Source organism: Trichechus manatus, unplaced genomic scaffold (genome assembly GCF_000243295.1).
Source record: "Trichechus manatus latirostris isolate Lorelei unplaced genomic scaffold, TriManLat1.0 scaffold00027, whole genome shotgun sequence".
In the NCBI taxonomy this organism is placed as follows: domain Eukaryota; kingdom Metazoa; phylum Chordata; class Mammalia; order Sirenia; family Trichechidae; genus Trichechus; species Trichechus manatus.
This window is the reverse complement of record NW_004443963.1, coordinates 15,499,583-15,561,376: the sequence shown is the minus strand read 5'-3', so window position 1 is coordinate 15,561,376 and position 61,794 is coordinate 15,499,583. Positions and strand designations below refer to the sequence as shown.

General features: G+C 51.0%; 2 protein-coding genes across 4 annotated transcripts; both read left to right on the top strand.

Annotated features, from left to right (window-relative positions):
- The first annotated feature begins 3,396 nt into the window (after positions 1 to 3,396).
- SSTR3 (somatostatin receptor 3) lies at positions 3,397 to 11,489 on the top strand. Of its 3 annotated transcripts, XR_002823655.1 has the most exons (4): positions 3,397 to 3,490; positions 8,461 to 9,892; positions 10,863 to 11,214; positions 11,459 to 11,489. XR_002823655.1 is itself a non-coding variant. In XM_023729041.1 (2 exons), exon 2 carries the CDS (start codon positions 8,497 to 8,499, stop codon positions 9,778 to 9,780), a length of 1,284 nt encoding a protein of 427 aa, XP_023584809.1. In that variant the 5' UTR covers positions 3,397 to 3,490; positions 8,461 to 8,496; the 3' UTR covers positions 9,781 to 10,592. The 3 variants fall into 3 exon arrangements, 1 of the variants encoding a protein (XP_023584809.1); XR_002823654.1 differs by lacking the exon at positions 11,459 to 11,489 and having other exon boundaries at positions 10,863 to 11,227; XM_023729041.1 differs by lacking the exons at positions 10,863 to 11,214; positions 11,459 to 11,489 and having other exon boundaries at positions 8,461 to 10,592.
- Positions 11,490 to 23,662: 12,173 nt separating this feature from the next.
- Positions 23,663 to 25,999, top strand: C1QTNF6 (C1q and TNF related 6). The gene is made up of 2 exons (XM_004373825.1): positions 23,663 to 23,915; positions 25,452 to 25,999. The coding sequence occupies exons 1-2, from the start codon at positions 23,663 to 23,665 to the stop codon at positions 25,997 to 25,999; spliced, it is 801 nt and encodes a 266-aa protein (XP_004373882.1).
- The last annotated feature ends 35,795 nt before the right edge of the window (positions 26,000 to 61,794 follow it).

Genomic DNA, 61,794 nt, shown 5'->3' with positions numbered 1-61,794 from the left:
AAAACAATTTCCGAGGCCAACTCTTCAGACAGGGATTGGACTGGACTGTGGGACATAAAGTGATACTCGTGAAGAGTGTGCCTCTTAGTCAAGTAGATACAAGAGACCAAAGGGGCAGCTCCTGTCCAGAGGTGAGATGGGAAGGCAGAGAGAGTTAGGAGCCGGTTGAATGGTCACGGGGAATCAGGGGCAGAAAGGAGGAGTGTGGTGTCGAAGAATGTGGTGAGCAATTAGGGTCTCATAACAGTGTATGTAAAAAAAAATTTGTATGGAGACTAACTTGAAATGTAAACTTCATTTAATTACAACAATAACAAAAAAATAAAACAAAAATCCTCCCAACTAGGAAAAAAAAAAAAAAGGGCAAAAGAAATGAACAGACACTTCACCAAAGAAGACATTCAAGCAGCCAACACACACATGAGGAAATGCTTGCGATCACTAGCCATTAGAGAAACGCAAATTAAAATCACAATGAGATACCATCTCACCCCAGCATTACTGGCATGAATCAAAAACACTGGAAATAACAAATGCTGGAGAGGCTGCAGGGAGATCGGAACTCTTATGCACTGCTGGTGGGAATGCATAATGATGCAATCATTTTGGAAAACGATATGGCGCTTCCTTAAAAAGCTAGAAATAGAAATACCATACGATCCAGCAATCCCACTCCTAGGAATATATCCTAGAGAAATAAGAGCTGTCACACGAATAGACATATGCACACCCATGTTCATTGTAGCATTGTTCACAATAGCAAAAAGATGGGAACAACCTAGATGCCTGTCAATAGATGAATGGAGAAATAAACTATGGTACATACACACAGTGGAGTATTACGCAACAATAAAGAACAATGATGAATCTGTGAAGCATCTCATAACATGGATGAAACTGGAGAACATTATGCTGAGTGAAATAAGTCAATCACAAAAGAACAAATATTGTATGAGACCTCTACTGTAAAAACTCATGTGAAAGTTTACACACAAAAAGAAACAATCTTTGTTGGTTACAAGGGATGGGAGGGGTGGGGGGAATATTAAATAGACAATAGACAAGTGGTAACTTTGGTGAAGGGTAAGACAGTACACAATACTGGGGAAGCCAGTACAACTTGTACAAGGAAAGGTCATGGAAGCTCCATAGACACATCCAAGCTCCATGAGGGACTGAATTGCTGGGCAGAGGGCTGTGGGGACCATGCTTTCAGAGAACAGCTAGCTCAACTGGCATAACACAGTTTATAAAGACAAGGTTCTGCATTCTACCTTGGTGAGTAGCGTCTGGGGTCTTAAAAGCCTGTGAGCAGCCATCTAAGATACTCCACTGGTCTCACCCCTTCGGGAGCGAGGGAGAATGAAGAGAACAGGATACAAGGAAAAGATTAGTCCAAAGGACTAATGGACCACAGCTACCACGGCCTCCACCAGACTGAGTCCAGTACAGCTAGATTGTGCCTGGCTACCACCACTGACTGCTCTGATTGGGATCACAACAGAGGGTTCTGGACAGAGCTGGAGAAGGATGTAGAACAAAAATCTAACACACAAAAAAAGATCAGATTTACTGGCCTGACACAGACTGGAGAAATCCCGAGAGTATGACCCCCGGACACCCTTTTAGCCCAGTGGTGAAGTCACTCCCAAGGTTCACCATTCAGCCGGAGATTGGACAGCCCTATAAAACAAAATGGAACTAATGAGACACAGAAGTCCAGGGACAAGGACTAGAAGGCAGGACGGGACAGGAAAGCTGGTGATAAGGAACCCAAGGTTGAGAAGGGACAGTGGTGACATGTTGTGGGGTTAACCATTGTCATAGGGCAATATGTGTACTAACTGTTTAATGAGAAACTATTCTGTTCTATAAACCTTCATCTAAAATCCAAAAAGAAAAGAATTATCTGTGTGAGATCAAATTGTCAACAGCAACTCAAAAGGTTTGATGGGAAGCCTAGGGGGCAGTGAGTTGAAGATAATGATGATGGAGTAATTTGGAAAAGGATAGTGAGAATAGCAGCACAACTGGAAGAATGTAATTGATGTCACTGAATTGTACATGTAGAAATTTTTGAAATGGTGTTTCTTTGGCTATGTATATTTTCACCAAAAAAAAAGGTCTTCCAAGGTCAAGGAGAGAGAGTGTTGACCAATGTCATAAAACAATACATGTACTGACTGTATAATGAGAAACTATTTGTTCTATAAATCTTCACCTAAAGTACAATAAAAACATTTTTTAAAAACTGTCCTCAATTACTATTATTATACTTTGAATTTTCTCAGTAAAAAATTGTGGAAATTGGTTTTCTCTCTACATAATACCCTCGATTTTGCCTCTCTGCCTTCCAAGCCTAAATATCTCTTCTTTACCCTGTTCTTCCACTCCTCACTCTGCCCTGGGATCAGCAAATTCAGTCCATGAGATCTCAGGGCTTAGAACTCCTCCTCCCTTCTCCCCTCACCCCTCTGCATGGCCGCAGGACAGCCTGGCCTGCAGGGCTGCAGACTCCCAGCCCAGTTACTCGCCCCCACGCTCACAGCCCTCCTCCCAACCCCACACCCGGCCTTGCCTTGGGACACAGCGGTCGTCCCAGGGGACGTGTGCCATAGTGGCCTGGCCACTGGCTCTCAGTCCCACCTCCCCTGAACCCCACTCTTCTCTCCAACTCCCTGCAGGAGGCAAGGCCAACGTGGGTGGCTGGAATCTCCCCGGTAACAGGGTTGGCCCCCTCTCCCTCCTCCTCCTGCCTCCTCCCCTAATCTGCTGTTCCTCCTCCCTCACCCCTCACCCGGCACCTGCTCTCTGGCCCTCGGCCCCTCCTTCCTGCCTCCCACACCCCACTCCTGCTCCCTCCTTCGCTAGCGCTCCATGTCACCATCTGTGGCACAATCTTTCTCTGTCACTCTTCCTGCCACCCCCTCGTTCTCCTTCCTCCTGTTCTATCCCTGCCTCTCTCTGCCTCTCCCTCTCTCCTTCTCTAGCTCTCCTCTTTCCTCCTGCTTTTCTTCTCCCTGTCACGCATCCATCATCACTCCCCCTCATTCTGGCTTTCCGCCCACTCACTGTCTTCTCTCTCTCTCCACCTCCGACCGACCCCCCTTTTCCTATATTTCTATTGGCTTCCTACAGTTCCCGGTTCCCCTTTTCTCTCCTTCACCTTGGGAAGCTTCTCCCTCCAGCCAGCCCCTGCCTGCAGACCCCACCTGTACCCCTGCCCACCTCAGGATGTGTCCTGGAGATGGGGGGTGATGCACTAGGTGCTGGTGGGAAGTCAGGGCCGGAGACCAGATGGGAGAGGCTCTGTGGGCAGACGTGGCCGCTGCGGGCCTAGGAGGGGGTGCAAGCAGTCTATAAGTGCTCGTCACGTGGGGACCCCGGCCAAGGGGTGCTGTGGGGGCACCCGGGGCCTGGGCAGGGAGAGGGGGCTGCTGGATGATCACCAGCCTGGCGGCAAGGAGGGGAGCCCTCACCCTGTAGGCAGGTAAGGAGGCTGGGGCCTGGGTGGGGTCCTGGAGAGTGGGAGGCTGGAGCCTGGCCTCTGCCCAGGATGAACTTGAGAGGCTGTGGCTGGGGGCTGGGAGAGGGTAGGGAGGCCCTTGGAGGAAGGAGAGAGGCCTCCCCATGACCTCTCAGTGGGCTGCAGAGGTGGGAACATTAATCTCAGAATCTTGCGCCACGATTCTAGAATCTTGGAATCACAGAACAGTAGAGTGTCCAAGTTGGAGGAAACCAGAAACATCATGCTGTTGCACCTCCCTGGCTCACGTGCCAGCTCTCCTGAGCTCCCCCTCCATGCTGGGCACTGCTCAGCACACTCCATTTAATCCTACAGCGACCCGGGAGGTGGGTACGGCATGTCTTCATTTTCATATGAGGAAACTGAGGTTCAGAGAGGGGAAGCGACTTGCCCAAAATCACACAGCAATTTGGCAGTCACTCAGTGGTGGAGCCCAAGCCTCCAACTCAGGGCTTGTGGGCTGTGTTCTGGGGTGAGATTGAGCCAATTTGCATCGGCCAGCACAATCCGGGCCTCTGGGGAAGCCCAGGGTTGGAGGGCTAGCAGAATGCAGGACCGCCAAGGCCATCAGCCCTGCAAGGTCCAAGGCTATCCAACCGTTGATTCCTCCCAGCCTGAGGCCATTAGAGATACCAGCATGGGGAGGATGTACCGAAGGTTTAGGAACAGACAGACTTGGGTTCGAATGCTGGCTTCCCACTCACTAGCTGGGTGAATTTGCACGAGTGACTTAACCTTTCTGAGCCTCAAATTCCTCTTCTCTAAAAATCCATCCTCATCCCCCACCCTGGCTTGGTGAGGATTTCAGGGTTAGTTTCCAGCCTCTGCCCACCTCAGAACTCCCCTTGCTGAACCTTTGGGTTGTTTCATTTGCAATGTTCTGGGTGCCATGCTAGGTACTGGGGGTTAATAAAGAAATCATCCAGGGTCCCTGTACAGAAAATTCTGCACTCTATGGGGAGAAGGGGATGGATTGGGGGAGTCCAGCATTCCCGAGGGGTCGTCCTGATTGCTGTGGGACTCAGGGCCACTGCTCAACCTCTCTGGGCCTGTCTCCTCCTGAGCTGTCCCTGGGGGAGTCCATCCCCAGCGTTCAGGCAAGCTTATGCCAAAGATAAACCAGACGGGGAGGAAAAGTCCCTCCTCCCCGAGGATGAACTAGATCATGCACAGGATTCCAGCTCCTTAAAGAAAAGGCAGCACCAAAATTACAGGTCTGGCTTACGTGAGGGGAAAGCTATAATTTCTCTTCCTCTGGCACCCAGCCTGCTAAATTTTGACAGGGAAGATGGGTCCAGATGAGGGTGGAGGCAGGGAGCCTCGAGAGGGACCAGGGGCTGTGGGAGAGGCTATTTCCTGTCCTAATACAAAGGGAGGGTCTGGCTGGGTGCACTGTGTTCCTGCTGGACCGTGTGCTTGTGTGTGCGGGCGCACATACGTGTCCCAGGGGGGAGGGAGTGGGACTGTCCTTGGAGCTCACCCCCAGGCATCCCCCAGGCCATCTGTCCCTGAAGCCAGGAAATTAGGTTTGTCTGGCTCACTGCTCCTCTCTTGGGAGCCTGCACGCCCCTCCCTTCTCCAGCCTTGGGTTGCGATTGGCTGACCATTGGAGATGCTATAAAAAGGACCGGTGTACAGGGTGGTGAGGTGGATGGGTGACGTAGGGCCCTCCTGGCCAAGGCAATCAGGACACTAAGGGTCCCAGATTCCACAGTTCTGGGTCTAAGAAGGTCTAATTCTGGTATTCTGGAATTCTAATACTCGCTGTTTCACCGTTCTAAGAATCTAAAATTCTATTCTAGGCCTCTAGGAGTTTACAGGAGACCCTGGGTAGTGCAATGGTTAAGCGCTGCTAACCAAAAGTTTGGTGGTTCAAGTCCATCCAGAGGTGTCTAGGAAGAAATATCTGATGATCTACTTCCGGAAAACCAGCCATCGAAAACCCTATGGAGCACAGTTCTACTCTGACTCATATGGGGTCACTGTGAGTTGGAGCCAACTCGATGGCAACTGGTTTAGAAGTCTAGGAGTTTGAATCCATGATTCTAATAGTCTAGTTAGAAGAGCCCCTGAGAGCTGCCCTGACCAACTGTGAAATTTATGCCAGTGCCTTCCCTGGCCCAGCCTCAGTCTGCTACATATGAAAGCCCGACCCAGAAGCAGGTCGTCTAGGAATGGTTTAGCACCCCTTGTGTCGAGGGCTGACTTTCAATAGATCGCAGCGAGGGAGCTGCTCTGCTGTTGCAGGTTCTCTGCTGCTGCTGGTCCTTTGCTGCTACTGCTCCTCTATCCATTCACAGTTTCAAAGCCGCTTCCATATTTTGGGTATCTGTTAGAGCAGCACCCCACTCCTGGTACCAAATTCTGTCTTAGTCATCTAGTGTTGCTATAACAGAAATACCATAAGTGGATGGCTTTAACGAAGAGAAATTTATTTCTTCACAGTGAAGTAGGCTAAAAGTCCAAATACAGGGCATCAGCTCCAGGGGTGGTGTGTGTGTGGAAGGGAGTCATGGAATAGTCACAAGGGTCCTCTCAGCTCTGCCCCTTCCTAGCTGCCTGAGCAGACCACATCGCCTCACATGCATCTCCCATCTGTACACTGGGGATGACAATAGTGCCTCCCTCATAGGACACATCATTGGCCTAGCTTTGTGCCTGGCACAATTGGGGCATGGTGAATCTGAGCTGGCACACTATTAGGATCCTATGAGTCCTCTGCCCAGATCAAAAAAAAAAAAAAAACTTTTGGCGAGTTGACTCTGACTTATGGTGATGCCATGTGCTTCAGACTAGAACTGTGCTCCGTAGGGTTTTTAATGTCTGATTTTCCAGAAGTAGATCTCCAGGCCTTTCTTCCAAAGTGCCTCTAGGTGGATTTGGACCACCAATCTTTCAGTTAGCAGCAGAGTGTATTAACCATTTGTACCACCCAGGGATATCCCCTCCCTTATTGCCACTGCCCTAAGCTCAGGAGAGCTGATGAGGCATTGGGGTGAGGGATGGGTTAAAGGCCCCCTCCAGTCTCACAGCACTGTCTTCTCTCCCAGCCCAGGGCAGAGAGGGGTTGCTCTGAGTCCAGCCAGCCAGGAGGAATCATCAGGAGGAGCCATAAGCCAAGGGAACTCTTTGCCATCCTCAGCCTCACCAGGCCAGCCACGCTGAGCCCTGGGCAGCCCTGGGTCCTCAGGGCACAGCAGCCTGGCAAGCTCACCCACCTCAGATGCTTGCTTGGAGTTGGGGTGTCTCCCCTTCCCAGGAGCTCTGCATCTTAAAAGTGGCATCCTGAGAGGGCACCAAGGACCACCCATTCCTACTAGTGGACTTTCAGGCTCAGGGTGGGGTCAGTGGGAGATATTGGAGGGAAGACTTCCCCTCCGAGAGTTTCTTGCTTAGGGTTTTCTGATCAATAGGGTGACCAGGTGCTGGGGGACTGGGGAATGGGGTTGATGGGAAGAAGGGATGGGAGAGAAGGTCAAGGCCCCAGAGGAGGCTCCAGCTTTCAGCCTTGACCTCTGATTGGACCTCCAGAATCAGGAAGTCCTGTTGAGGAGGGGCGGAAAATCCTCATGGCCTTTCTCAGTGGGGCCCGGAATTCCACTATTAGCAATTCATTCCTTTAGGTTAGTCCACTCCAGGTTCCCTTTTGATCCATTTGAAGCCACAAACATTTATGCAGAGCTTGTGCTGTGTGAGAAAGTGACAGGTGGGTGAGAGTGGGGTCGGGGGAACAGGTTCAAAGCTGATTAAGAGAGTCTCCACACTGAAGGAGCTTAAAGTTTAGTGGGGGAGCCAGGAAGGGTCCCAGCTACTTACAATACATGGGGGATGTGATAAGAAAGGTGCTCAGAAAGGAAAGGAAGTAAACAGGGACGTTGGGTCCCACTATGTCCCTAGGGTAAGCTCCTATGCATGCATGCTTCAAAACCTATCTGAAACGTCCTCTTCCCTGAGAAACCCTCCCCTCCAGCCCGGGTGGAGGTTGCTATTCTTGTGCATGCCCCCACAGCAGCACCTGTCAAGTGTATTGTTAACCCGCCATCACAAGTCAGCCTCTGGGGAAAAGGGGCCTCAGCTGCCCACCCCCCAGGTTCCCAGGCAACAGTCCCTGGGCAGAGCCTTTGTGTCCCATGGAATGGGGGACAGTGGCATGTGCTGGGGCAAGGGGATTCCCAAGGACTCTGACTCCCAGGGGAGGGGACATCCCTGAGCCTGTGGCTCTTAATTCAGAATCTGAGGAATCTGATGAAAGCTCTGAACTGTGCCCAGAAAAGACACGGACACATTAACTTTCACCTACAATGTAGGGGGTTCATGGAACCTCTGAAGTTCACTAGATACCCCAGTTCATGGTTAAGGATGTGTGATACGAAGCAGTGGTTTTCAAACTGCACGGTGAGACCCATTGGTGGGCAATGCAGTCCATTTAATGGCTCTCTGCTGGCTGCGGCATCGTATGTAGAAAGGCTGAGTACTGTTTTATGAAACAATATGACTTCATTGGATCGCAATGTAAAATGCCCTTCTTACCGTGCACTGGGGTCAAAAGGTTTGAAAACCACTGGTATAAAGGATTTACCCATTCCTTTATTTATTGTGTATGGAGCACTTACCATGTGCACAGACAAAGGGACACCATAGGGGACAGGCCAGCACTGTCCCCTGCCCTTTGGAGCCAGACAAGCATATCTTCCACTCCACAGTCTGCCTGTGTGATAGAAGGTGGGTCACTTCACCTCTCTGAGACTTAGTTTCCTCATCTGAGAAATGGGAGTAGCACCACCTGCCTTGCTGGGCTGGGCAGAGTGGGTAAGATGGTGCATGTCAAGCTGTGACTTGGCTCACAGTAGACCTCCAAGTTCAGTGTCATGGGGAAGGGGGCAGCAGAGAGAACCTATCCTCTGCCATGACTGGCTGTGTCCTCCCTCTTCCAGGCCAGTAGCTGACTGCTGACCGCCCTTCCTTTGGCCATGGACAACCCTGGCTACCCTCCACTAGTGCCCACGACCTTGGAACCTGGGAATACCTCCTCGGCCTGGCCCCTGGACGCTGCACTGGGAAACAAGTCGGGAGGCCCAAGCCCGGCAGGGCTGGCTATCAGTGGCATTCTGATCCCCCTGGTGTACCTGGTAGTGTGCGTGGTGGGCCTGCTAGGCAATTCACTGGTCATCTACGTGGTCCTTCGGCACACGGCCAGCCCGTCAGTCACCAATGTCTACATCCTCAATCTGGCGCTGGCTGACGAGCTCTTCATGCTGGGGCTGCCCTTCCTGGCTGTTCAGAATGCCCTGTCCTACTGGCCCTTTGGCTCCTTCATGTGCCGCCTGGTCATGGCCGTGGATGGCATCAACCAGTTCACCAGCATCTTCTGCCTCACTGTTATGAGTGTGGACCGATACCTGGCGGTGGTGCACCCGACCCGCTCGGCCCGCTGGCGAACGGCGCCCGTGGCTCGCACTGTCAGCGCGGCAGTCTGGGTGGCCTCAGCCGTGGTGGTGCTGCCTGTGGTGGTCTTCTCGGGTGTGCCCCGTGGCATGAGCACCTGCCACATGCAGTGGCCTGAGCCGGCGGCAGCCTGGCGGACCGGCTTCATCATCTACACGGCCGCCCTGGGCTTCTTCGGGCCACTGCTGGTCATCTGCCTCTGCTACCTGCTCATCGTGGTGAAGGTGCGCTCCGCAGGGCGGCGGGTATGGGTGCCCTCGTGCCAGCGGCATCGGCGCTCCGAGCGCAGGGTCACACGCATGGTGGTGGCTGTGGTGGCACTCTTCGTCCTTTGCTGGATGCCCTTCTATGTGCTCAACATCGTCAACGTGGTGTGCCCACTGCCTGAGGAGCCTGCCTTCTTTGGCCTCTACTTCCTGGTGGTGGCGCTGCCCTATGCCAACAGCTGTGCCAACCCCATACTGTATGGCTTCCTCTCTTATCGCTTCAAGCAGGGCTTCCGCAGGGTCCTGCTACGGCCTTCCCGCCGAGTGCACAGCCAGGAGCCCAAGGCAGGGCCTCCAGAGAAGACCGAGGAGGAGGATGAGGAGGAGGATGGAGAGGAGGGCGAGGCGGAGGGCAGGGGAGAGGGAGCACAGAAGCAGGAAGAGGGGAAGGAGATGAAAGGCCGGGTCAGCCAGATCACCCAGCCTGGCACAAGTGGGCAGGAGCAGCCACCCAGCAGCTCAATGGGCAAAGAGCAGCAGTCCCTGCCTCGAGAGCCCTCTGCTGGGGAGAAGTCCAGTGCGCTGCACATCAGCTATCTGTAGTGGCCTGGGGAGGGCCAGGGAAGCCTAAGGAAGAGGCAGAGCCTGTGGGTATGCCCTGGCATGCTGCCCGGGGTGCCAGAGACTCACAATGGGACTTGCTATGTGACCACAGGTAGGTCATACCCCTTCTCTGGGCCTGGCTTGCTCCTCTCTGACTCAGGGATGGGGTAATCAGCCCCAGTGAGATCTGACAGGCAAGAGGTCTGGAAGGGCCTCACCGCTGGTCTGACCTTTCTGAGCTGGGTCCAGGTCACAGGGTCCTGACCTTCCCCAACTCTAGGGGACTTGGAGCATCTCGGGGCATCAGCCCTCAGAGGGATAGAGCAAGTCCTGGATTTCCTGGGCTTGAAGTCAGAGATATGGGAGATGCTGGGGCTGGACTGGATCCCCAGGTAGAAGGAAGTCTTACCTGGTGGGGAGGAGGTGGAGCAGCTCAGGCCCACCCAGATTGGCTCTGCCCCACGGGCAGTGTGGCCTTGTGTCAGCTCGTGCCTCCTGGACCTCGGGACCTCACCCGATAGACAACCCGATAACCTCGGCCCTTTTGACCCAGATAGTTTTTGTGGGGACTCCTGCGCTCCTGGACATGGTAATCAGAGGGGGTTTTTCCAGGAAGCTAACTGAGCCGAGCTTCAGTGCCCCTTATTGTGTGGACCCTTGCAAGGCCCTGCACTTAATTTCGCACTTGTAATTTTGTATTCCTTTTCTTAAAAGAGGGTCCCAAATTATATAAACTTGAACCCATTGATTTACCCATTGCCGTGGAGTCGATTCTGACTCATAGTGACCCTACAGGACAGAGTAGAATTGCCGCATAGAGTTTCCAAGGAGTGGTTGGTGGATTCGAACTGCCGACCTTTTGGTTAGCAGCCAATCTCTTTAACCACTGAACCACCAGGGCTTAGGCCGCACGAAGCCTAGCTCAGCTCCTGGTGGGGAAGCTGCCCAACCCCCAGAGTAGCTCACTTTGAGTTCTGAACCTGGGGCTGGGGTGGCCCCAGGTCTTTGAGGGCTCCAGGAGCTTCCTCTTAGGAGGGGTCAGCCCTGTTTCCCCCACTGTGATCTGTTGCCCCTCCTCCCAGAAACCAAGGCAGGAACCGAACCCACACAAGCTCCTGGCTGGTATACTTGGAGAGGCAGAAGTATCTACACAGCACTGTGCAGAGGAGGGAGAGGAGAAGGGAGGAAGACGAGGAGGAAGCAGAAGAGAAGAAGGGAGGATGAGGAGGGAGAGGAGAAGGAAGGAGGAAGAGAGATCTGCTCTGTGACCCTGGACCTGACCTTGGCCCCCTGGGCTGAGCTCAGTTGCAGTATCTGTGGAAGTGGGACGCCAACGCCTGGCCCGACCAGTCCCAAGGAAAGGATGCCATCCAGAGTGGAAAAGCAGCTGCTCTGAAACGTACAGGGTCGGCCCCGTGAGTGGTCGTCGGCGTGGTAAGAAGGGCCTGGGAGGAGTGGTGAGCTTCCTGTGGATGGGGGAATGGGTCTTCCATCCTCTAAGTTCCTGGGGGCTACAGGTCCAGGAGGCCAGGGAATTCAGGGGAAAGGCCGCTGTTCAAGGCTGGGTAGGCCTGGACCAGCCTGACTACCTCCCCAGAGATGACCTCTTAGAGCCACTGGGAGCCTGGCCCTGGGGAGGGTGGCGCCTCTGGCTAAACTGTCTCTCCTGCCCCCACAGAGGGAAGGGGGTCCTCAGGGAAAGCATGTGAACCAGAAAGCCGGGACACCTGGATCTTCACCCCACCTCATGATCCTCGGCCAGCCTTTACCTCTCTGTGCCTCAGTTTCCCCAACATAAAATGGAGGTAGTTGTTCCCAGCTTGCCTGCCTGTTGAGATTTGGGGAGGAAAATGGATCGAGTCATGTTGGGTACACTGCCAAGCTCACTGCAATGGGGCGGGGATGGGGCCGACTTGATTATAAAGTGGAGGTGTACCCCCAGGCTTGGCCTACACCCCCCTCTCCTTCATCAGGCAGGCCTCTCTGCCTCTGGCCCCTGGGCTGAGGATGCTGCAGGCCATGAGCAACGGGGAGTTGGAGGCAGAGGCCGAGGAACAGGGAGGCAGGGTTGCAGGGAGAGTCCAGCCCCTCAGGGGGAAAAGAAGTTCCAGAAACCAGAACTTGCATGGAAGGTGGAGGCTGGAGGCCCAGCCCTGGGGCTTGGTCTGGGGCTCCCTTGAGGAGGAGCTGAGGGGCTGAGGGAGAAAACACCCAGCATTCTGGCATTCCCTGGCTGGCCCTTACCCCTCCCCTCCCTTCCCCACATCTGGGGCAGATGGGCACTGTTCTGCAAGGGCGGCTGGGGAAGGTGGTTGAGGAAATCCTTTGCTGCTTCTGCCCCTAGCTAGCTCTTGTCAATAAAGATGGCTGTACACGACAATGCTGTGTGGCCGGGCCCTTTGTCTGCAGGAGGCTGTGTGTTTGGCTGGGTGTGGACACGCAGGGGTGCGTGGCAGGCGTGTGTATGTGGCACCTACCTCTATCAGGATGCTCCCTCCTATCCATCTCTCAGCTCTGGGCACACTGGCCGTTTGTGTGTGGCTTCCCAGAGTCCAGGTCCTCCAGGGCACATGGAAGGACCCCTGGCGGCACTCAGCCCACACCCTTACGGATCTTGATCCAAAAGCAGTAGAACTCTCTTCCTGTGTCCAAATATCAAAATCTCATGGAAGGAAGTTGACTGGCCCTGACTGGGTCATGTGATTGCCTCTTGGGCCAACCACCAAAGGGATAGAGTGCTGTGATTGGCCGTGTATGGCCTATCCTTCCAGTCAGGGGGAAGATGGACACTGTGATGGACAGTCTGGCCCAACCAATCGGGTACAGGGCAGGTCAGGGGCAGACTACCAATGGCAAGGGGAGGTGGGCCAGGCAGTGGGTCACAGTGGTCTGGTTGTGTGCTCGGTTCACTGTTTGTGGCTGCTTTTGCTGCGTGTGATTGCGTGTGTTTGAAGGTTTGTGTGAACATGGTGCAGGGCGTTTAGTAGGCACTCAGGACATCTCAGCAGGGGCCATAAGTGAATGTGTACTGGGGATGTTAATGCAGAGGGGCCTGCTGTGCGGGTGGCAGGGGTGCATGGGGTGCAAACAGAGGGTTGCTGGGGGCCTGGCGTTGTATAGGAGTGGCAGCCAGGCCTCCTCCTCCAGCCCCCGCAGCCTCCAGGCTTCCCCACCACACTGGTGTCACTGCCTATGCGTGCTCTCATGTGTGTGGGTGGGTGTCCCACTAGCCTTCTCCCTCCAAGGGCAGGGACGAAGCCTGACCCATCTGCGTTCCAGAGGCTGCCAGCGCCCTGGGCCCTTCATTTGAGCATTTTGAATAAATGAATGAAGGGAGGAGCCATTGGATTTCACAACTCCCAGGGCACCATCCATACAGTGACTCCAGCCCTCTTTGTTTATGCCAGGCGTTAGATGGACTAGCTTATTTAATTAGTATAATTATTTTCATTTTACAGACACGAAACTGAGGCACAGAGAGGTTGACTAACTTGCTCGGGGTTGCACATAAGTGGCAGAGTCAGGAAATGAACACAGTCTGATGCCCGGGTCTGTGCCCTTAACTACCACACCACACTGCCATGCCCTTCTAGCCCTCTTTGGGACTGTACAATGTGGTGCCTTGAATAAATGAGTGTGTGTGTTGGGGGGGGGTGAGGCAGGAGGGACAGAGGAGTTGTATGGGGTTCCAGGCTGGAATCTGTGGGTTATGGGGCCTGCAGGGGCTGCAGGGTAAGCGAGAGAAGGGAGAGTGGGTGGTGAAGAACCTCTCTGCTGACTCCTCCTCTTCAGCCATCTCTGCTGCTCGCTCACACTCAAGGCCTTACCTTGAACTTGTCTTTCAGAGGCAGTTGCCAGGCAACAGCTCATGGCCACCTGGAGAGGAGCTGGGAGTCACAGGGCTCAGGGAGGACCCCAGGGCTTTGGGCCCCTCCTCAGCTGGAAGGGGTGGGGAGATGGAGGGCACTTTCCCAAGGGGACATGACAGCCTGGGCTCCACAGGACCTCAGACACAGAAGAAAGCACTCTAAAGGAGACGAGAGCTCCAAGCTGTGATGTGAGGGCACCCTCTGCAGTTGTGCTGGGCCACATCCTGTGCAGGCCTCAGGATGCCTCCCCGGCACCGGCAAGCCCTGGTGAGAATCTCAGTGAGTACTCTGGAGGATTGTGGGGGAAATATCTCCCCTAAAAGTCATGGGACCCAAAGTCAGGAGGGGCCTGAGCCCTAGACCCACTCTGTCAGGAACCTGCTGTGCAGCTTTGGGCCATTTACTTCACCTCTCTGGGCATAGTTAATTTAGTTAACAAATTTTCTTTGTTAACACCGACTGTATGCCTGGCCCTGACACTGGGCTGGGGTACTATGGAGGAAAACAGACACAGTTCCTGAGCTCGCTGTGCTCACAAGCAGCTGCACGAATAAATGTTTCATCACCCATGAGCTGGGGAGAAGAAGTACAATGGGCTCTGGGAGAGAATCATGGGGTGGTGGGTGTTTGTGGGGTGAGGGTGGCCCTGGGTGGTGCCAACAGTTAACACACTTGCTACTGACTGAAAAGTTGGAGAGGTTCGAGTTCACTCAGAGGTGCCTCAGAAGAAAGGTCTGGTGATCTACTTCTGAAAAATCAGCCATTGGAAACCCTATGGAGCACAGTTCTACTCTGACACACATGGAATCACCATGATTCAGAGTCAACCAGGCAGCAACTGGTTAACTGGGGGATGGGTGGGGGTGCTGCACTGAGAGCAGAAGGTTGGGTGTGAGTGTGCCAGGCAGAGGGACTGCGTGTGCAGTGGAGGCTGGAGGCTGAAGAACGAACGCAGTGAATGAAGTAAAGAAAAGAGCAGGTGAGACAGGATACAGGGCAGAGGCTGAGCCGACATGGCCTCCACAGGTTGAATCCCCACCTGCAAAACTGAGATAACGGCCCCTCCTCTCCAGTCCTTTCGTTCATTTACATGTTTATTGGGCAGCTGCCAACTGCAAGAAGGAGCCCTGGTGGTGCGGTGGTTAAGAGCTCGCTGCTAACAGAAAGGTCAGCAGTTCAAATCCACCAGCTCCTCCACAGGAGAAAGATGTGGCAGTCTGCTTCCGTAAAGATTACAGCCTTGGAAACCCTATGGGGCAGTTCTGTCCTGTCCTATGGGGTTGCTATGAGTCCGAACCAACTCAACGGCAATTGATTTTTTTGGTTTTGGCCAACTGCAAAAAGCAGGGGACAGAGAAATATAAGTCCTGTCCTTCAGGAATGAAGGAAGTTGCAGCAAAGACAAGAGGTGACGTGGTAGTTTGTAAGTACGCGGACTCTGGACTGCCTGGGTTTGAATATCAGTTCCACTGCTCATTAGCTGTTGACGTTGGGCCAGTTAAGTAACCTCTCTGTTCCTCAGTTTTCTCCTCTCTAAGATGAGGATTGGAGCCCTGGTGGCACAGTGGTTAAGAGCTACGGCTGCTAACCAAAAGGTTGGCAGTTCGAATCTACCAGCTGCTCCTTGGAAACCCTATTGGGCAGTTCTACTCTGTCCTATAGGGTCGCTGCTATAAGTTGGAATCGACTTGATGCAATGGGTTTGGTTTGGTTGTTTTTTTTTAAGATGAGGATGATAGCAAAGGTCCCTACTGTTAAAAGGTTTAAACATGTTAGTATTTGTTAATAGCTTAGAACAGTTTGCCTGGCTCATGGTAGGTGCTGTGTAAGTGTTAAATAAATGCAAGAGGTGCTTCAACAGAAGCAAGAATCAGCCTGCAGGTGGGTGCAAGTCTCCCCAAAGAGGTTGCCCCCAGGGGAAGGAGGAGTGGAAGGCGCTCCAGGTCTGGAGAGCAGCTCCGAGATCCATTTTACAGTTGAGAACAGTGAGCTTGGGATGGTCATGTGACTGGCCAGGCTCACACCAGGAGTAGGACAAGATCCTGGTTTCCCAGCCCTGAGTCCAGTGCTTATAGCTTTTAAAACCTACATAAATGTAAAGTGTGTTTGGGGGGTTGAGTGGACAGGAGCGATGCTGGGGGTGGGGAGAGGCATAAGGACAGGCATAAAGTGCAGCCCAGGCCCACAGGCCCGGTAGGCCAGGGTAGTGTGCACCTGGGAGGAATGATGGGTACACACGCCTGCACACATGTGTGTAGAGGGCAAGGCGTGCTTCACCTTCTCACAGGCTCAGAGAAAGTGCCAGGGCCACACTAGCTGTCCTCCAGAATCCCAGACCCTCGGGTCCTGGCTCACACACCCCTGGAACAAACCCCATAGACTGCCAGGAGCCCATGCCCGCCATCACTATCTTGTGACTGGTGGAGAAACTGAGGCCTAGGGTGCCAGGGTGTATCACAGCCAGAGGCCAGTGGACTGGCCTCTGCAGGGGAAGGGGCAGGGCATGGCCACTCAGCCCTGCTAACCGCTTTAATGACCAGAAAATATGTCAGTATTTGTTCATGGGAACTGCTGGCCCAGCCGCACTCGGTCAACAGGCCAAGGCCGTTGTGGCCCCAGAGTCTGCTCAGTTTCTCCAATGCAAGCAAGCCGAGGGACTGTCTCTGAGCTCTGGGACCTAGCCAGAGGAGGGAGGTCTGTTCTCCCCTCAAGCCATAATAAACTGCAACTCCTATGGGGAGATCAAAGTAAACAAACAATGCCCCTTTACGTGCAGGTGACCTCTAGGCCAGACAATTAGGTTCAAACCCCAGCTCCATCCCCTCTTAGCTCTGCGTGCCTTGGAACCTCTCAGAGCCTCAGTTTCCTCATCCATAAAACGGGCTCCACATCCTTGTCTCACAGAGCTGCTGAAAGACCAGGAGGCAGCGAATGGCTCCGGCCAAGGCCAGCGCTGTGCTCTCTCTGTCCGGCAGGGGGCGCCGCGGGGCTCTCAGGTCTCGGGCCTCCGCCGCTTGGTGTTCGCCCCGCCTCTCCGTTCCGCAAGACTCGGATTCATCCGGTCGGATTAGGCTCTATTCGCCTAGACTCGGATCCACTCGGCCGGACTCGGCTGTGTTCGGCCGGACACACTAGACTCGGCCAGTCTTGGCTCTGCTCCGCCGTATTCGGCTACACTCGGCCAAACTCGGCCTCGTTCGGTTTTGCTCGACTCCTCTCGGTTGTGGACCCGCAAAGACCCTTCCCTGGCCCGGTTTCTCTCTCTCGTGTCCGGCTTTCCTGATGGAGGCCGGGAGGCTTGAGCAGAGCCCCACCGCAGCTGTAAGGCAGGCCCCTTTCCCCGCGGCAGGGGTTCATTTTGGCTAGGCTGTGCTGCCGAAAATTGAAGTGGGGATGGAGGCGGCTCCGTGGGCATGGGGGCTCACCCCCCCTTACGTTTAGGGGGAGAAGAGGGAGAGCTTGGCGCTGGCCTTACCAGCGCAGTGGCGACCCCATCGTCCCGGCTCTGCCACTAGCTGGCCTTGGGGTGGGAGCCAATTACTGCACCTCAGTTTCCCTGAGCCTGTTTCCTCCTCTGTAACAACTGGCAGGTGCTTTGTGGGGTGCAGAGGGCTTGGAACGGCGCCGGCTATTTCTCTGGGCCGCTTGGGGACTTAGTTTCCCCTTCTGTCACATCGGGTTAAACTCACCCAACTAGGACTAACCCCGTGGTCGCTGAAAGTCCAGGATGGAGGAACGGAGTCCAGAGAGTGCAGTGTACCCAAGGCCGCCCAGCTGGTCAATGGAGCGGCTGAGCGGAACCAGGCCTGGGCCCTCCCAGTAGTCAGAAGCCTGAAGGCTGCCTGGGAGAGGGAGCGTCCCATTGGACCCATTGGGTTTTGGAGGAGGAACTGAGCAAATGGGCACCCCAACTAGGACCTAGGGCATCTCAGGGGGCCCTTCATCTTCCTCCCGCCCCTCTCCTATCCCCTTACCTCCCTCAGAAGTGAGTGCGCGGCTTGGGGAGGGCCACAGGCCCCTGGTCTCCTGGTTCTTCCCAGCAGGTGGCGCTCAAGTTTTCTTTTGTTTAGTTTCCTGATTGGAAGTTAATTAGATCTGTGGCTTGAGTTTGGCAGTTTACGTAGCTGATTCCAGGAATCATGTTTTCTGTTCCACGACATTTTTGGACAGGTACACATTTTAGTTTTTAAATATATAAAGCGCAGAGAATGGTTCCTGGTTGTTTGTAAGTGCCGACTAAATGTCACTATTTTTACACACACACACACCCCCCATCCTTGTCACTTGGACAAGACAGTGGAAGATCTTGGTTGTGAGAGTCAGTGAGTCAGTGCCTTATCTTCCTTGTCTGTAAAATGGGGATAATAATAGTGCCTACATCAGAGGGCTGATGGGTGGATTAGATGAACTGATACATGGAAAGCTCGCAGATGAGGGAAATAAAAAGCTGTCTCTACGAACTGGGGGAAGGGCAGGGGGTGACTGGGGAACGCTCGGCTCATGCCCTGAGTTCCTGGCCTTGGCTACAAGAGCTCAGCCCTTCTGTGTTGGGGTTACATCTTTGCAAATGGAGTTATTATGGGTGATGAGAGGCATTCTGGGCCACCTTCCCCTCCTGGCTATGTTGTTGCCGTGGGTCCCAGGGCTTCCAGGCAGGGTGTGCATCAGGAGAATGGGCACATGCCTTCACCACATCCAGGGTTTAACCAAGGAAAAGTGGATGGCTGGTACGGAGCACCCCCATTAGGTGTCCCACCGGGTGGCTCAGATGGTCTTGGCCTCCTCATATCCGTCTAGCCCAAGAACACTGAGGCTCAGAGAGGTAGCGTGACTTGCCCTAAGTCACAAAGCTAGGAGGAGGCAGAGCTGAGACATACCCAGGTTTTTCTGCCCCAGGCCACCTGGCCAGCTTGGGAAGGTCTTCAGAATAGCTGGGAGACAAGGGATGACTCACAAATGGAGGCATTTCAGGCATGGTGAAAGAGAGCAAGCGGAAAAATAATTGAAGTGTAATATTCTGGAGTCTTGCTCTTTTGACTGCCCTGCCCCAGCCAGCTGCCCTGAACCACGTGGGACAAGGGGCCCTTCTCTGGGGCAGTGGTGTGGCTGGTCCTAGGACCTGGGCAAGTCACACATCTCTTGAGACCTCAGCCTCCTCATCTGTAAAGTGGGGTAGCAGCCTGCCCCCGAGAGGGGCTATTGAGTGTGGCCATTTGTGTACCGTGCTGAGCACACAACCAGTGCTCCACAAACCACTCCTGTGTCGCCTGTGTCCCCAGCCTGCTTCTCCCCATCCACCATCCATCTCTCTCCCTCCCCACCCCCTTCCATGGAATCTTCCTCAAACATTCAGACTCTCTAATCCAGAGGGCTCAGAGGCAGCAAGGAGCCTGCCTTGTGGAAGTGCCCCCTCAGTGCTGCTGACTCAGCCCTTCCCCTCTGTGGTGGCAGCATGGAGGATGGCCCCCCTTGGCTCCCTCCCTCTGCAGCCCTGGCTCAGTGCCCTGGGAACACTGCCTGGGGTGAGGCCACAAAGAGGGCATGGCCAGTGTAGGCCTGCAGAGTTCCTAGTGGCCAGAGTCCTTTGGCCTGCTTTCCTTTGGTCCCCCAAGCCTCTAAACAGGCCAGGGGAGGGCAGCTCCAAGTGGGCTTGGGGGGAACAAGAGCACAAGGCTGGAAGTCGGGAGAGCCCAGCATTCACCCCAGTTTGGACTCCAGTCTACTCTGTGACCTTGAACCAAAGATTTGAACTCCTGGGGCTATAGTGTCCTGGTTGGTTACATTAGGGAATCGGATTAGATCATCTCTCAGAGCCCTTCCAGGCCTTATGTCCTGCTCTTTGATTATCCCCAAAGCAACCACGACAACTGAGGCCCAGAGACAAGGCCAGGCCAAGGACACACAGGCTAGGGGCTGTTCCGTCCTCCACAGTGTGCCCAGATGTGAGTAAGGGCTGGGGTTGAGCCCAAGGCTCCGGACTTAACACAACGTCCTCAGGTCTCTGCATTCCCTTGCTCCCGAGGGCAATGATGTCACCGCCTCCCTCTTCCTAGGGACAGAACCCTGAACTGCAGCCTTGGCCCCACACCCACATCCGGTTGTGCCATTGTGGGAACCCTGTGGGACAGGAAGCACGTCCACTCTGTGGGCTGTGAGCTCCCTCACTGGCTGTGTGACCTTGGACAAGTCCCCTCAGCTTCCCACTCTAGTTCCCTTTCCCAAGGCTGGGGGAGGGGTAGCCAAAATACTGAATGTGAACACTCTTTGAGTACCAAAAGCTACCAGAGAGCTGTGGCCTCCTCCAGGCAGTAAGTACTCAACAAACACAGAATAAAGGAGTGGATGAGGGTGAGGGACACTGAAGACAGTCTTACTCAGGGGCCTCTGACTCCAGGAAGCCGGGTCATATGGCAGAGAACCAGGGCTGTGGCCTTTGTAAAGCCTCTCCCAGCCTAACCAGACGGAAACTGAGGCAGGACCATGCCCAGATCAGGGGCTCAAGGCTTCTCCCCTATGAATTTGGGTGTGGCTCGAGAAGACCAGGAGCATGAATCAATAATAGTAGAATCTCGGGTAGAGGAGGAAGACTTTGGTGTGTACTGGGGATGGGGAGTCCCTGGTGCTACAAATGGCTAAGTACTTGGTTACTAACAAAAAGACAGGCGGTTTGAACACGCTCAGAGGCGCCTCAGAAGAGAGGCCTGGCAGTCTGCCTCTGAAAGGTCATAGCCGTGAAAACTCTATGGAGTGCAGTTCTACTCTGACACATGTGGGGTCGCCATGAGTCGAACTCGACTCCATGGCAACTGGTTTGGGTTTTCTTGGTTTAGGGGTGAGGAGGTGCCCTAGCACCACCCTCAGATACCTGAGGAGGTCAGACCTGCCCATTTACTCAGTGCACCTGGTACTGACGGGGACTGGCCTGGAGTTCTACAGACACCGAGGGTCTGAGAGGCCAAGTGACTTGCCTAAGTCACTTGCTGTGGGTAGCAGGCGGGGATGTGAACCTGAGGCTGTGGACCCCATGTCTGTACCCTCTCCACCACCCACCCTGCATTGGTGACTCAGAAAGAGCCCGTTAGCTCAGGCTGCAGGACCCCAGGAAGAGTGGACGTCCCAGGTTGTGTTGCTTCCCCCTTGCTGAGCAACTTTGGGGGCTCCTGCCCACTCTCCCCCCGCTCCGTGGGGCCTCACCTAAGGGGCCTCAGACCTCAGACAACCCGCTCGCTGACTTTATTAGGCCTTTGAATCAAACAAGACCCCATCCGGCCACCAAAGAGTTAAACAAGGAAATCCTGGGCTCCTCCATCTCTTCTCCAGAGCCCAGCGAAGAGGGAGGAGGGGACTTGGGAAGCCAGCTCAAGGCTCCCTCCGCCCTCCCTCCACCCTCCCGCCCTCCCTCCTTAAGGCAGACATGGGCCAAGGAGCAAGAGACAGCCGGGAGGTCCCGGACCCATGAGCTGCTGTGCAGGCCACAGGACACTGGGTGAGTGATGGGCGCCCTGCAGGGCCAAGGAGGGCTGGGGTCAGCACAGCCTGGGAGGCCTCTGCTCCCTCCTGCCTATGGCCTGCTGTCTCCCCCTGACCCTGGACCAGCCCCTCTAGGTAGGCCCTTGCCTCCCCACCCCCTTCAGAGTTCTGGCTCAGGGCCCCTCATGGCTTGTGCCCATCCCGCCTGGCCCCATTTAAACTCACTTCAGCTGGGCCTACCTGGATGGGGGGGGGTCGCCCTGCCCACCCTCCCCACAGAGATTCCAGCTCCCAAGTGGAGGCAGGGGGAACCCCGAGAGTCACCCCAATGGCATGCTGCCCACACTTGGTCCCTGTCTGGTCGTTCACCTGGGGGCCAGTCAGTAATGGTAGCTGTAGTTGTTGTAACTGTTGTTAAAAGGCTGGTCCTGGCCGCCTTGCTTCCTACTCCCTGGGTCCCCGTTCTGGGTCTTGGAGCTTTTGACTCCCATCTGCCTGGACCCAGCAGGAGACAGAGGTGTTCCCAAACAGTGTCAGTCCTCTGGGGTAAGTTCTGCTGCTTCCCATGGAGGGCAGGTGGGGGAAGAGGTCTGTGTGGGGCAGAGGAAAAATCAAATTTTCATTGAGTCTTTTACAGGCCAGATGCTTTCTCTCTTCGTGTAAATCCTCCTAAATAACCTGGGACAGAGGAAGGGAGGCATTGCCTTCATTTCCTTGTAAGTGTCAAGGAGCAGGAAGGCCAGAGAGGTGAAGCCACTAGCCCTAGGCCACTCAGCTTGTAAACTGCTCTGGAATCACAGGCATAAGCTTTTCCCATGAGGTCACATCTATGACCAGGAAAAAGAAGGGGATTTTGCTGTTCTCAGAAACCTGTTTGTAGATGCCAAGTCTGCAGAATAAAAGATGAGGGGGGTAATAACGGACAGGGAGGATGCTGAGATTTGAGGGTTTGACCTTCCTTATTGAACAAGACCAGTAAACCCTCCTACGGTGGGCAGAGAGGAGCTTGGGAAGGGTCACCTCTAGGAAGGGGGTGGTGGATCCAGAGACTGTCTATCCCCCACTCCTTCTCCTGCTGCTACCACCAAGCCTGGGGTGGGGGGAGGGGATGGAGGGGAGGAGACTTCTGTACCTTCAAAACCTAGCTCCCACTCCAGTGCTCAGCTGCATCCAGCTGAGATAAGTTGGCGTTTAAAAAAAAATAATAATTTTACCTTCTCTACACACATTAACCACAGAAAAATATTTTTGAATTGCACTAAATGTTAAAGGGAACAAAAAGGAAATAAACAAAGAAATGCTAGAAGTGTAAAAACCAGTCTGGTTTCAAAAGCTGAGTTTCTGATCCTGCGATAACTCAGCCCCAGCCCCCAAAGACTGCTACCACCTCAAAGGCTCCTCGCCGGCTTCCTGCCCACCCAGCCCTGGCCTGTTGCCAGTGGCTGGTGCCTAGGCTACTTCCTGCCCCTCTCCTGGCACTCTGGATCCCCTCCCGGCCAAAGACAAACACAGATCCTTACAAACCCTCGGACTTCTCTGATCTTTTTGAATTTTCCAGACCTCTTAATCCTAGCCCTTAATTCCAATTTCCCACTGGACAACTGATTGACGGGTCTGCAGTGATTGACACAACCACTTCGCAATGAATTCACCTTGTGTTAATTCTGTGTGAGGTTCGGCTGTGCAGGTGGTTCACTGCACGAAAGTGCTGCGGGGGTGCGGTGGGTTCACGCCAGCCCTTGCCAAGCTGCCCACCCTCAGCATTGCTTTCCTCCAGAGGGGACTTTTCTTTCTCTTCTAATGTGTCCACCCAGAGGACAAATGTGCACTGTATAGGCCCCCAGTGGCCTGCAGTCCACGAATCAATATACCTGCTCCTGACTTCTCAGTGACAGTACAGCATCATCGTCACACCCTGACCCTGTGTACCTTCTCCTTCTACTAGAATAAATTAAATTTCCTATCTCCTGTGTCAGGAATACAGTGTGTCCGAGCATGGGCTTGGCCATGTGTCCCTTCTCCTGGAGAACAAGCCTGCAGAGTCCTTGGTGTTTGTCCCAAGTGTCCACTAACCTGCCTCATGCTGTACCAGTAGCATGTGCTTGCTGGAGATGGCAAAGTTGATGGCAAGAAAAGAAGCCCGAGGGAGGCGGACGGTGGGGAGGAGCATTTCACAGCCTCATTGCTTATGACATATGGGCAGCAGGTCCTCTACCTTGCCTGCCCCGGCAAAGGTCACCTGGGACCCTCATCTGCTCTTGGCTGTGGTTCTCTTCAGAGTGGCTCCCTCCTCCTTCCTAGACCCACGTATGGAGGAGCCTCCATGGACCAGGTGCCGGGAGAACCAGTCCTATTGTGACCTTGGGAACTGGCTTGCCTGTGTAGGGCTCAGTCTTCTCATCTGTTCAGTGGAGTCAGTAGCTCACTGAGCTTTATCAGGAGTGCACTTAGCGTAGGTGGTCACATTCACGCTAAGCATTGGCACATCATAGACGTTAATTTATATCTAGTGTTCTGTTCCTCGTTTCCTGTTCCAGGTCACCATGGGGACAGTCGCCCTGGGTCCCTGCTGGGCAGTGCTCCTGCTCCCTCTCTTGGTGCTTGGGGTCCCCACTGAGGAGTCCACCTTTGGAGAATCTGTGACCTCCAACCCCCCTGGGGGTTGCCGACGGTGCTGTGACTCCACGGACCCCCTAGCCCCTGCTGATGCTGCAGGTGTGCCAGCAGCCTCTCCATCCGCCCTCCCATATGTCCTGCCTGAGGTCAGGCCCTATATTAACATCACCATCCTGAAGGGTGAGTGCCCATACGTGGCTCAGCCTGGGCCTGGGCCGGACTTGCCAGGTAGCAGGCAGGGAGTGCATGGGGGGTTCTTCCTGGGCCCGGGGTAGGAAGAAGGTGGAGGGATCAGGAGAAACCACTACAGACAACTGCCCCAGACCCTTTATTTCATTCACACATTTATCGCGCACATGCGATGTCCCAGAGGAGACCCTGGGTGGTGCAAATGACTAACGAGCTCGGCTGCTAACCGAAACATTGGAATTTTAAGTCTACTCAGAGGCACCTTGTAAGAAAGGCCTAGCAATCTACTTCTGAAAAATCAGCCACTGAAAACCCTATGGAGCACAGTTCTACTCTGACACACATGGGGTCACCATGACTCGAAGTCAACTCTGTGGCAACTGTTACTAGTACGTACCATATGCCAGAGCTATTCTAAACACTGGACTACAGCGGTGGCCAGACCAGACAAAGATCCTCCCACTGCAGAGCTGCTGGTCTGGTGGAGGGGTGGGGAGCGGCAGACAATAAGCAGTAAGTGTAGAACATGAAGCAGATGTAAGGTGGTGATAGGTTCTATGGCCAGTGAAGAGGTAGAGCAGGGTGAAGGGTATTGGGAGCAGGTCTGGGGGCAGGAAGGCTGCATGTTGAATGGCGTGGAGGGTGTAGTCTCACAGAGAAGGTGAGATCTGAGCAATGTCTCTAAGGAGGTGAGACAGTGAGCCATGCAGCTATCAGCTGGAAGAGCATTCCACACAGAGGGAACAGGCAGTGCAAAGACCCCAGGGCAGGGGTGGGCCTGGAGTGTTCAAGGAGCAGGGGGCAGTGAGAGGGGGTGAGGTCAGAAACCGGGTCCAGATGGTGCAGGGACTTGTTGGCCACCCATATGGACTCCACTCTGAGTGAGATGGGGAGCAGGGGAGAGTTTGACCAGAGGAGGGATGTGATGGACTGAGGTTTCAAGTGGGACCTCTGGTGCCTCATAGACGAGAAAACCCAGAGCCCAACCATGAAATGTCGCAGGTCACAGTTGGGCAGGAACGCTAACCAAGGGCTACTTGGCTCCTAACCCCAGTTTTTTCCTCCAGGTGGGTATTTTTCTTGCTTCTTTCTCTGGGTCAGAAACGCAAAAAGGCATCCCATCATGCCCCCCTTCTTGGCCCCAGTCTGGCTGGGTGCAGTGACCCCCAAGTGGGGGTCTGGGCCTGGACCCTCAGAGACCACAGTGAGACCTTCACTGCCAGGGAGGGAAACAAGGTAGATCTGGAAACAGACCATATTTGAAATTCTGCCTCTTCCGCTCCTGAGCTGTGTGGCCTTGGGTAAGTCACTTAACCTCTCTGAACCTCAGTGTTCTCTCTGCAGTGGACGTGGACATGGAGTTCTTAGAGGGGCACTCAGGGAGGCTATGCCTGGCATGCAGTAGGTGCTCAATAAATGCCAGCTCCTTCTTTGGGCTGGAACAGGGGCAGAATCATCCCCAAATGAGCATAAGCTTGGTGCAGGCCTGGGTGCCTGCCCTGACTTCTCCCCTCCTTGCCTCCACAGGTGACAAAGGGGACCGTGGCTTGCTGGGCATGCCAGGGAAGCTGGGCAAGGAGGGTCCCCGGGGAGACCGTGGCCCACAGGGCGCCAAGGGCACCAAGGGGCAGGCGGGCAGCCCCGGCAGCCCATGCCAGACACGCTTCTCGGCCTTCTCAGTGGGCCGAAAGACGGCCCTGCACAGCAGCGAGGGCTTCCAGCCACTGCTCTTCGACACAGTCTTTGTGAACCCAGACGGGCACTTCGACCTGGCCGCCGGCCACTTTGCCGCCCCGCTGCGTGGCCTCTACTTCTTCAGCCTCAATGTGCATAGTTGGAACTTCAAGGAGACCTACGTGCACGTGGTGCACAACGAGGAGGCGGCCGTCATCCTGTACGCGCAGCCCAGCGACCGCAGCATCATGCAGAGCCAGAGCGTGATGCTGGCCCTGCTGCCCGGCGACCGTGTCTGGGTGCGGCTCTTCAAGCGTGAGCGCGAGAATGCTGTCTATAGTGACGATGTCGACACCTACATCACCTTCAGCGGCCATCTCATCAAGCCCGAGGACGATTGAGCACCTCCCAGGTCACCCGTCCCTTCTGGGGACTTGCCTCCCAGCTGGGCGGCTCGGTGCTGGGTGGCCTCGGGCAGGTTCCATCCCCCTGCAGGGCCTCGGTTTGCAGCCCTGAAAGGTGGGGAGGGCACCTCTCCTCTCCTTACCTCCACCATCCCTCCCAGTCTGTTTCTGCCTCTCTCCTCTCTTAGACATGTTTTGAGGAGCCTTGTAACCTAAATGTTCTAGAACTTCTTTTAGACCAAGATTTTTTAAACTTGAATGTGCATGTGAATCACCTGGGGATCTTGTTAAAATGCAGATTCTGATTCAGCAGCTCTGGAGAGGGCCCAGGATTCTGCATTTCTAACAAGCTCCTAAGTGATGCTGATGCTATTGGTCTATGGACCACACTTGAGTAACTAGGTTCTTTCCCAAAATTCTAGTACTTTCGGAACATGCTAGAATCCTCCAAACATTCTAGAATTCTCCCCACATCCTTACATTCTCTCATCACGCTAGGACTCCCCCTTCTGCTCTCTTGCCCTGCCCTCTTTCTCTCTCACCCTCCTCTTCACGCCTACCTTTATAGCCACTATGCGTTTATTCATTCACCAAATGCTCATTGTGTGCTCACTCTGGCCAGCCTTGGGAAAGCAGAGGTGAGGGCACTGCCCTCAGTGAGCACCCAGTCCAGCTGGGTGCACAGAAGACTGAAACCAGAGCTAGAGACATGCATGGGGCCCTTGTCACACAGGTCTGTGTCCTGGGCATTCAGGCACCATGGGGCCCTCCTTACCCAGCGCTCCCCAAGGCTGGCGGGACGGGACCCCCAAGGTGGGGAGGGTGTCCCCATCCCAGTCTTCCCCATCCTAACTAATGCCCATAATTAAAGCAAACCCCAGTGGGAGCCCAGGGGCTTGGGGGCATTTTGGGGCAAAGGTAACCCCCCAGAAATGGAGCCCATTGCATGGCCCCCACCAACGGCTGGCATGGTAACCTGCGAGGACCCCTACCCTCCTTACTGGCACCTCCTCTGCCCCTTCTAGGGCTCTGTTACCACCTCGTTCAGCCCCTCTTGCCAAGGGTGTCTGACCTCTGTTCTTCCAAGACAAAGAGCCACTGACAGACACAGATGTCTGTCCCCAGGTGCTCACTGACCCTCCTTGGCCCCCTCACCAGCTCTGTACCCCTGACTCTCCAGGCTTTATCAAGGTGCTAAAGGCCCTAATGGGCACCTCCTGGCCGGCAGAGCCCTCCTCCAACCTGGTGAGCCGGGGGCAGCAAGGAAGGCACAGGGCTTTGTCCCCTCAGCAGGTCTGGGGAGCTGAAGCAGGCGACATTCCAGGTCAGTCAGGGGGCCTCCTCTGAGCCATGATGCCAAGGGAGAGGCCGAGGCGAAGTAAGGGTCATTGGACATTCTCCCCCCGCCCTTCTGATTCTTACCCTCAACCTGCTCGGAGAAAGGGACTAGAACCCACTGTCCCTCCAGGCAGCCTCAGGGTGATTCCAGCCCTCAGGCCAAGGTGGCAGGTGGAGCCTGGAAGGAGGGCTGGGGTGGCCTGGCTGCCCTCTAGCTTTCCTGTCCCCTACCCCAGTGGTCCAACCTCTTCCCAGAGGAAGGTGGCTTCACCTGTTGGTGCTTACGTAGACTCCGGGGCAGAGGTGGCCCCGGCAGTTGTCTCTGGTGCTTACAGCCCAAGGGAGCCATGGCTACATGGTCAGGTGATGGGAGCAGGGCCTGACCATGTGCTTTGAAGGCCAGTCCTACAAAACCATACCCAGCCCAGCCACCCCTGCCTGCTTGTCCGGTGTGATTAAAGGTCGCTGTGTCTCTCCTTGGCAGTTCAGACTGGTTCTTTTCTGCTGCTCCCCTTGGAAGGATACTTCTGGGGCCCCGATCCAGGGCTCCACTCCATGTGGATCTAGGGCTCCATTCCACGTGGTCCTCACCCAAAGAAACCACACTCCTCAGTCACTCAGGCAGCCCATGTGCCTTGGAGTTAGTGGAACCAGCTGGGAGTCTGCTGTGCCCCTTCCCGGCTGTTACTTTGGGCAAGTACCATATCTCTCTGAGCCTCAATTGTTCTGTCTGTAAAATGGGGATGATGGTAGTATCTACTGCATGGGGTGGCCGTGAGGATTAGATGAGAGGTTGCATGGCGAGTGCTGTATTCATTCACTAAACCGGTGCCTATTGAGTACCTACTGTGTGCTGGGCACTCAGCTAGGCACGGAGGTTACAGCAGGAGCACAGTCGATTGCCCCCCCTTGGAGAACATCCATGGAGTTCTAGGGAGGCGCGCGAGGTGCTGACCAAACCCTAGTCCCTCACTTGTGGATTCTGTCTAGTGTTTTGTGTTTACTGTTTACAAGAGAACTGACGAATAGTCTCTGGAGGAAAACACACACTCCATTTTACAGTGGAATAGTGTAACTATGTCGACAGGCTCAGACTTTCTATACTAGCATGGTGGCTACTTACATATATTGAAGGTGATCCACTTTGAGTCCCCTTATCGACTCGAGGGGAGTATCCTGCACTACTGTCCCTTGGTGTTATTGCTGTGTCTGGGTGACTTTCTGGGCACCATGTGGAAGAAGCATCCTTTATAGCACCAGGAACACCCCAGAATTCAGACCAGCCCAGGAGTTCAGGAACCTTTTACTTGGAGCCCATCTGGCCACTGAAGAATGGCTTCCCACAACACTGAACTCTTCAGGCTCTCACAGCAGAGGCCCCTGACATTGCCACAGTCTCCCCATAGGGACCAATCTCCCTCCCAGGGTGCTGTGGCCCAGACTCTGTTTATTCATCATCCTCCTGAGCAGCATTAAAGCTGTGGCTGTGGTGGCAAAGGTTGCCCCAAGTGCCAAGGAGCCTTCTGCCACATGTTCCGTGAGGACCAACAGTTTGCTCATTACTAAGGCAGCAAAGCTTTTGAAACTTCTTGCCAAGCACCTGCAGGAGGATTCAACTTTGTCCTTTGCAAACTGAGGCCAAAGTCACCATTTTCAGGTCCAACAGTTCAGGGCTCCAAGACCGGCATGGCCCCTACACCATCCCATCTGACCTGCTGCTGATGCTTCTTCCACCCATGGCTCAGATGCAGCCTCTTGACAGTCTTGGTTGCTTTCCCCATGAGACCCCAGTTCTTGAATTGGTGGCGGAGCCCAGTGGGTGGTAGAAGTCACTTACTCTTGGTGATGAGGTTCTCCCACAGGCAAGGTCTTGGGAGTGTGGGGAAGAACCCTGCAAACAGTGTCTGGAGACCCCCAAGCCTGCTGCCTGGTGGTATGGGGCTGTGTTCCCAAGGAGGTCTCCTGTACTTTGTCCTGGTGACCTCCAGTGAGCTGGTGAACTGCCAGTGCATCCCCCTCCCCACTCCCCCAAGACAAGTCCTTTCATTTCCATGTTTTGAAAACCCCATTTCTTCCTGAAGTGTTAAGCTACAGGGAAGGGGCAGGGAGAGGAGGCCAGGAGGTGAAGCAGCCCCATGGAATGGGAATTACACCAGACTGGGGGTCAGGGGACCTTGGCTCCACTTGACCATCCTTTGTCAGGTGGTCTGGGGGAAATGCTTACCCCTCTCTGGGCCTCAGGCCTCCTGTTTTAGAGGAGGGGCAAGATCTTGTGCTAAGGGCTTTATCAAAGTGTGCCTTCCACGCTGTAGACTTTGGGTTGTGCCAGGGAGGGGGTGCAGAGCTCCTGGCTGAGGCTCTGTGCTGAATTGGAATATCCAGAGCCAGGGACCCCAGGCTAAAGGACAGGGTGTGTCTTAGTCATCCAGTACTGCTATAACAGAAACACCACAAGTGAATGGTTTTAACAAAGAGAAGTTTATTCTCTCACAGTCCAGTAGGCTACAAGTCCAAATTCAGGACGTCAGCTCCAGGGGAACACTTTCTCCATCGGCTCTGGAGGAAGGTCTGCGTCATCAATCTTCCCTTGGTCTGGGAGCTTCTCTGTGCAGGAACCTCAGGTCCAAAGGATGCGCTCTGCTCCTGGCACTGCTTTCTTGGTGGTATGAGGTTCCCATGTGTCTCTGCTCGCTTCTCTCTTTTATGTCTCAAAAGAGATTGGCTTAAGACACTATCCAGTCTAGTATACCTCATCAGTATAACTGCCATTAATCCATCTTATTAGATCATAGTGATTGAATTTACAACACATAAGGAAATCACATCAGGTTACAAAATGGTACACGATTATACAATACTGGGAATCATGACCCAGCCAAGCCAACAGATATTTTGGGGGGACACAATTCAATCCATGACAGGGTGGGATGGAGACTTGGTCCTGACTGTCTAGCTTGCAAGCAACAGAAACGCAAAAGAGCCTAAGCAAACAAAAGGCATTCACTGGCTCATATGACTTAGAAGTTCAGGAAATGCTGACACAGCGGGATTCAGGGACTCACATAATGGCCCCAGGACTCTATTCTCTCTCTCCATCTTTCAGCCCCCCTTCACTTCCTCTTCTTCCTCAGGGAGGCTGATTGTAGCCAGCGGTTCCAGCCTTATATTCTGCCAGCATAGCAACCCTAGAGGGGCTGGTTCTCACTGGTTTTGCTACAGGTGGGTGCCTGTCCCTGAGGCAATCACTGTGCCCAGAAAAATGGAAGGCTCTGATTGGCTAGGTGTGCTGTCTTAACTACAAGGATTGAAAGTGTGCCAAGAGCAAAAACCAAACTCGTTGCCACTGAGTTGATTCCAACTCATAATGACCCTATAGGACAGAGTAGGTTTTCCAAGGAGTGGCTGGTGGGATCAAACTGTCCACCTTTTGATTAGCAGCTGAAGTTCTTAACTACTGTGCCACCAGGGCTCCTGAAATTGCACCCATTTACCCATTGCCATCCAGTCGATTCCAACTCATAGCGACCCTACTGGACAAAGTAGAACTGCCCTATAGGGTTTCCAAGGAGTGCCTGGTGGATTCTAACTCCTGAACTTTTGGTTAGCAGCTGAACTCTTAACCACTACACCACTAGGGTTTCTAGAAAGTGCACAGGGGTAGTTGATTTTCCAAAGAGTCATCCGGGTGTCCCCACCTGGAGAGGAGAAGTAGGACTAGACGCTGGACAGGGAGAAAAGATAGGTGCTCATCACAGGGCTGGAGCCACAGGTGAGTGGGCCAGAGAGCATGGAGGTGGGAAGAACAACACCTCCTGGGCCTCCACCAGAAACCCTAGGTATGATCCCTGTGGACCTGCTGTGGGTATGGGCATGGTGAACTCAGCATCTCTCACTTTATTCCCTTCTTTGTATTGCCTCTCTCCGCAACCCTGCTGCATTCATAATGGTGAAGACCTAGAGAGCACTTACTCTAAGTGTTTCCATTGACTCCTCACACGCTCTATCTCTAGACTGAAGCCCAAAGGAGATAAGTGATTTGACCAAAGTTATCAAGCCAGTAGAGATGGAGGTGGGATTTGAATCCCCACAGCTGACTACAAATTTTATGCAGTCAATCTCTATCCTACACTCAGTTCTGAGAACAGCCACCATGACTTAATCCCCTCTATTCAATTCCTAAGAAGGCAAGCAGTTTAGTGGTTAAGAAGATTCTAAAGTCAGTCTCCTGGACTGCAATCTGAGCCCCACTAGTTCCTTGTTAAGTGATCCTGGGCAGGTGTTGTCAACACTCTGTGCCTCAGTTTCCTCCCCTATTAAATGGGCATAATGATGATGTCCATCTCATAAGGTGGTTGTGAGGATGAAAAAAGCTTCTTCTGGTAGAGGGGTTTAGCACAGTAATGGACACATGATTGACACTCAGTAAATGGGATTCTTACCAGAGCTTGAAGGACAGGAGGCCAGGGAAGACTCCGGCAAGGGATAGTGAGGAGGAAAGGGTGACTAGGAGGTGCTCTGAGTTAACACCAGTGGCAGAGCTGGTACATTTGGCTGAACTTGGCCATGTGCCTGGTGGCCTGCTGCTTGGATGGATGGGCTGGATCCATTCCACAGGCTTGGGTAGGGTGTGTCTAGAAGTCCTCAGCTTTCCTGGGAAGAAGACCAACACAAGAGCTCCTCTGCCATGTGGAAGTGTCGGGAAGGGATGGAATAATTCTGGTGGGGGTGATCTGGGAAAGATTCTTAGTGGAGGGACCATTTGAGCAGGGCCTTGGAGGATGGGTAGGAGTTTGAAAGGCACATGATGTGGGGAAAGGGGACAGTGGGAGGAAATGGTTGGAGATGGGACAGCGCAGTTTATGTTCTGCACAGTGGGAGAGGCCTGTATCCTAGGTAAGTGTTTGACAAGGAGGTGGGGAGGGAAAGCTGTCTGGGAATTGAGACTGGAAATGTAGGGACCACGCTGTGAAAAGCCTTGAATGCCAGGCTAAGTCTGGACTTGACCTGCTAGATGCTGGGGAGCTGCTGGAGGGTTCTGAGCAGGTGGTTACTGGTTAGAGCTGATTGAAGAGGCAGAACACTCTGGCAGCCGTGTGGTGCATGGGCTGTCAAGGGTGAGACTGGAGGCAGGGAGGAGGCCCAGGTTGTGGTCCAGGGGAGGACACGGAATGCCTGGAGATTGCGTGAATTGTGTTCATTACCCTGGAAGAGAGGGCCATGTCCCCACTAGACTTTGAAGGAGGTGAGCATCTTAATAGCAGAGAGTAGAGAGGAAGGCAGTCAGGTGGGAGGCCCAGCTTGGACAAAGGGTCTACCAGCCTCTGTTACTCCTACCAGACTTTTCTCTGACAGCAGAAAGAAGGCAGGCCTAGGTGTCAGGAGGCAGATTCCTGTCCCAGCTCTGCCTGGGAGAGTCACTTACTTGACTCAAGGACTGGAGGATTCTGGGTAACTCATTTAGCCCCTTTGGACCACCTCATTGTCCTTACCTGTAATGTGGATTAGAAATCCCTCCTCTCTTGCCCTTTCAAGGCCTTTGGGGGTATCCAGTGTTATAAGGGGGTGACTATTTTCGGAAGCCCAAATCAGGACCAGTGGACTGACAAAGGGGCAGAAAATGTGCAGGTAGGGCTGATTGTCTCAGAAAGTACAAGATGGGGGCTTGAGATAGTTCAGAGAAGCCTTAGTGCCCAAGTTAAGTTCCAGAGTGGGGGGGCTCTGGAGTCTGGTTACAGGGAGTTCAAGTCCTGGGTGACCATGTCCTTAGACCAGCTCCTGGCTCAGAGCAACGGCATCCTTTTTCTTATACGTGTGACCTGGGCTTGACCCGTCCTCTCTCTGACTCTCCATTTGTCTCAGGTGAGGCTCGAATATGATGGAGTGTCTGTGTATCGGCACAGTGCCTGGTGCCTAGCGGGCCCTGGAGGGCATTTGCTCCATGGTTGTGGAGGAGGGGAGTGGCGGGAAAGCAATAACCAGGAGTTCTTGGCCAGAGAGCAAATCTTGAAACGCTCTCTCCTCTTCCCTCCTCCCCTTGCCAGCTCTGCTTGGCAGGCCCTCACAGTAGCCACATACTGCCACGTGTACGCCTGCAGGAAAGGAAAAAAACATAGGCAGAAACTCATCAGACCAGAAACAGACGTCAAGAGCATTATGGGCAGGGCCGAGCAGGGGAGCCCTGGGACCTGGGGCGGCCACAGAGCCAGAGAGGAAGGAGAGATTTCCAGACACGAGTCAAGGCTGTGTGGGGCTAAGCCGGCTTGGCTGGGGAGCAGCTGGCCTCCAAAGCCGGGAGGCCGGGAGGCTGGGTGGCCCAAGGGAACCAGGGTCAGGGTGGGGTATACAGAGGTGACACTGAAAGTCACAAGACTGGAGGTGGTGGCAGTGCCTGCGGCAGGAGGGGGCTATCTGGAGGAGAGGAGGTGATCCAGGCACCTGAAGGAAGCAGGTGACCCTCTGCGGGATCGGGCAGAACCACTGCCCCAAGTTTCCTCAGTGGCCAGCCTTCATCTGGCTGATGACTTTTCATCACTGGGGGAAATGAATCGAAGCTACAATCTCAGATGTACTTGGACTAGAACTGGCTTTATTTCTCTGTGACTACACTTAATTTCCATTAGGTGCTTCCATTCTGCTGACGGAGAAGAAGCGGGATGTTGTCCAGTGGGGGGCTCCTTTCCCACCACATCTCCCTGGAGCTGCAGCAAAGGGCCCCTCCCTGGAAGTGAGGGAGGGGCCCCCAGCCCTCCATGTCCATGTGGCATCTGCTGAGTTTGTCAGGGTCCCATCTGCTGACATACCTGCTGAATCATGCCCCTTCCCCAGACCCTCCTGGGTCTTGATGCCTTGCAGGACACCCAAGCCCTCTCCCGTGCACACACTTGTCTCAAATCTTCCATCTGTCACATTTTCAGATCAGCCCGAGCTCAGCCCCATCTCCCTGCATACACCACGAGGCCATTTCTTCGCTGGGGCCTCAGCCACTCTCTTGGGTGACGGTCCAAGCCTGCTTGGGTGTCTGCTCTGTGGCCCTGCCAGGTTCAGTCTGGGGAGGAGGGGACAGGATTCTCTTTGGCCAGGAACCCCAGCTCTGACACATTCCTTACTCCCCCCCGGAGCATATTTAGCTCACTGGGTGCCGGGGTACAGCAAACTGAGAGTCTACTCATCACATCCTCTCCCAAAGCTCTGGCTGGGCATACAGGTTCTCACCTCCTTGCGTTGAAGACTCCCCTCCCTCTCTGCTTTTTGCTGCATAAAACCCCATTGCTGTCGACTCGATTCCGACTCATAGTGACCCTATAGGACAGAGTAGAACTACTCCATAGGGTTCCCAAGGGGCCACGGGTGGATTCAAACTGCCGACCTTTTGGTTAGCAGCTGAGCTCTTAACCGCTGCGCCACCAGGGCTCCCTTAAAGGACTGAATATACGTAAAATACTGCACACAGTAGGTGCTCCATAAGTGTGAAGTATTATTTTAAGGTTGTTGTTGATTGTCGGTGCTGTCAAGTCGATCTGACTCGTAGCGACCCCATGTACAACGGAACGAAACATTGCACAGTCCTGCGCCATTCTTGAAATTGTTGTTGTTTGATCCCACTGTTGTGGCCACTGTGTCAATTTTAAGGTATACACTTTGATTATACTCACTTCACAGAAGAAGAAACTGAAGTGCTGAGAGACTGAATAATTTCTTTCCTTCCATCTATAATTTATTCATTCATTCAACGATCATGGGCTGATTACCCATTATAGATGAGGCAATGGTGGTTCAGTGGCAGAATTCTCACTTTCCATGCAGGAGACCCAGGTTCGATTCCCAGCCAATGCACTTCATGTGCAGCCACCACTCGTCTGTCAGCAGTGGCTTGTGTGTTGCTATGATGCTGAACAGGTTTCAGTGGAGCTTCCAGACTAAGAGAGACTAGGAAGAAAGGCCTGTCAAGCTACTTTCAAAATCAGCCAATGAAAACCCTATGGATTACAATGGTCCGATCCATAGGGATGATACAGGACTGGGCAGCGCTTCATTTCATTGTGCGTGAGGTCACCATGAGTCGGGGCCGACTGGACAAGAAAGTAACAACAACCTATTATAGACCGGCACTGTGCTAGGTGCTGGGGCAAAGCATTGAATGATAGTCCCTGCCCTCACATGGCTTACAATCTAGTGGGGGAGATGGACATTATACGTATAATCACACCAGAACTTCAAACCTGGGTAAATGCTATCAAAGACTAATGGGAGACCCTAACTTGGAAGGGGCAGGGGTGGTTGGGAGGGAAAGCCTCTCTGAGGAAGAGATGGTTCGGCCAAGACCCAGAGGAGTGTGTGTAGGGAGAATAGCACCGCAGGCAGAGGGATCAGCATACGGAGAGGTTGGCAGCTAGGTAACTGCTCGGCACTTCTGACATGCTGAAAGAAGGACCAGGAGGCAAGAAGAAGCCAAGTTTTGTAGGCCGGTGGGATTTTGGCTTCTATCTAGTGGGCAGCATCTGAAAGAATTTAAGGTCACTGGGAAAGAGGTGAATCCAGGAATCAAACCCAGGCCTCTCTGACAAGCATGCATGACCTGAGCTATTGTTTCTCAGAGAAAGACTGGAAGAACAGATGCCTCTTTCGGCCCTTCTGGTCGGGCTCCTGCTAGGGCAGGACTCATTATGGGAGTCTATGAGTAGCCTTGCACGCTTGGACCTGGATACCCAATGGCCAACAACGAGGTGCTGGGGCCAGCTCACACAGCTCTCGAGGGCTGATGGTGGGCATTTCTCCCCACTCTGGGTTCAGTGACATCAGGTTGTTAGCTTGAAATTGGCCAGAGTGGGAGTATTTACACCACGGAAGTTGGCAAACTACAAATCAGGGCTCCCCTACTCCCAGTCCAAGAGCCAGTTTTTCAATACACCACTGGAAAGCCTTCAGTATTGCTCTTAGTTAAAGAATTTTAAATTTTTTTTCAGTAAAAATGTAGCCTTCAGGGAGGATAAGATGTTTCTGAGTGCATTGAGCTCCTTCCTGCTAACCATTCAAACATGGCTGGAGTTCTTGGCTTCTTGTACAGGGTGAAGGGTCTACACGAGCTTGGATGGGACTGGACCTAGTGAAGGAGGCACTTTGGGTGTAGCTGCAAAGTTCTGAGTGACCTCTTCTTTCCTGGGACCCTCACCCTGGGAGCCATCTTTCTACTTCACCCTACCCACTGGTGGCTCCAAAGGACGGGGGTTGATGGCTCCAAAGGAAGCCCCAAGCCCAGCCGGCCAGCCTGAGTCCTGCTCCTGGAATTCAGAATGCAGAGCCACAGCTGGTAGCTGACTGAGTCAAGCACATAAGGGCTGCAGTCAGGGAGTCCAGGCACTGTAGGTGCCAAGGTCCTGGGGCTGCCTTGGCTTCTCCCCTTCCTGAGGTTTTTTGGTCCCTTCTTCCTTTGCTCCACGAGGTACGCTGGGCTCCAGCACTTTCTCCCCATCAAGTTTTTTTTCTTTTTCAACTTTAGCTAACAATAGTTGAATTCTCTTGCTTGCAACCAAAAGAACCTCAACTACTGCAGGTCCCCAGAAGTATAAATCACTCACTTGAGAAAGAACATTGAAGGGACCACTGTATTTCAATTCCACATCTATTAACCAAGCATCTACCATGAGGGGCTCTGTTCTTGTTGTTGGTGTTATGTGCCCTCAAGTTGGTTCCAACACATAACAACCCTATGTACAACAGAGTGAAACACTGCCTGGCCCTGCACCTCCCTCACAATCATTGTTATGCTTGAGCCCATTGTTGCAGCCACTGTGTCAGTCCATCTTATTGAGAGTCTTCCTCTTTTTCGATGATCCTGTACTCTACCAAGGATGATGTCTTTCTCCAGGGACTGGTCCCTCCTGATAACATGTCTAAAGTGTGTGAGACAAGTCTCGCCGTCCTCACTTCTAATGAACATTCTGGCTGTACTTCTTCCAAAACAGATCTGTCCATGGTATATTCAATATTTGTCACCAGTACCATAGTTCAAATGCATCAGTTCTTCTTTGATCTTTCTTATTCATTGTCCAGCTTTTGTGTGCATATGAGGCGATTGCAAATACCACAGCTTGGGTCAGGCGCACCTTCATCCTCAAAGTGACGTCTTTGCTTTTTGACACTTTAAAGAGGTCTTTTGCAGCAGATTTGCCCAATGCAATACATCGTTTGATTTCTTGACTTCTGCTTCCATAGGCATTGATTGTGGGTGGATCCAAGTAAAATGAAATCCCTGACAACATCAATATTTTCTCTGTTTACCATGAGGTTGTTTATTGGTCCAGATGTGAGGGTTTTTGTTTTCTTTATGGTGAGATGTGATCTATACTGAAGGCTGTGGTCTTTGCTCTTCATTGATAAGTGCTTTAAGTCCTCTTCACTTTCTGCAAGCAAGGTTGTATCATCTGCATATTGCAGGTTGTTAATGAGCCTTCCTCCAATCCTAATGCTACATTCTTCTTCATATAGCCCAGCTTCTCGAATTATCTGCTCAATATACATGTTGAATAAGTATGGTGAAAGGATACAACCCTGATGCACACCTTTCTTGACTTTAAAGCACACAGTATCCTCTTCTTCTGTTTGAATGACTGCCTCTTGGTCTATGTACAGGTTCCTCATGAGCACAATTAAGTGTTCTGGGATTCCCATTCTTCCCAATGTTATCCATAATATATTATAACCCACACAGTCGAATGCCTTTGCATAGTCAATAAAACACAGATAAACATCTTTCTGGTATTCTCTGCTTTCAGCCATGATCCATCTGACATCAGCAATGATATCCCTTGTTCCACGTCCTCTTCTGAATTTGGCTTGAATTTCTGGCAGTTCCCTGTTGATCTGCTGCGACGGCTTTTGAATGATTTCCAGCATAATTTTACATGTGTGATATTAATGATATTGTTCGACAATTTCTGCATTCTGTTGGATCACCTTTCTTTGGAATGGGCACAAATATGAATCTTCTCCAGTTGGTTGCTGTCATAGATTGAATTGTATCCCCCCAAAATATGTCAACTTGGCTAGACCATGATTCCCAGTATTGTGTGATTGTCCACCATTTTGTCATCTGATGTGATTTTCCTCTGTGTTGTAAATCCTATCACTATGATGTTAATGAGATGGGATTAGTGGCAGTTATGTTGATAAAATCTACAAAATCAGATTGTGCCTTAAGCTAATCTCTTTTGGGATATAAAAGAGAGAAGCAAGCAGAGAGACATGGGGGACCCCATAACACCAAGAAAGCAGCACCAGGAGCAGAGGGCATCCTTTGAACCTGAGATTTCTGCGTAGAGAAGCTCCTAGACCAAGAGAAGATTGATGATACGGACCTTCCTCCAGAGCAGACAGAGAGAGAAAGCCTTCGCCTGGAGCCAGCACCCTGAATTTGGACTTGTAGCCTACTAGACTGTGAGAGAATAAATTTCTCTTTGTTAAAGCCATCCACTTGTGGTATTTCTGTTATAACACCAAGTGATGGTTAAGATTGTGTGTCAGCTTGGCTGGGCCATGATTCTCAGCGTTTGTATGCCATCACCCCCGTGATGGGATCCACTGTGAGTAGCCAATCATTTGAAAGACAGTTTCCTTGGGTGTGTGGCCTGCAACTGTATATAAGTGCTGGAAAGAACCCACCTGTGTGCACAGACCCCTGCACACTCATGTGCACACAGGAATGGGCTCCCTCCTCTGGGAGGGAATGATCTCCTTATCATAGGGGGACTTCAAGGGAGGCTGGGCATGCTGGGTGAGATGCTGTGGAGGGGAGTTGGGAATCGGGTGAGGAATGTTTAAAGCTCCAGGCATCTGCTCCAGCCGGGCCTCTTCACATCTGTGTCCATGCCCACCTCTGGCCCTTTCTCGGGCTGGCCTCCCTGACCTTTGCCCTGTGTAAGCCTTTGTTCAGCCTCCGAGGCCTGGCTCAGAGCCCCTGCCCCCTTCCCTTTGTGATGAAGCCTGCTGTAAAGAGGCAGTGGCCAGGGAGTGTCTGACCACTGAACACAAACTCCAGTGATTGTCACTGCATTAGTTCATATGCCTATTTTCATCTCTCCAAGTAGACCCTGGACTCTTTGAGGACTGGGCTGAGACTTGAGCATCTTTTGTAGCCACCACAACTCCCAGCAGAGCTGGGATAATAACAGGTGTTTTGATAAATGCTCCGTGGTGACTGGGAGGCGTTCTTGCCTCCGATGCTCTGCAGAAGTATGATTCAACTTTCCTTGGGCGTGGCCAGTGGTGCCTTGAACTTCCACGGGGCTCTCTCATTCCAAAGGCAGCAGCCCAGCAGTTGGACATGTGTGCTGTGGAGCCAGATGACCTGGGTTCAAATCCTGATCTCAGTGCTTATCACCTGCATTGCCTTGAGCAGGTTGTTCAACCTCTCTGTGCCTCAGTTTTCTCATCTGTAAAACAAGAATAATAAGAGTATCTACCGGATAGCGTTGTTGTGAGGACTGGATGAGTTAGTATGAGACTTCTCAAACTTTCAGACTTTCATAATCACACGAATTGCCGGAGATGTAGCTAAAATGCAGATTCTGACTCAGCAGGTCTGGGGTGGGGCCTGAGATTCTGCATTTCTGACAAACTCTTGATCCACATTTGGAGTAACCACGAGTTGCCGTCCAGTAGATCCCCTCTCATAGTAATCGCATGTGTGTGAGAGGGCTTTTAATGGCTGATTTTTTTGGAAGTAGATCTCCAGGCCTTTCTTCTGAGGTGCCTCTGGGTAGGTTGGAACCACCATAGTGAAGCACTTAGTTACTCAGGGATTCCTATATTTGGAGTGTGGAGGAGTTAATACATGTAAAGTGCTTAGAGCAAGGCCTGGCCCCTACTAAGGGCTGGAGAAGCGTTATCTTCTGTTATCTGGTCCCTTTTAGGAAGGGGCATGGCTTGTAGCACTTCTAGGGCACTTGCCCTCTGCCTCCTTCATGGAGCTCTGTTTGCTGGAGCCTTGGTGATGCTATAGCTGTGCTGTCTTTGAGGTGAGCTGCTCTGAGCCTCCTAGCTGGTCTGCGCTCTGAGCCCTGAGGAGGGACAGGTGTCAGGGGCAGGAGATGATTTCAGGAGAGAGCTGAGAAGAGAAACAGGAAGAGGGCAAGGTGGCGAGAGGCAGTTCACCCGGCGGCTCTGAGTGTCCGGGCTCACTCTGGTGTGAGCTTCACAGCTGAAACCACACACCCTCGCACCCCTCCCCACTCCTGCCGCCCCCTGCTTCCTGCTGCCAGTGCTTGGGGAGCGGGAAAGGCGCAGGTGACTTCAGCCAGGGTGCCAGTAGCACCTCTGGGCTGGAACCGCAGGCCTGATACCAGCAGCCACATCCTCCTGATCAGACAGTGGCCCTGAGGCCCCTTCCCCTCTGCTCCCTCACAGCCAGCCCCTGGGTGAGCTGGTCAGGCAGTCTGGACCCCTGGCCCCTGGCTTGGGAAGGCGTGAGGCTGGGGCTCCTTGGTACTTGTTCAGAGGGGATGGGTGATGGGTGAAGTGGAGGGGCAGAGGGGAGTGGTGGGGTAGCAGGGAGAATCCCGTTGGGAGGCTGGACGGCTGAGTGCTGGCCTCAGCCGCCTGTCCTGGCGCGCCTACCTGTGAAGACCAGTGATGGGCTTTGTCTTCCCCTCACAGGGTCCCGCGTGGCGGCCTGTGAAGAGTGGTCTGGGAATAGCAGAGCCCTTCATCCGGTTAGGAGTGGGAGCGGGAGCCCTGGCCAGAGCAGCCTGACGTCATTTCCCAAGAGCAGTGCCGGGCACTGAGGAATGAGCTAGCCCTGCCTTCCTCCAGCCTTGCCCAGTGAGAGGCCAGCAGCCTGGGCCCTCCAACTTCACTGCTCTCAGGTTGGCTCCTTAGCTCCAGGCATCCCATGAGACCAAAGTTCAAGCCCAACGTTTGGCGGGGGTGGGTGAGCTTCCCTCCTTTCCACTCAGCTAGCATCCCTGACCCTGCCTGGCTCTCTCCTCAGTAGGGACCTCAGGGGTGGGGGTACAGAGCATCCTTAGGCCAGGAGCCCCTGAGAGGGCTGAGAAGAGGCCCTCCTCCAAGTCCAAGGCAAGGTACCCAATCGGGCCTCCTCCAGAATGCCTTTCCTGGAAGAGCTTTTGGGGATTCTCCTTGAGGGACAGTGGAGGCTGGCACCTGCTGGTCTTGCTTGCCTGACATCCGTTCTGGGAGCCAGTCAGTTGCTGTCGAGTCGATTCCAACTCATGACGACCTCGTGTGTGTCACAGCAGAACTGTGCTCCGTAGGTTTTCTTGGCTGTGAGCTTTTGAAAGCAGATCACCAGGCCTTTTTTCTGAGGTGCCTCTGGGCAGATTTGAACCACCAAACTTTCTGTTAGTAGCCGAGCACTTAATCATCTGCGCCACCCAAGGACTCCCTAATTCTGGTAGTAGCACCCTATTTCTCTTTGGGGATCTACCTTCCTAATTAGGTGAGGTCTTGGTTGAGCTGTGTTATGAACTGAATTGTGTCCGCCCAGAATATTATTGTAAATACTAACCCCTATACCTGTAGTTATAATCCCATTTGGGAATGAGTTTTCTTTGTTGTGTTAATGAGGCAGTATTAGTGTGGGTGTGTCTTAATCTCTTTTAAGATAAAAAAAGAGCAGATTAAGTAAGCAACCAAGAAGCAGAGATGGGGGAAGATGGATGCCATGCCACATGAAGACTACGAAGGAACCCAGGAACAAGGACGTTCCCCCAGAGCCGACAGAGAGAGAGTCTTCTCCTAGAGCCAGCACCCTGAATTCGGACTTCTAGCCTCCTAAACTGTGAGAGAATAAATTTCTCTGTGTTAAAGTTGCCCACTTATGGTATGTGTGTTTTAACAGCACTAGATTACTAAAACAAGCTGTCAATCAAAGTGCCCCACCCTCTCCATCCAAAGAGTGGGCGTTTGACTCATCTCAGCCAATAGGAATTCTGGCAAGTGAGGCCAGCAAACAGCTGGAGCTGATGCCTCGAAGGGAGCTTTGGGCAGCTTCTGCTCCTGGGCCCTTGCAGCTGGTCAGGGGTCTGCCCCTCCAGGGGCCTGACCTGCCGCCCCCTCCAGATCCTTCTAACCAGTTCTGTTTGGTCAAATCAGCACAGTCCGTTCCTGTGGCCTGTGATACCTAAAGGGAGGGACATGTGCCTAGTGAGTTGGTGGCACAGCCAGGACTCAAGCCCAGGTCTCCCATGCCCTTGGGAGGAGCCCGTGGACTGCCGGGAGTGGTGGTACTGACATGAAGTGGAACTGAAGAGAAGAAACCAATGTTCTCATTTATGATCTGGTGTTGGGGTGGGTGTGCTGGTGGTTTGACTGCTGGGCAGAGTATGAGGAGGTGTGTAGAAACAAAGGGGCGGGGGGAGGGAGCCAGTGAGGCTCTCTGTCAGCCCTCACACATCCTCTGTCCCCTTCCCAGCACCCTTAGCAGGTGATGGGAACATGCTCCAGTGGGGAAGGGAGTGGGGCATGAGGGTGTGTATAGGGGGAGGGGGCAGGGCCCCCCAGGGAATGAGGATTTGATAAACAGGACATGGCCTGACCTGGTTCAGACAAGGCCAGGGTGGGTTTGTGACTCTCTGTGGTGGGAGGATTCAGAGTAGGGTGTCTCTCACTCACTCTGAAAGCGAAACCAGCCACCCACCAAACACAGGGCCTCTGTTAGTTCTCTCTCTTTATTAACCAGCCACCCGGAGTGGGAGCCAATCAGCAAGGCAGATGCAAGGTCAGCCAGCCACCGGGTGTTTGTGGGCCCCACTGGGCCTCCAAAGTCAACCCAGGAACCATGCTGCCAGCCAGGAAGGCATCCAGCTGGGAGCCCGCGGCGTGCGAGTCACCTCCCCTGTGGGCGTTTAACCCTCCAGTGTGGCCCCCAAGTACCCAGCACTCACACCTGGCCACAGGGCTGCTGTACAATGATTACGCTGAACTTGGCCCTGGTGCCCCAGCAGAGAGGAAAGCCTGCAGCAGGCCCCGGTCCCCTTGCTGCCCTGGCTTGGTTACCACCTCTCTGTCACCCGGGGGATTAGCCAATGCTGAAGTGAGGGTACGGTAGCTAAAGGTGATTTCAAACCAAAAGTCTATATGCTGAATGGATGTTCCCCGAGCTTGGCAAAGGCACCTGGGTCAGCCAGGAATTCCAGCTGCAAACTACAGAACCCCACCTGGCTCCTCTCATTAGCAAAGGAATTTGTTGAAGGATATGCCAAAGCTCCAGAACCTCTGGCAGGACCCCCACATCAGGCCTGGAGGAGAAACCAGGACTATACATCATGTTCCACCACCACCCTCTTGGGCCTCAGGGGAGTCGTCTCCCTCCTTATTCACATCACTCCCAGACAGAGGCCGGGAGTTGACACTTCTGATTGGTGGAGTCTGGTCACATGTTCACTCTTCCACCCTGAGATTTAGAGCTGAGACCTCTGATAGGAGGAGCCCGGTCACATGCCTATGTCCCAGCAGCAGGGGAGGCTGGGAAAGCATAGTTTTCCTTTGTTCCTTGGGACTTATAAAATGCACATTCCTCAAACACAGGAAAGTTTGCAAAAGATGCTGTATGATGTAAGATAAATATCTGGGACAGCACCTGAGAAGAAACACCCCTGACAGACCGTCCCCTTTGGGGGGGCCTCAGTTCTCACCCTCACTTCCACTCCTCGCTCTGAAACTGCTCCTTCCTCCACCCCATGCCAGTGGCCAGCAGTGTGCTTTATATGGCGGTGTGGTGATTTTGCTTTGTTTGTGTTTCAATTAGTGTATTCTTTTCTTAGGGCAGCCGTAACAAAGTACCACAAGCTGAGTGGCTTAAAACAACAGAAATTTAGTCTGGAGGCTAGAAGTCAAAATCAAGATGTTGGCTAGTTTGGTTTCTTCCAGAGGACTCTGAGGGAGAAACTGTTCTATACCTCTCTCAGGGACTTTGGGCATGTTATCAGGAGGGACCAGTCCCTGGAGAACGACATCATGCTTGGTAAAGTAGAGGGTCAGAGAAAAAGAGGAAGATCCTGTACGAAATGGAGTGACACAGTGGCTGCAATGATGGGCTCAAATGTAGCAATGATGGTGAGGCTGGGGCAGGACTGGGCAGTGTTTCGTTCTGTTGTACACAGGGTCGCTCTGAGTCTGAACCGACTCAATGGCACCTACCAACAGCAACTACCCTCAAGTGATTTTCCACAATCCTTTTCATTCCTTGGCTTGTAGATGCACCACTCCAGCTCTGCCTCCATCTTGCCATGGCTGTCTTCTCTGTGTGTCTCTCTGTCTCTGTGTCTCTCCTTCTCATGTTATAAGGACACTAGTCAGCTTAGATTAGATCCCACCCTACTCCAGTATGACCTCATGTTAACTGATAACATCTGCAAAGATCCTATTTCTAAACAAGGTGATGTTCATGGGTAATGGGGGTTAGGACTTGAACATATCTTTTGGGGAAACACAAATCAACCCATAACAGTTAGTTTTAATGGCATGTATTTTATGAGAGGAGTTCACATTATTTAAATTTCAAGGTCTCTTGAAAATTCAGAATTTTCTAGCAGTATTGAGCCAACATTCCCATCTGCCAGTTCACTTCCCACCCACCTGCCTCTCCCTTTGCTTCCTGCCTGGCCCCTGTGGACGTCTTTGCTGGGGACCCCTGCCCAACTCAAACTCATCTGAGAAACAGAATAGGCCTCCACCTTCACATGGCAGCCAGGGCCTCTTTCTCTGTTATGCTGAGCAGTATTTGTTCCTTTAGCCCCAGCCTTCTCCTGGGCCTACTGGGCCTGCCCAGACAAAGAAAAGAAACAAACCAGTTGCTGTTGATTCGACTCCATTCACAGCAACCCCATGTGTGTCAGAGTAGAACTGTGCTCCGTAGGGTTTGCAATGGCTGATTTTTCAAAAGTAGATCACCAAGCCTTTCTTCCAAGATTCTGCTGGATGAATTTGAACCACCAACCTTTGGGCTAACAGTTGAGCACTTAACCGTTGGGCCCTGCTGAATCTTGTCTGCCTGACTGGTGCTCCCTTAGCTGCAGAGAAGCTGCTGAGGCTTTGACATTCCTTCTAGCAAGGACTCAAATTCTCAGCTGCGGGCCTCAGTATCTCTGTGGGGAGGCACAGTCCCATTCTTTCTGCTCCTCACGGGCAGCTACTGTCCCTGCCTCAGCCAACAAGGGACTGGAACCTTCAGACACTGGGTCTGTCGTCCATCAGATAAGGGTGTGCTGGCTTCCTGTGGCCGCGGCCGTGGAAAGTTCTGGTGGTGGGAGGCCAAGACAGTAGAGTATATTTTAGTTAGCTTGTGATTGTCCTACAGCCACTTGGTCCAAAATGCCTTTGTGATGCAGTTGGGGAGGCCCTTGGAGTGTGTCTCAAAGCCTGTATAAATAGAAACCATGTCAAGAGAATCCTGTCTGAAAGTTGGCTAAGCACCTGGGTGAAAGGTGTTGGTGGAGGAATAATGGCAGGTGGCCCCCACACCTCGGTGCTTCCCTGAGCACTGCCCAGAGAGTCCCTTATCCACGAATCCTTGTCCCTGGCCTTCCCGTTTCAGAAGCTTTGCTCTTTTCAGAGCTTACCTTCCTCAGGTTCAGGAGACCCATGATCTCCTTGACCTCCTTGTTGTAGGAAGTTTCAGGAATCTGTCCAAACGTGGTTGTCTCTCTTCTCTCAGCTCCACACCCCTCTCCCTTGCTTGAATTCTTGATGTGGTGATGCAATAGAAAGGCCAGGACGCCAAGAGGCAGGGGCTGGTTGAAGGATTTAACCGTCTCCCTCTCTTTATACAGTTAATGTGTGAAAGGTTGAAGGTTTGAGTCCACCCAGAGGCGCCTCAGAAGAAAGGCCTGGTGATCTACAGAAAAATCAGCCATTAAAAACCTTATAGAACACAGCTCTACTCTGATGCCATGAGTCGAGTTCACTTGTCAGCTACCGGTTTTTCTCTTTATACAACTCAGGCCAGATAGTACACAGACCTGCCCCACCCTGCTCCTGGCTGAAGGGGGCATCTGCTCTGCTCTGGGAGTTCAAGGTCCCAGACCCAGCTGCTCACCTGTTCTCAGGGGCCCAAGGCCCCCTGCTCCTTGAGCCAGGCCTGACTGGGGCATCACCTCAGGGAGCGAGATGGTTTCTGATCCCACTTACTGCTTTCCCCACAGCAGACACTTTGGGGAAAATGTGACAGACAGTCCAGCCACAACCTGCTTTGAGGGATATTTGTATTTTTTCCAATTCTTTAATAAAAACGCTAAGAAAAACAAGCAAGCAAGATAGAGAGGAACTTCTCACAGACAGTTTGCAAACATCACACATTTTCTTACATTATAATAACACCTTGATTGTCTTCCGAGAAAAAGATTGCAGATCTTGGTGAAATCAGCTTAAGAGTAAGAAAAAGTGAAAAGAATCTTTTCAGTTTAACTGGTTCCCACGGGAAAGAAGGTAAACACTTGCAGGTGCTGCTGGGGGGTCTTAGAGGTTCCCTTACTGTCCCCCCATAACAGGACTCTGGCCTAACAGTCAGGGGACCAGGGTTAGGACTTGGCCTTGCAGCTGATCAGTGGTGTGACCGTGAACAAGAAGCTTCCCCTCCCTGGGCCCCATCTGCACAGCAAGAAGGGCTACCAGATAGCTCTACAGGCCTGGTGGCCCCAGGACATTTGAAGTTCCCTGGATGAGGCTAGAAATGATCAGGGGTGGTAGGGGGTCAGCGTTTGGGATGCCCTGGGGGGAACACCATAACCCACAAAAGGTCCCACACTTTTGATTTTGGTTTTCATTTTATTTATGTTCTTAAATAGGGGTTATGTTCCCATAAAACAAAGTTTGATTGGTGCAAAAGGTTATTCAGGAAAGTTCCTCTCTCTCTTCTGCTTCCCAGGTCTCCTAGCTCCCCTCCTGGGAGGCAAATGCTGTTACCAGCCTCCAGGGATCCCTCCCAGAGCTCCTCAGTGCACATACACACTAGTTCACAGACATACTCACCCCCCCCCACACCCCCATTCACATTTATGTCCACACACAAATTCACATACACACTTATGTCCACAGTCACACATTCACATACACACACACACACACACACATACACACTCATGTCCACACACACACGTTTATGTCCACACAGTCATATATTCACATACACACACGCTCTCTCGCACACATGCACACATGTCCACACACATGTTCACATACACACTCACATTTCCCTCTTTTGCTTCTACACAAGTGGTGGTACACTACGTTACTGGTTTCCTAGGGCCTTTGTAACAAACTATCACAAATTGGGTGTCTTCTGTTGTTGTTAGGTGCCTTCTAGTCAGTTCCAACTCACAGTGACCCTGTGTACAACAGAATGAAACACTTCCTGGTCCTGGGCCATCCTCACAATTGTTGCTATGTTTGAGCCCATTGTTGCAGCCACTGTGTCAATCCTTCTTGTTGAGGGTCTTCTTCTTTTTTGCCGACCCTCTGCTTTATCAAGCATGACGTCCTTTTCCAGGAACTGGTCCCTCCTGATAACGGGCCCAAAGTACATGAGATGAAGTCTTGCCATCCTCGCTTCTAAGAAGCATTTTGGCTGTATTACTTCCAAGGCAGATTTGTTCATTCTTCTGGCAGTCCATAGTATATTCAATCTTCTTCAACAACACTATAATTCAAAGGCATCATTTCTTCTTCGGTCTTCCTTATTCATTCTCCAGCTTTCACTTAGAAGAACACATATTTATTGTCTGACAGTTTTGGGAGCTAAGTGTCTGAGTTCAGGGCTTTGACAGGGACATGTTATCTTTGTCAGCTCTCGGGGAAGGTCCTTCTTTGTCTCTTCCAGCTTCTAGGAGTCGCAGGCATTTATTGGCTTATAGCTGCATCTTCATATGGCCATCTTCCCCTGGGTGCCTCTGTGTCTCCTCTCCTCTTTTCTAGGACACCAGCCAGATGGGATTATGACTTACCCTACTCTGATATAACCTCGTGTTAACTGATAACGTCTTCAAAGACCCTATTTCCAAACAAAGTCATGTTCACAGGTATCGGGGGTTAGGACTTCAACATAAATTTCTGGGGGACACAGTTCAACCCATAACAACTACATACGTTGTTCTGAACTAAGCCATCCATCTTGGGGACTGTTTCATGTCAGGACATAGAGAGCTTCCTCCTTCCTTTTTGTCATGACTACTGTGATGTTTAAGGTTATATGTCAACTTGGCTGTGCCATGATTCTCAGTGGTTTGGCAATTATGGTGTAGTTTGGCAGTTGTATGATGTGACCACTTCCATGATGAGATTTGATATATTATCACCTCCAAGATGGGATCTGCTGTGAGTAGCCAATTAGTTGAAAGGGAGTTTCCTTGGGCGTGTGGCCTGTATCAAATGTAAGTGGGCTTTCTGGCAAGGCTTGTGAGCTTTTGCTTGCTTTGAATCCTGCAGCTGGCTCCTATTCATCTGACCCCTGGTTCTTGGGGCTTGAGCTAGCAGCTTACCTGAAGCATTGCCTGCTGATCTTGGAATTTGTTGGTCTTCGCTGCCTGTGAGCAAGAGCCCTGCTCTCTGACCTGTGGATGTTGGGTTCGCCAGCCCCTGAGGCTACATGAATCAGGAGAAGCCGCTATCCTGATCCACAGACTTGGGATGTTCCAGCCTCTACAATTGTGTGAGCCATTTCCTTGATATAAATTTCTCTCTATATATATTTATATGCTTTACTGGTTTTTCTTCTCTAGAGAACCCAGCCTAAGACAACTACCTATGTTACTTCTCCCCAGTCCTCTGTGGGTGCACGTTTAGGCTGCCTCCAGCCTTGCGACTGGGTATATTACATTTCCTCCACAGGCACACATCTTGGTGGATGAATGTTAGATGTGGAATTGCTGAGTCACATGCCAGACATGTTCATAGATGCTGACAAATTCCCTTCCATGGAGGTAGTACCACTTAAGCACACACCAGCAAGGTGGACCACCCTCTAAAGCTGCTTTTGGCGGCAAACCTTTTGAAAATCCAAATATATTGTTCCCCGTGTTATTTTTTTTTTCAAATAAATATTTATTGAATAATTTACAAAAAGATTGATTTTGGTGGGATTACTTGGTTTTAGTGAAAATTAAAGGCAAAGACTTTCAGTAACCCACTGTCACTTTTAGTTTATCTTCTCTGCAAACTTTACAGCATTAGAGGCTTTGCAATCTTTGATTCTCCTTTTCCTTCCTTCCCAGCGTATTGACACCTGCAATATGTCAGGTAGTTTTCTAGGCTCTGTAGTGGTCTAGAAGGTCCCTGGATGGAGCAAATGGTTTGCTCTCAGCTACTAACCAAAAGTTGGCAGTTTAAATCCTCTCAGTGGCACTGCAGAAAAAAGGCCTGGTGATCTGCTCCCATAAGATTACAGCCAAGAAAACCTATGGAGCTGTTCTTCTATGTAACACATGGAGTTTTGCCATGAATCGAAATGGACTTGACGGCAATGGTTTTGGTTTGGCTGGGGCCGTCTAGATGAATCACACGCAATTCATGTTCTCAGGGCACTGCTAGTGCAGACACATAAACAGTATGGCATGGGATGGCAAGTCCAGTGACTGGTGTGCGAGTAGAATCTGACCTGGCTGGGGTGGGAGGTCAGGGAAGGACTGGCTTTACATTGGGAGCTGAGTCTTGGGGGACAACTTAGTCAATTGGCATAATATAGTTCACAAAGATAATGTTCTACGTTCTAGTCTGGTGAGTAGCATCTGGGGTCTTCAAAGCATGCGAGTGGCCATCTAAGATACAGCTATTGGTCTCTACTCGTATGGAGCAAAAGAGAATGAAGGAAATCAAAGGCTCAAAGAAGAAACTAGTCCACGGGACTAATAACCCACATGAACCACAACCTCTTGTAACCTGAGACCAGAAGAACTAGATGGTGCCTGGCTACCACTACCGACTGTTCTGAACAGGGACACAATAGAAGGTCCCGGATAGAATGGGAGAAAAAAGTAGTACAAAACTTAAATTTCTAAAAAAGGCTAGATGTACTGGACTGATAGAGACTAGAGGAACCTCTAAGACTATCACCGTAAAATATCCTTTCACCTTGGAATTAAAGCTATTTCTGCAGGTCACCTTTTAGCCAGATAATAGATTGATTTATAAGATAAACAATATCACCAGTGAGTAATGTGTTTTCTTAAGCAATTAACTATATGAGACCAAACAGTCAACATTTATCCAAAAGCAAAGATGAGTAGGCAAGGAGGGGAAAGAACGCTAGATGAATGAAAACACAACAAACAGAATGGAAGTAATGAGAATGCTGATACATTGTAAAAAGTGTAACCAATGACATGAAACAGTTTGTATAACAATTGTTACACCCATAGACCGAACCCATTGCCATCAAGTTGATTGCGACTCAATTTGCTGTCTAAACTTTCACCTAAAACGCAATAAAATTTTATCTTAAAAAATGAAATAAAAGTGCTTTTTGCAAGGCAAAAACATATGTAGTATAACCACTTTGAAAAACAAATTGATGACCTTTTATATAAAGTTGAACATATACTTAAATAAGATTCAACAGTGCCACTCAGAGATATTTACACAAAAGAAATAAAAGTGTATATTCAAACAAACAAACAAAATTGGGAGCTGAGTTAGCTGGGTGGTGAGTGGAGGTGGGAATAGGGTGACCAACCGGTCCTGATTTTAGCACTGAAAGTTCCGTCTCCCAGGACACTCTCAGTCCTGGACAAACCAGGACAACCCTGCCCTAGAACAGCCCTGGCAGGAGACTCAGCACAGGGATGCCTTCATACAGGAGATGGCATGGTTTCATGAGACCTGCGCTGTCCAGGGTGGTGATGCGGAGCGGTGGATGAGAGGGCAGCTCAAGGAGGAACATAGAGGAGCATGGGTGTTTGGGTTTGGAGCCTGGGGGCCAGCAAGAAGGTGACTCCGTGGCGAAGGAAAGATGATGAGGGTGATGGCTGGGAAGTGGGAGGTGAGGAGAGAAAGGTACCAAGGAGATGGCCACATTCTAGCTTGGGGAATGGGGGTGTAGTGCCCCAGTGAAGGTGGACGTTGTCGGAGTGGCTAGCTCAGAGGAGAGGCATCTCAGCAGCCAGCCACCAGGATACTCTTTTTCCTTCTTGTCCTGCTCGGTTCCCTTGAGGGCCTCTGCCCCCATGTGCACTCGTTTTCATGTGGAGGACAGCCAACATTCTGGGAGGATTGGACTAAGGGGTGGACATTAGATCATGCCTAGCATCGACCTCCTGGCCAGCGCCTCTGACTTGTCCCTGGTCAACAGTAGGGCTCAGTATCATTGTGGGATTTCCTCCAGCTGAGGACTCAGCTACCTGCTAACTTTCGAGAAGGCAGGTCATAACACCTGGCAGTGGTGGGGCGCAGAGACTTGAGGGTGGGAGAGTGTCGGATAATCAACTGTGCATCCAGGTGATGCAAGAGGGGGAGAGAATAACCACCAGCACAAAGCTGATCCTTATGAGGTGGAGGACGGACATACCTCCACTTTCCAACCTTTTTACCAATTCTGATACCAGCTGTCCTCCCCACAACACTCTTTTACTTCTCTGCTGGCCCAATAATTGATTGCAATGGCCACATAGAACTCATAAACAATATCTACAGTTAACTGTTTTATTAAGGAAGTAACAGGGTACAGCTCAAGATCAGAAGTAACGGCACAGTTTGGGATGAGGATCAACAGGCTACAACTCAGGATCAGGATCAGGACAGGAAGCATGTAGGCAAAGTCTGGAAGGCTCTCCCGAAGTGGAGAGCACATCCCTCCCTTCTTTAGTGCAGGACAGCTCTCTCATCTCCGCAAGGAGCAGGCCCTTCTCTCTGCCATGAAAGCCCCAAGTCAGCTGTGCAGGCCTTCTTTCAGCCCCCTGAGGACAGGCTCCTCTTGGCCATGCACACCTCCTCTCAGCCGTGCAGGACACTTTGCCTTCGACCTCTCCATTGCTACCTGACCTAGCTCATAGCCAGCATACGAGCTTTGTTCAACTCTCTTAGCTGTGTTCCTAACAGCAGGTTTCTGCCGTCACCACTGACTCTGCCACAGGGCCCCCTCTAGGTCTCTTGCTACCTTCAGTGTTACAGACTTTGACCTATGTTATAGCTCTTTTAGAAGTTTCCTCACCTCCTCTCTGCTTCTCTCTTCTTGCCTCTCTTGCCTTTTCCCCTCCTTCTTTCTTTCTGAAACTTTTGTGGTGTTGACTGCATATATAAGTAAACTCCTTGTCAATTTCAAGGCATGGCACTCCCAGCAGGGCCATGAACTGACCAATCCCCTTGGTGGACCATAGTCACTTCATTTGCATAGTCTATAGGCACTTCATTTGCATAGTTTATAGTATATTGACCAATCCCTGCAAGATGTGTAAAATAGACCAATCACAGGGCAGGCTGCAGCCTAGGGCCAGACAAAAAGTATTAAACCATCAAGTTGTTTACAGTTTACCCAGGAAATGTCAACCTGGACAAAAGTAACAAACCCTCTAGGGTAGAAAACTAGGGCGAAGTAACTCCTCAGGGATTAGGGGAAAAATTTCTCAGGCTATTTTTCCAAAGAACCAAGGCAAAAGGCCAAGTAAAGGAACTCATTTCACCACATTCCCCCTAACCTGTTCTCTCCTGCCTCTGCACCCTCCATTTATAGCTGAGCACAGTTCCCAGCCTCCTTTGCAGCCAGGTTTGTTATGTGACTCAGTTATAGCCAAAGGGATATAAGTTAGCACCGTCAAAGGCAACTTTGGAGAACAGTCCTTACAAGCAGAGGCATGCTCTTCTTTGCTCCTTCCTCCACCTTTCAGCTGTAGGAACGCAGATGTGGTAGATGGAGCTGGAGCCGCACTCTTGGTCTATAAGGCGGTAGAAAGCTATTGAGGATGCAAGACAGATTTATCTCAGGATCCTGACAACATCATAAAGCCACCTACCAGCGCTGGGTTGCCTGCCTCTGGACTTCTTTTACATGAGGAGGAAATAAGCATCCCTCTTTTTTAAGGTCACTGTCATCTTCTGTTCTCTTTAACATGGGCAACTGAACTTAACCCTAACTGGTACCTTGCTGGAGAGTGAAAGGGGGGTGGCAGTTTGACGGGTCTGGATTGGCACAAGTCAGAGTGGTGACAAGGCCCACGTTTGGGGCCGGGCATGGGCAGCTGATGTGAGTGGGACAGAGGGTCACTGGGGAAAGGTGGTCTGGGATCTGGAGTCAGGAACATGGACCCTGAAATCTTCCAGGAGTTGGAGTGGAGAGGAAGGCTAGGAGCTGGAAGCCAAAACATCAGTGAACAGGAGGGAGGAAGAGGGCGTTTGACAGATGCCAAGGCAGCGGAGGGCACAGGGAGTCCAGCAGCTTGGCTTGAACCCCAAAATAGGCAGTCCTGTGATGGGCAAGGGGAAAAGTCATGTCAGGAAGTCATATCGGAGCCAGGAGACCCCAATATTCACTTTCCCCTCAGCTCCTAGGGAAGTGGGGTCCCTGGACAGGGGCTTGGTTCAGCTGTGGTCGAGCTGCTGGGCTGAGTCCATGAAAGAAGATGATGCAGGGGAGTAAGTTCACAATGAGATGCCATTAGGATGCAGTGGAGAGGGCTGGAGTGGGCGGGTTTTGAGGGCATAGGAGAAGCAATTATGAAGGACAAGGAAAGGTTTGATGTGCTTGGTGGTTTGGGTGCTGGGAGGGAAGGGGGAGGTTGTGTCTAACCTTCAGCACACCTCAAACAAAGGTCTGGGCAGATTCCTTCTCAGGTTGTCACAGAGAAGAGTCTTATCTCCTCTGTCAGACAGACCCAGGTTCTAATCTTGCCTCTGCCACATTCTGGTTGGATAGCCCTTGATCCTCAGTGTCTGTTATGGATTGAATTGTGTCCCTCAGAAATGTGTATCAACTTGGCTAGGCTATGATTCCCAGTATTGTGTGGTTGTCCACCATTTTGTGATCTGATGTGATTATTTTATGTGTTGTAAATCCTAACCTCTATGATGTTAATGAGGCAGGATTAGACAAGAGAGAATTGAGCAGAGAGGAGAGGGACTTCCTACCACCAAGAATGAAGAACCAGAAGGGGAGTGCGTCTTTTAGACCCAGGATCCCTGTGCTGAGAAGCTCCTAGACTAAGGGAAGATTGATGACAAGGACCTTCCCCCAGAGCTGAGAGAGAGATAGCCTTCCCCTGGAGCTGGCACCCTAAATTCGGACTTCTAGCCTCCTAGACTGTTAGAGAATAAATTCCTCTTTGTTAAAGCCATCCACTAGATAACTAAGATAGTGTCCTTGCCTTTAAAATGGGAAGGAAGGAACTAGCTCTTTAGAGAGCAGGAGAATGCAGTCTAGGCATAAGGATTAACATGCGCAAAGCCAGCCCCAAGACAGGAAGAGCTTGGAGTGTTTTGATGAACAGCAAGAACACACGAGCCGGAGGGAGATAGTGCAGGAAGAAATTTCAAACATGAAGGCAGGGACGGCTTGTGGAGGACTTTTAGGCCAAGATTAAGAGTTTGTATTTTGTTATAAATGCACCGGGAAGCTACTTAGAAGGCTTTAAAATGGGGTGGTGGTGAAATGACATGATTTGGGCTTTGAAAAGATTGTCCTGGCTCCTGAGTGGAGAATAGAATTAGAGTCAAGATAGGAAGACCAGTTGCTGTTGTTGCCATCGAGTTGGCTCTGACCCATGGCGACCTTCTACGTAATAGAATGAAAGGTTACTGGGTCCTGCGCAGTCTTCATGATCCTTGGTATGTTTAAGTTTGTTGCTGCAGCTATAGTGTCAATCCATCTCATGGAGAGTTTCCCCCATTTTTGCCGTCCCTCTACTTTACCAGACCTAGTGACTGGTCTTTCCCGATGACGTATCCAAAACAAGTGGGCTAAAGTCTCACTATCCTCCCTTCTGACAAGCATTCTGGCTGTATTTCCTTAGCTGTTGCTTCTCATTTTGAGTCATGCCACATCAGCAAATGAAGGTCCTGAAGGCTGGGAGACCAGTTGGAGGCCACCGTAGACTGGGCCAGGTGGGAGAGGATGGCAGTTTGGACCAGGGGAGGGGCTGGATGAGGCACTTCTCTGCATATACCTGCTCACCCCTAAGCCTCTGGGCCTCTGCCTGTGCAGTTCCCTTTGCCTGGCACACCCTTCCCACCTTCTTCAGCTCAGCCATCTGGTAGACCTTCTTTATTAGTCAGGGTCGTGCTCACTAACTGCTGAAACAAAAACCTCCAAATCTCAGAGGCACCAAACAATGAAAAGGTATTTCTTGCTCATGTTATAGTCAGTGTGGATTATCTGGGGAAAGAGGAGGATTAAGGTCTGTCCTTCAGGGGCTTCACCACCTCTTCGTTGTTGTTGTTGTTGTCAGGCACCATTGAGTCAGTTCGGACTCATAGGGACCCATCGTACAACAGAACCAAACACTGCCTGGGCCTGCACCATCCTCACAGTGGTTGCTATGCTTGAGCCCATTGTTGCAGCCACTGTGTCAGTCCACCTCGTTAAGGGTCTTCCTCTTTTTTGCTGACCCTCTACCTTACCAAACATGATGATGTCCTTCTCCAGGGACTGGTCCTTCCTGATAACGTGTCCAAATTACGAGAGAAGTCTCACCATCCTTGTTTCTAGGGAGCATTCTGGCTGTACTTTCTCTGAGACAGATTTGTTTGTTCTTCTGGCAGTCCATGGTATAGTCAATATTCTTTGCCATCACCACAATTCAAAGGCATCAATTCTTCTTTTTTCTTATTCATTGTCCAGTTTTCCCATGCATATGAGGCAATTGAAAACATCATGGCTTGGATCAGGTGCACCTTAGTCCTTAAAGTGACATCTTTGCTTTTGAACACTTTAAAGAGGTTTTTGGCAGCAGGCTTGTGCAATGCAATACGTCATTTGATTTTTTTGACTGCTGTTTCCGTGGGTGTTGATTTGTGGATCCAAGTAAAATCAAATCCTTGACAACATCAATATTTTCTCCGTTTATCATGATGTTACCTATTGGTCTAGTTGTGAGGACTTCTGTTTTCTTTATGTTGAGGTGTAATCCATACCGAAGGCTGTACTCTTTGCTCTTCATCACTAAGCGCTTCAAGTCCTCTTTGCTTTCAGCAAGCAAGGCTGTGTCATCTGCATATCACAGTTTGTTAATGAGTCTTCCAATCCTAATGCTGTGTTCTTCATATAGTCCAGTTTCTCGGATTATTTGCTCAGCATACATATTGAGTAAGTATGGTGAAAGGATACAGCCCTGAGGCGAACCTTTGCTGATTGTTATGGATTGAACTGAGTCCCCCCCAAAATGTGTGTCGGCTTGGCTAGGCCATGATTTCCACTATTGTGTGATTGTCCACCATTTTGCTTGAGCCCATTGGTGCAGCCAAGGTGTCAATCCACCTCGTTAAGGGTCTTCCTCTTTTTTGCTCAACCTCTACTTTACCAAATATGAAGTCCTTCTTCAGGGACTGTGATTTTCCTGTGTGTTGTAAATCCTACCTTTACGATGTTAATGAGGCAGAAGTAGAGGCAGTTATGTTAATGAGGCAGGACTCCATCTACAAGATTAAGTTTTATCTTGAGTCAATCTCTTTTGAGATGCAAAAGAGAGAAGCGAGCAGAGAGACAGAGGGACCTCCTACCACCAGGAAAGCAGAGCTAAGAGCAGAGGGCTTCTTTTGGACCCAGGGTCCCTGTGCTGAGATGCTCCTAGGCCAGGGGAAGATTGATGACAAAAACCTTCCCCCAGAACTGACACAGAGAGAAAGCCTTCCCCGAGAGCTGGCTGGCACCCTGAATTCAGACTTCTAGCCTCCTAGACGGAAAGAATAAATTTTTCTTTGTTAAATTCATCAACTTGTAGTATTATGCTATAGCAGCACTAGATAACTAAAACACTGATTTTAAACCATGCAGTATCCCCTTGTTCTGTTTGAATGACTGCCTCTTGTTCTATGTACAGGTTACTCGTAAGTACAATTAAATTGTTCTGGAATTCCCATTCTTCACAATGTTATGCATAATTTGTTAGGATCTACACAGTCAATTGCCTTTGCATAGTCAATAAAACACAGGTAAACATCTTTCTGATTTTCTCTGCTTTCAGCCAAGATTCATCTGACATCAGCAATGATATCCCTTGTTCCATGTCCTCTTCTGAATCTGGCTTGAATTTCTGGCAGTTCCCTGTTGATGTACTGCTGCAATCGTTTTTCAATTATCTTCAGCAAAATTTCAGTTGTGTGTGATATTAATGATATTGTTCAACAATTTCAACATTCAGTTGGATCACTTTTCTTTGGAATAGGTATACATATGGATCTCTTCCAGACGGTTGGCCAGGTAGCTGTATTCCAAATTTCTTGGCATAGGCAAGTGAGCGCTTCCAGTCTTGCGTCCGTTTGTTGAAACATCTCAATTGGTATTTCAACAGTTTCTGGAGCTTTTATTTTGCCAATGGCTTCAGTGCAGCTTGGACTTCTTCCTTCAATATCATCGGTTCTTGGTCATATGCTACCTCCTGAAATGGTTGAACGTCGACCAATTCTGTTTGGTACAGTGATTCTGTGTATTCCTTCCATCTTCTTTTGATGCTTCCTGCATTGTTCAATATTTTGCTGATAGAATCCTTCCATGTTGCAACTCAAGGCTTAAATTTTTTCTTCAGTTCTCTCAGCTTGAGAAATGCCAGGCGTGTTCTTCCCTTTTAATTGTCTAACTCCTGGTCTTTGCACATTTCATTATAATACTTTATTTTGTCTTCTCAAGCTGCCCTCTGTTCAGCTCTTTTACTTCATCATTTCTTCCATTTGCTTTAGCTACTCTACATTCAAGAGTGTCTTCTGACATCCATTTTGGTCTTTTCTTTCTTTTCTGTCTTTTTAATGACCTTTTGCTTTCTTCATGTGTGATGTCCTTGATGTGATTACACAACTTGTCTGATCTTCAATCGTTAGTGTTCAATACATCAAATCTATTCTTGAAGTGGTCTATAAATTTAGGTGGGATGTATTCAAGGTGGTACTTTGGCTCTTGTGGACTTGTTTTAATTTTCTTCAGCTTCAACTTGAATTTACATATGAGCAATTGATGGTCTGTTCTGCAGTCTTCTCCAGGCCTTGTTCTGACTGATAATATTGAACTTCTCCACTGTCTCTTTCCGAGATGTAGTCAATTTGATTCCTGTGTATTCCATCCTTTGAGGTCCATGTGTATAGTTGCCGTTTATGTTTTTGAAAAAAGGTATTTGCAATGAAGAAGTCATTGGTCTTGCAAAATTCTATCTTGCGATCTCCAACATCGTTTCTATCCCCAAGGCCATTTTTTCCAACTACTGATCCTTCTTCATTTCCAACGTTCACGTTCCAATCACCAGTATATCAATGCTTCTCTATGGCAGGTTTGATAAATTTCAGACTGCAGAAGTTGGTAAAAATCTTCAATTTCTTCATCTTTGGCATTAGTGGTTGGTGCATAAATTTGAATAATAGTCGTATTAACTGGTCTTCCTTGTAGGCGTATGGATACTATCCTATCACTGACACCGTTGTGCTTCAGGAGAGATCTTGAAATGTTCTTTTTGATGATGAGTGCAACACCATTCCTCTTCAATTTGTTATTCCCAGCATAGTAGATCATATGATTATCTGATTCAAAATGACCAATACAGGTCCATTTCAGCTCACTAATGCCTAGGATATTGATATTTATGCGGTCCATTTCATTTTTGACAAATTCCAATTTTCCTGGATTCATACTTCATACGTAGCACATTCTAATTATTAATGGATGTTTGCAGCTGTTTCTTCTCATTTTGAGTTGTTGCCACATCAGCAAATGAAGGTGCCAAAAGCTTGACTTCTTCATCCACGTCATTAAGGTCGACTCTACTTTGAGAAGGCAGCTCTTCCCCAGTGTATTTTGAGTGCCTTCCAACTTGAAAGGCCCATCTTCCGGCACTATAGCCAACAAAGTTCCTCTGCTATTCGTAAGGTTTTCACTGGTCAATTTTTTTTTAGAAGTAGATTGCCAAGTCCTTCTTCCTAGTCTCTCTTAGTCTTGAAGCTCCACTGAAATCTTTCCACCATGGGTGATCCTGCTGGTATTTGAAATGCCAGTGGCATAGCTTCCAGCATCATAGCAACATGTGAGCCACCACAGTACCACAAACTGAAAGAAGGGGGGATTATATGCGGAGAATGCAAAGACCGTGCACTTGTTTAAGTTCTCCCTGCTCAGCATAGCTCTACCCCCTGCCCTGCTACCTGAGGTGTCCTGGTCTTGGTCCCTTGGCAAAAGCAGGAACTCCCAGGCCTGGAGTGGAGGACTCTGTGTGTGGGGCTGCTCTCTTTCCCTCTTTCTTTCCCCTTGTTCAAGCAGGCTCAGCTGATGGAGGCTGTACTTAACACTGCACGACCCCGGCACTAAGGCCTCATAGAGCTGCCAGCAACCTCTCCTCACCCTACGGCTGGCCTGTGTGCACTGTAAGTGCAGGTCCTGAACTATATCTCAGACTTGTTGCCCTTGCCTAGCTTTCAGGACATCTTGGATGCTCAGTAAGTGTTTGCTGAATAAAGGAAAGAGGGATGGAGGAAGGAAGAGAAAGCTTGGGCAGGACGTACAGGAGGGGTAGGCTGAAGGCCATCCCTCTGGCTAATAATGCTGACCCGCGGCTGTTATAGCATGCTAAGCCCATAATTTCAGGCTTTAAAGAAACTATATGAAGCAGCATCAGTAGGAAGTCTCATTAACAATCTGCAATATGCAGATGACACAGCCTTGTGCTGAAAGTGAAGAGGACTTGAAGCACTTTCTAATGAAGAGCAAAGACTACAGTCTTCACTGTGGCTTACACCTCAACATAAAGAAAACAAAAATCCTCACAACTAGACCAATAAACAACATTTTGATAAACAGAGAAAATATTGATGTTGTCAAGGATTTCATTTTACTTGGTTCCATAATCAACGTCCATAGAAGCAGCAGTCAAGAAATCAAACTTCGTATGGCACTGGGCAAATCTGCTGCAAAAGTCCTCTTTAAAGTGTTTAAAAGCAAAGATGTCACTTTGAGGACTAAGGCACGCCTGTCCCAAGCCATGATATTTCTAATTGCCTCATATGCATGCGAAAACTGGACAATGAATAAGGAAGATTGAAGAAGAATTGATATCTTTGAATTGTGTTGTTGGTGAAGAATATCGAATATACCATGGACTGCCAGAAGAATGAACAAATCAGTCTTGGAAGAAGTACAGCCAGAATGCTCCTTAGAAGCAAGGATGGCAAGACTTCCTCCACGTACTTTGGACATTTTATCAGGAGGGATCACTCCCTGAGAAGGACATCATGCTTGGTAAAGTAGAGGATCAGCGAAAAAGAGGAAGACCCCTAACAAGATGGATTGACACAATGGCTGCAACAATGAGCTCAAGCATAACAATGATTGTGAGGATGGCGCAGGATCGGGTGGTGTTTTGTTCTGTTGTACATAGGGTCACTGTGAGTTGGAACCCACCCGATGGCTCCTAACAACATTATTTCTTTATGTGTGTCTATTAGTTTCCTAAGGCTGCCATAACAAAGTACCACAAACCAGGTAGCTTAAAACAATAGAAATTTATTCTCACAGTTCTGGAAGCTAGAAGTCCAAAATCAAGGTGTCTGCAGAGATGGTTCCTTCAGGAGGCTCTGAGGGAGAATCCATTCCCTGCCTCTCTCCTAGTTCCCGGTGCAATGCTTGGCTTTCCTTAGCTTGTAGATGCATCACTATAATCTCTGCCTCCATCTTCACAAGACCTTCTCCTCCCTGTATGTCTGAATGTCCCTCTTACAAGAACACCCTAATCCAGCATGACCTCAGCATAATGTGATTACATCTACAAAGACCCTGTTTCCACTTAAGTTCACATTCTAAGGTTCCAGGTGGCAGTGGTGATGTGAGTTTTGGGGAGACACTATTCAACCCAGTACAAAGTGTTTTAAACAGTTTTTCATTTGTTTTGGGGGCAGGAAATATATTCACATGGTTCAAAAGACTCTACAGTGAAAAACATCCTTCCTACCCAATCCTCATCTGGCTTCCCTCCCTGGGAAAACCAGTGTTCCTGCTTTCTCATGCAGCCTCCAGAGATACTCTATGCTGAATAAACTTTGCTTATATTACCATCATTGCTGTCATTGTGTTTCTTACCTCATCCACAGCCAGAAAGACTTACTCTAGGGGAGAGGGAAAGTGGGAAAGGAGCTGGCCTTTATTGCGAGCCTACTATGTGTGGTCACTACATTAGGTCCTTTACACACACTAATAACTTATCTCCTTGACATATCCAGGCAGCAGCTGTTGTTCCTTTATTTTACAGGTGTAGAAGCTGAACCACAGAGAGGCCAAGGTCGTGGCTAAGGTCTCCCAGCTATTGAGTGACTTTAAATTCAGGTCTCGCTGTCCTCAT

Excerpts from the sequence above, each read along its gene's own strand:
- SSTR3 (XM_023729041.1), top strand. The coding sequence starts at position 8,497 with ATGGACAACCCTGGCTACCCTCCACTAGTGCCCACGACCTTGGAACCT.
- C1QTNF6 (XM_004373825.1), top strand. The coding sequence starts at position 23,663 with ATGGGGACAGTCGCCCTGGGTCCCTGCTGGGCAGTGCTCCTGCTCCCT. Across the intron at positions 23,916-25,451 it reads TAACATCACCATCCTGAAGG|GTGACAAAGGGGACCGTGGC; the intron begins GTGAGTGCCCAT and ends TTGCCTCCACAG.